A 70,443-nucleotide genomic window follows, 5' to 3' on the forward strand; every position below is an offset into this window, starting at 1 on the left:
TGATTCAGTACAGATGTCATCCAGAGGAAGGGGATTAGAAAGGTGCATTTTTGCAGTTATATAATATGTCTGTTGACACAATTTATCTGCACCGTATCCTCCGTTTATTTGTATTTAATCTATTTTTAAAATATATTTTTGCATTTTCAAATGTTAAATAATCAGACATGCTGAGTATTTGACTTGCATGCACTTGGGGATTTATTAATCCATATGGTGTGAGTCCATGATAAACACTAAGCCAATGTAATACAAATATACTCCTCAAATATGGAATTATCTAATATTTAAAATTCCATTTATGTATTGCAATAACTGAGCAATATATCTCCACGATGTCTGGGTGGAACTGTGTCCTTGCACCCCTACTGAACTGATTAGTAGACTGCAGCAGTCTGTATGTTCTTATGTTTTGTCTCTAGCTGTTTACCTACTGTGAAAGTATTTTGAAAGGTATACAGTGTCTCTGTACATAATTGACTTTTCATCATCATCATCATCATATATATACAGCCGGAAACAGGCCTTTTCAGCCCACCAAGTCCGTGCCGCCCAGCGATCCCCGCACATTAACACTATCCTACACCCACTAGGGACAATTTTTACCTTTACCCAGCCAATTAACCTACATACCTGTACGTCTTTGGAGTGTGGGAGGAAACCTTTTGTAGCTGATTTCCACATACATTTCTTCGTATAATAGCCAGATCAATGTCAGTCAATGATTGAAGCACAAAGATGAACTCAGAGAGCTGGAGTGGCTCAGTGGGATGAGCAGTGTCTCTGGAGAGAAGGAGTGGGTGATGTTTCGGGTCGAGACCCTTCTTCAGTCTGAAGAAGGCTCTCGATCCAAAACGTGGCAGTCTGAAGAAGGGGTCTCGACCCAAAATGTGGGAGTCTGAAGAAGGGGTCATCTACACATATTAAGATGATTCCACAATGGGAGAGTCATGAATGAGAGGCATAATTTTTAGACAAGGGAGGTGGTCATTTAGAACTAAAATATGCTGCAATTTCCTCAAAAGGTACTGAATCTCTACCTCCAATGTTATGAAGGCAGGAACACTGGAGGTGTTTAAAGAGGCTGTAGATAATTTTTTTGAGAGATCACAGAATTGAGACCCTTGGCTCTTGACTTGAGACGTCACGCATTCCTTCTCTCCAGAGATGCTGCCTGTCCTGCTGAGTTGCTCCAGCATTTTGTGTCTATCTTTGGTTCAACCCAGCATCTGCAGTTCCTTCTTACACATTGGAGCACAAATCTGACGGAAATCCACTACCATCTCCCGTCTGACACCAGCCGAAGCTGATGAGGAAGTGAAACAAATATCCCTTCCCAGAGCAACGATTATTTTTTGTTGTTGTTCCGACAGAAGTCTGGTATCTACATACCAGGACCGCATTTATATCCCCAAACTAAATTTGTATTTCATCCAATGAAAATAGGAATTAGCCTTTAATTTCAGATAAATTATTGGCTGTCTTGTTTGTAAAAATTTAACTTGACACTATGTCTACCCATCACAATAAAGATCATAGCATTCCAGTGATCATATTAATTTGGTTTTACTACCATTCGATTCTTGAGGCGTTAGATTTACTAAATTGCGTTTTTGCACCCAGAAAGTTGAGTGTGTTGATGCAGTAATGGGATGGAGTGTGAAGGAGTTTTGGCCCCACTTGGTTACTTTATACTCTTTTTGTGTTTTCATTATGGAAAATGAGGCAATGGATTTTGAAGAATTAATCATATTTATATTTTGAATGCCTTAAAAGAATGACAGGAACGTGTTTTGATGAGAAAAATTATACACAATCAAGGTTGATATCATCAACCTCTTGGTTTGCTGTCAAAGCTGTTTAGAATTGGCCCCTGTGAGTCTTCAAAACAGAGCAGTATACCTACAGCCATTATTCCTTAATTAACATTATCTGGAATTTATCATGTTTGTGTTTATGCGAGCATGGAAATTGGTTGTAGATTTGTGGTTCACATTAGTAACTACATCTTTACTTGGCCATTGGGTGCACAAGGGACATTATGAAAGGACATGAAACAAGCTCTATCATTCATTGTTCTTTATCTCTCTACGTCATTGTCTATATCTCTCATTTCCTTTTTCCCTAACTAGTCTGAAGAAAGGTCTTGAGAGTTTTTGAGTTAGATTTAGCTCTTAGGGCTAAGGGAATCAAGGGATCTGGGGGAAAAGCCGGAACGGAGTACTGATTTTGGATAATCAGCCATGATCATATTGAATGGTGGTGCTGGCTCGAAGGGCCGAATGGCCTACTCCTGCACCTATTTTCTGTTTCTATGTTTCTATGGTCCAAAGCATCACAGATATAAGTGGGGACGGACTGAATCAGGGAGAAAGCGTGGAAACTGCAGGGGGTTTATTACTTGAGTTTAATTGTGTTTAACAGGAACAAAGAATGTATGTGGCTGTGGAAGAGTGAATGGATGGGGAGGGTCTATTGTAAGGGAGAATGTCCAAGATTATAGGAGGCAATTCAGTGGGCAGGGTGTGTTTATGATAGGGGAGGGTGTCTGGTGACTGTGGGGAGAATCAGTGGAAGTGGAGAGTGCCCCTGGGCTGCAAAAGGGGGTCCAATGGGTATGGAATGTCGTTGAGGGCGGATAGTGTCTTTGGGCTGCGTGAGGGGATTAAATATTTGTGCTGTTTTTGATTGGTGGAGTGTAGGATTTTGTGCGTCTGTATTGTTCATGCTGGGAATTACTGCATCTCGGGCTGTGTGAGGAGATTCAATCAAGTGTCAACTTTGTGGTTTTGTCATTTTGAAGTGATCTGCTGAAATAAAACATTTTGGTAAACTGGGGTATGTCATGTGAGATGGCTCTGCGGGCGAGCTGAGGAATGTTTTTTTTGAACTGCCTTACCTGTTGGCTGCTAATCTTTGGTTGTACCTTGTTAAGCTCTTGAGCTCTAATGAACACATCTCACACCTGTGTAACATTTCTTCAGACTTAGACAGTGCGTGAGTGGTGCACGGAGCTTGGTGGAGGTTGCAAGGCAACAGCTTGCCAATTATCACTGATACAGTGTGAGATTGGCAACAAGCTGCAGCATGACAGGGATAAACATCTCACAGCGGGGGATTGAGTTGTGTGGAGGGGCAGAGGCAACTGGGAGCATGCGTGCACAGGTCATTAAAGGCAGTAGGATGGAGTAACTCCAGGGGTGCGAAGCTTAAAAAGATTGGAGGTGGCTATGAACTGGAGGGGTTTAGGGAAAAGGGGTTGGAGTTGGAGTGCTATGTTGTTGATCACCATCGAGATGTTGCTGTGACTGAGTAAATTACTGGACCAAGTCCAAAACCTCTCCTGCATTGGTGCAGCACCCTCTCCTCCCCCTCCCCCCTCTCCCCTTTCCCATCTTCCCTCCCCCTCCCCTCTGCCCCCTCTCCCCCCTCCCTCCTTCTCCCTCCTCTCCCTCTCCCCCCCACTCGATCCCCCTCAATCCCCTTTATCCTCCCTCCTCCCCCCCCCACCTCCCTCCAACCCCTCCCTCCCTCTTTTAAAATGTGAATAACTAAAAATATAACACCGATTTCAATGAAACTTCTTCTATTAGCACCAAAGGGACGACGGTGAGTAGGGTGGGCCCAAAATTGTTGAGCTATCGTGTACCGTTTTGGCTGTAGTTCAGGAACAAATAAAGAAACAAACAAGAGTTTTAGTATATAGATTATTGAATGGATTGCAAGGGTTCATTTTCTGGGAACCTCTGTCACAGAATTTCTGGAACCAACTCAATGCTACATTTAGCACAGTTAAAATGCAGGGAGGGTTTGCTGGGAGGATATATGCAAAGCTTGTGAGACCGCAGCTTAGCACTTCAAATAGTGCTGTCCCACATTGTAACTCCTTCAATGGTTCTTTATTGTCACGTACGCTCAGCACAGTGAGATTTTCTTTTGCACAACCACCATATTTTGGCGCTGCCAGGTGCTTCCCTCCTGTTCACGTTACTCCAGGAGACTGAGCAGAGCACCACAGGTTTGTTATTGTCATGTGCTGCAAGGTACTGTGAAAAGCTTTGCTTTGTTTGCTCTCCAGTCAAATCAGACAATACTCCACATAAATGCAATCAAGTCAAACTATACTACAATAGAGCAACGGGGGAGATACGGAATGCAGAAGATAGTTCTCAACATTGTCATGCATCAGTTCCATAAACAAAGACCAATGTCTGCAAAAGGGTAAAGGTGAATCGGACACTACTCTGGCTTATGGAAGGATAGTTCAGAAACCAGATAACAGAAGAGAAGGAGTTGTTCCTGGCATGGTGGGGTGTGCTTTCAAGCTTCTACATCTTCTACCAGATGGGAGCAGGGAGAAGAAGGAATAACCGGTGCGGGACAAGTCTTTGATTATGTTGGCTGCTTTTCCAAGGCAGCATGAATTGTAGATGGATCAATGGTGGGAAGTTTGGTCTGTTTGATGGACTAGGCTACATCTACAACTCTCTGCAAATTCTTATTGTCGGGCAGAACTGTTTCCAAATCAAGCTGTGATGCAAGCTGTATGTTTTATATGGTACATCTCAAGAAGTTGGTAAGAGTCATTAAAACATGCCTAATTTCCTAAGTCTCCTAAAGAAGTCAATGCATTGGTGTACCTTCTTGGATGTGGCAGCAATATGATTGGACTACTACAAAATATTGGTGATATTAATGCGAAAGAACTTGAAACTCTCAGCCATTTCCACTTTGGCATCTATGAAGCTGATTGCGGCCTGTACTCCACCACACTGAAATCAATAACTAGCTTCTTTGTCTTGCTGACATTGAGAGAAAGATTATTGGCCTGACACCATGAGTGGGAACTAGCACAGACTCCTTCACACCTGTCTAAGGACAGAAGTCTGTTGAGGATGAGAATCTCAGACAATACAGCATTGACTCAAAACTGCCTTTCACACAGTACAGCGTTCCATCAGAACTGCCCCTCATAGAGTGTAGTCCCATCAGCTGCCCACCAACAGTGCCGAATTTCTGAACTGATTTGAACTGCTATTCCCACAGTCCAGAGTGCCATTGGAAGTGCCCCTCACACACTGAGTTTCATTAGAACTGCTTTATACACAATGCAGAGTACCAGCAAAACTGCCTTTTGAACCAGGTGGTGCCATTGTGATGTAGGGGCTGAAAGGGGTTACAGTGGCGATGTGCAGGGCTGGAAAGATTACAGAAATACGAAGGGATTTATGGGCTGGAGCAGTTGCAGAAATAATAGGTATGGGAATTGGAGGGGTTGTGGACTGGAGGGATTTACAGTATAGGGTGTGGAGTTGGAATGCTGTGTTGTCGATCAGTGTCCAGAAATTACTGTGCCTTTGGGTAAATTATTGTTTAATTTATTGCAAGGGTTCGTTTTCTGGGAACCGTTGACTCACAGAATTTCTGGAAGTGTACATTCAGAGTGAAAGTTCCGGCTTAGTGTGTCTCTAGATAATCACAAGCCGTTGAATCATTGTGGGAAAGTCGAGTAGAGTCAGCATGTTGAAATCTCTTGTTTTCCTGGGGTAATCCTGGTAGTTCTCTTTCCCCATCCCACGGTGCGGGAGTCTCTCAGCAGATTATTTGCACAGTGGTGCACACTCAGTACTGCCCTCTTGATAGTGCAGTACTCCCTCAGCGCTGCCCTTCCTACAGTGTTGCACCCTCTCAGTGCGACTCCCCCACACAGTACACACTCCCTCGGCTCCACACCCCTCCACAGCAGCATCCCCTCAGTACGGTCACCTACTCCAGTCTGGTGCTCCCTCTAATATCTTCTGTGGGTGCAGCACACCCTCAATGTTGCCTCGCCCATACTGCAGCATTCCTTACATTTTTCTCTCACCTTATATTCCATCTGCCTTGTCCTTCACCCCTTGAGGCCCTGCTATATGCTCCCCACAGCCTTAACTGCCATTAACTTCAATAACCTGGATATGTTACACTATCTCCTTAGTTTAATTTAGTTTAGTTTAGAGATACTGCGTGGAAACAGGCCCTTCGGCTCACCGGGTCCGTGCCGACTTGCAGTCCACGCACACTAACACTATTATACACATTAGGGACAATTTACAATTATACCAAGTCAATTAGTCTACAAACATGTACAACTTTGGATTGTGGGAGGAAACTGGAGTGTGGGAGGATGCAGGTCACATGGAGAACTTATAAACTCCGTACAGACAAGCACCCATAGTCAGGATCAAACCCGGGTCTCTGGCGCTGTAAGGCAGCAACTCTACCACTGTGCCACCCTTGCTGATTGTTGATGTCAGCAGTGAATAGTTGGGCCACAGCACCAATCCCGGTGGCATCTCTCTAATCAAAGCCTCGGACCTCAAAAATGACCCTTTTATTCCTACTGCCTATTAACCAATCTACAAACACACAGCAAGCTCCTTGTCAAAGGGCTCTGAGAAACATCACACTTTGTCTTTATCTATGTTGGTTACAAACTCAAAGATTTATCACACATGTCACTTGCCTGGACCCAGTGGAGCGGCGAGAAAAGCTACAGGCCTCAGGTCTCCAGAAACCCAGGTTCAATCCCAACCTCAGAAGCTGTCTGTGTGAAGTTTGCATGGTCTCCTCGTGACCGCATGGGTTTCCCTGGAGTGCTCCATTTTCATTCTACATTCCAAAGTGTGCAGAGGGGAGAATAAATTGCCCGCTGTAAATTGTCCCAGGTGTGTAGATGAGTAGGAATCGGTAGGGGGTGTTACATAGAAACATAGAAACATAGAAAATAGGTGCAGGAGTAAGCCATTCGGCCCTTCGAGCCTGCACCGCCATTCAATATGATCATGGCTGATCATCCAGCTCAGTAACCTGTACCTGCCTTCTCTCCATACCCCCTGATCCCTTTAGCCACAAGGGCCACATCTAACTCCCTCTAAAATATAGCCAATGAACTGGCCTCAACTACCTTCTGTGGCAGAGAATTCCACAGACTCACCACTCTCTGTGTGAAGAAATGTTTTCTCATCTCGGTCCTAAAAGACTTCCCCCTTATCCTTAAGCTGTGACCCCTGGTTCTGGACTTCCCCAACATCGGGAACAATCTTCCCGCATCTAGCCTCTCCAACCCCTTAAGAATTTTATATGTTTCAATAAGATCCCCCCTCAGTCTTCTAAATTCCAGCGAGTACAAGCCTAGTCTATCCAGTCTTTCTTCATATGAAAGTCCTCTAAGGCTAGAATGTCTTTCCTCAGATTAGGAGACCAAAACTGTACACAATACTCCAGGTGCGGTCTCACCAAGGCCCTGTACAACTGCAGCAGAACCTCCCTGCTCCTAAACTCAAATCCTCTTGCTATGAATGCTAACATACCACTCGCTTTCTTCACTGCCTGCTGCACCTGCATGCTTGCTTTCAATGACTGGTGCACCATGACACCCAGGTCACGTTGCATCTCCCCTTTTCCTAATTGGCCACCATTCAGGTAATACTCTGCTTTCCTGTTCTTGCCGCCAAAGTGGATAACCTCACATTTATCCACATTATATTGCATCTGCCATGCATTTGCCCACTTTCCTAATCTATCCAAGTCACTCTGCAGCTTCCTAGCATCCTCCTCGCAGCTAACACTGCCACCCAGCTTCGTGTCATCCACAAACTTAGAGATATTGCATTCAATTCCCTCGTCCAAATCATTAATATATATTGTAAATAACTGGGGTCCCAGCACTGAGCCTTGCGGTACCCCACTAGTCACTGCCTGCCATTCCGAAAAGGACCCGTTTATTCCTACTCTTTGCTTCCTGTCCGCCAACCAATTCTCTATCCACCTCAACACTGAACCCCCAATACCGTGTGCTTTAAGTTTGTACCCCAATCTCCTATGTGAGACCTTGTCGAAGGCCTTCTGAAAGTCCAGATATAACACATCGACTGGTTCTCCCTTATCCACTCTACTAGTTACATCCTCGAAAAATTCTATAAGATTCGTCAGGCATGATTTGCCTTTCATAAATCCATGCTGACTTTGTCCGATGATTTCACCACTTTCCAAATGTGATGCTATCACATCTTTAATAACTGGAGCTCATGAGATTGTCACAAGGCCAGGAGGAGATATGAAATTACACAGTGGCTGAAAGGCCACCTTCGGTATCTTTATAAATAAATCAATGTCAACACGGGGCTTTGTTCTTACAGAGGCCCAGGAGCGGTTGCAGCAGTTGGAGCAGACCACTCTGCAACGTTCCCAGTTAAGGGGGAGTATGAGTGTTAGGGCAGTTTATTGTTCTGGGTGTCGGATGTGGGGAATCTGGGAGTCTGATAGTCTTCCAGACATCCACATCTGCGCCAGGTGCGACGAGATGGGGCTCCTAAGGGACCATATTAGGAACCTGGAGCGGCAGATTGATGACCTCCGTCTGGTCAGGGAGAGTGAGGAGGTTATAGAGAGGAGTTATAGAGAGGTGGTCACTCCAAGACCACGGGAGGTAGACAAGTGGGTCACGGTTAGGGGGAGGGCAAGGAGCAGAGGCAGGGACTAGAGAGTACCCTAGTGGATGTACCCCTTGGCAATAAATACTCCTGTTTAGGTACTGTTGGGGAGTACAGGCTACCTAGGGGCAGCGACGTCGCCCGGGCCTCTGGCACGGAGTCCGGCCCTGTTGCTCAGAAGGGTAGGGAAAGGAAGAGGAGAGCGATAGTGATAGGGGACGCTATAGTGAGGGGGTCAGATAGGCGATTCTGTGGACACAGTCGGGAAACCCGGATGGTCTGTTGCCTCCCTGGTGCCAGGGTCAGGGAACGGCTGCAGGGCATCCTGAAGGGGGAGGGGAACCAGTTAGAGGTCATTGTACACATTGGAACCAACGACATTGGTAAAACGAGGGATGAGGTCCTGAAACAAGAATTTAGGGAGCTAGGTAGAGGATTGAAGTGCAGGACCTCTAAGGTTGTAATCTCTGGATTACTCCCTGTGCCATGAGCTAGTGAGTATAGAAATAGGAGGATAGAGCAGCTTAATGCGTGGCTCAGGAGTTGGAGCAGGGGGGAGGTATTCGTTCTTCTGGATAATTGGGCCTGTTTCTGGGAAAGGTGGGAATGGTATAGGCCGGATGGTCTCCACCTTAACCAGAGGGGGACCAATATCCTGGCGGGGAGGTTTACTAGCACTGTTGGGGAGGGTTTAAACTAATTTGGCAGGGGGTTGGGATACAGCATGGAGCTAGTATAGGGGGTGAGGAGAAGGTAAATATAGAGGAAAAACTGGTCAGATTGGGAGGCAGAACAAGAATGCCGCAGCACAATGGGGTAGGGCAAGTCTGAACGGCAGTTATTTTAATGCAAGGAGTATTGGAAGCAAGGGGGATGAATTGAAGGTGTTACTGAACACATGGGAGTACGACATTGTTGCCATTACGGAAACATGGTTGAAGGAAGGGCAGGACTGGCAGCTCAATATTCCAGGATATAGAATCTTCAGGAGAGACAGAGAGCAGGGAAAAAGGGGAGGGGGTGTTGCAGTATTAATCAAAGAATCTATTTCTGCTGTAAGAAGGGATGACATATTAGCGGGTTCCTCAAATGAGGCTATTTGGGTGGAATTGAGAAATAGAAAAGGGGCATGCACCTTACTGGGTGTATACTACCGACCCCCAAACAGTCAGAGGGAAATAGAAGAACATATTTGTAGGCAAATCTCGGGGGTGTGTGAAAACAACAGGGTAGTAATAGTAGGGGATTTCAACTTCCCGAATATTGATTGGGATAGCCAAAGGGTCAAGGGCCTAGAGGGTGCAGAGTTCCTAAGGGTCATCCAGGAGGGCTTTTTGAGCCAATATGTTGAAAGTCCAACAAGGGAGGGGGCGGTATTGGACTTAATCTTGGGAAATGAGGCCTGAAAAGGTGGCTGAAGTGTCAGTAGCAGAGCACTTTGGTGACAGTGATCACAATTCAGTGATATTTAAGGTGGTAATGGAAAAGGATAAAGAGGGACCAGAGGGAAAATTTCTAAATTGGGGCAAGGCCGATTTTAATCTGATAAGGCAGAAGTTGGCCCTGGTGGACTGGGATCAGCTTCTCGTGCGGAGGACCGCATCAGAACAGTGGGAGTTATTCAAAGGAATAATTGAAAAAGTACAGAGGAAGCATGTTCCCCTAAAGTTTAAGGGTGGGACAAACAAAGAACCTTGGATGTCGAACGATATAGTAGGATTGATTCGAAAAAAAAGGGGGGCTTTTGGAAGGCATAAAGTACTTAAGGCACAACCATTAGAGGAATACAGAAGGTGTAGGGCGGTTCTTAAAAAAGAAATTAGGAGAGCAAAAAGGGGCCATGAGATAGCACTAGCGGGCAAAATAAAAGAAAATCCCAAAGTGTTCTATAAGTATATCAAGGGTAAGAGGATAACGAGGGAAAGAGTGGGGCCCATCAGGGACCATAGTGGAAAGCTGTGTGTGGAGCCAGAGGATGTAGGAGATGTTTTAAATGATTTTTTTGCATCTGTTTTTACGAGGGAGGAGGGCGATGCGGACTTAGAAATGGAGCAGGAGGGTTGTGATGTTCTTGAACATATTGCTATTGACAGGGAGGCGGTGCTGGAGGCTCTGGCAGGCTTAAAAGTGGATAAGTCTCCGAGCCCTGACGAGATGTATCCTAGGATGCTGAAAGAGGCAAGGGAGGAGATTGCGGGGGCCCTGGCACAAATTTTCAGAGCCTCTCTTGCAACAGGGGATGTACCGGAGGACTGGAGGATAGCTAATGTGGTGCCATTATTTAAAAAGGGCAGTAGGGATAAACCTGGGAACTACAGGCCGGTGAGTTTGACATCGGTGGTGGGGAAGCTGCTAGAAAAGATTCTGAGGGACAGAATCAGTCTTCACTTGGAGGATCGAGGGTTAATTAAGGATAGTCAACATGGCTTTGTTAATGGAAGGTCGTGTCTGACTAACCTGATTGAATTTTTTGAAGGGGTGACCAAGGAGGTAGATGGGGGTAGTGCAGTGGATGTGGTATACATGGATTTCAGTAAGGCTTTTGACAAGGTCCCACACAGGAGACTAGTCAAGAAGGTAAGAGCCCATGGGATCCAGGGCACCTTGGCAAAATGGATAAAAAACTGGCTTAGTGACAGAAGGCAGAGGGTGATGGTAGAAGGTTGCTTCTGTGACTGGTGTCCAGTGGGGTGCCGCAGGGATCGGTGTTGGGTCCCTTACTGTTTGTAATCTACATTAATGATCTGGATGTCAACGTACAGGGCATGATCAGCAAGTTTGCAGATGACACAAAGTTAGCGGGGGTGATGAATAGCGAGGAAGGGATCTGCAAGCTGCAGGAAGATATAGATGAGATGGTCAGATGGGCGGAGCAGTGGCAGATGGAATTTAATCCTGAAAAGTGCGAGGTGATGCACTTTGGCAGAAATATCTTGGAGAGGGAGTACACCATGAATGGAAGGACCCTAGGGAAGACAGGGGTACAGAGGGACCTTGGAGTACAGATACACAAGTCCTTGAAGGCAGCAGGACAGGTGGACAGGGTGGTCAAAAAGGCATATGGGTTACTGGCCTTCATTAGCCGGGGCATCGAATATAAAAGTAGGGGGGTAATGATGGAATTGTACAGAACACTGGTGAGGCCGCAGCTGGAGTATTGTGTACAGTTCTGGTCACCACATTATAGAAAGGATGTGATAGCTTTGGAGAGGGTGCAGAGGAGATTCACCAGGATGCTGCCAGGGATGAAGGGCCTCGGCTATGAGGAGAGACTGAGCAGACTGGGGTTGTTTTCCCTGGAGCAGAGAAGGCTGAGAGGGGACATGATCGAGGTGTACAAGATCATGAGGGGCATAGATAAGGTAGATGGCGGGGTACTTCTTCCACTGGTGGAAGGTTCAACAACGAGGGGACATAGATACAGGGTAAGGGGAGGGAGGTTTCGGGGGGGATGTGAGAAAGAACTTTTTCACCCAGAGGGTGGTTGGAGTCTGGAACTCACTGCCTGGGGTGGTGGTGGAGGCGGGAACACTCACAACGTTTAAGAGGCATTTGGATGGGCACTTGAAATGCTACAACATTCAGGGCTACGGTCCAAATGTGGGAAAATGGGATTAAAATTAGACTGTGTTTGGTAACGGGCGGCGCAGACACGATGGGCCAAAGGGCCTCTTTCTGTGCTGTAGGACTCTATGACTCTATGACTACTTAATAATTGCGTCTGAAGAAGGGTCTCAACTTTTAGTTTAGTTTAGTTTAGAGATACAACACTGAATTCGCGGTATCTCTAACCCGAATCTCTGGGGCTGTAAGGCAGCAACTCTACGACTGCGCCACCGGGGCGACTTGAAATGTCAAGAGTCTGTAGAAGGGTCTCGACCCAAAACGTCTCCTATCCATGTTCTCCTGCAATGCTGCCTGACTAGCTGAGTTACTTCAGCACTTTGCATCATTGTCTGCAGTTCGTCGTTTCTACTTCTTAATTATTTTATTACTTTCCAAGGGTACTGTTACAAGTTTGTTAATAATAGAATTTAGCAATTTCCTTCCTACTATGATGTCAAGTTAACTGGTCAGTGGTTTACTGGGCTGCTCTTTTCGAGAGACAGGGAAAGCAAAAGAAGGTGTTGATAAACTCCTATGACCACAGTGGAAAAATAAATGAACACTTTCTTTTCTCCAATCCACATAAACATTTCCAGCACCCACAGAATCTTGGTGGATGACATCCAATGCATCCCCTCTCTCACAACCACTTCCATCAACTCCTGGCATGCAAGTTAGATTGGTAGAGATAGATAGTATATTTGACACTCATGGTGTTAAAGATAAGTAGTCATAGAGCATGCAAACAAGCCCTTTGGCCCAACTCTTCCATGCTGGCCAAGTGCTCATCTAAGCTAGTCCCATTTTCCAGCATTTGATCCATATCCATATTCCTCTAAAATATTTTCTATCTATGTTTTTCAAAATATTATTATGCCTGCCTCAACCATTTCCTCGGGCAGCTTGTTCCATGTACATATCACCCTCTGTGTGAAAACGTTGCCCCTCAGGTTCCGAATAACCTACAAACCCGTACCTCTCTGGATGTGAGAGAAAACCCAAGCACTCCTGGGTTTTACTCTGCAGCCCTTCTTGATTAAAAGCACAAAATTTTGTATAGTTTAATTTAGAGATACAACATGGAAACAGGCCCTTTGGCCCACTGAGTACATGCCAACCATCGATCAATAGTTCACGTTAGTTCTATGCTATCCCACTTTCTCATCCACTCCCTATAAACTGGGGGAAATTTACAGAGACCAATTAACTAAGTCTTTGGGATGTAGGAAGAAACAGGAGCACCCTAAAGGAACCCATTCGGTCACAGGGAGAAGGTGGCAAATTCAACACAGTCAGCACCCGAGGTCAGGATGAAACCCAGATCTCTGGCGCTGTGAGGCAGCAGCTCTACCAGCAATGCCACTGTGGTCTTAGGAGTTTATCAACACCTTCTTTTGCTTTCCCTGTCTCTCGTTATCTGCATATTTCTCTTTCCCTCTTTCTTTGTCTGTTTGCTTTTGTTCCCTGTCTCTCTCTTTCCATCACTGTCTCCTTCTCATCCTCTAGCCCACTTCATCTTAATACACCTTCACGTCCTGTTTTACTCATTGCTTTCTCTCGCTCTATCCCACTTTCCTCAGCCAATGTGCTCCTTTTCCTTTCTCGCCCCCTCTCTTTGCTCCCCTCTCCTTTCCCTCTTTCCCTTACTGCTACTTCCTGTCTCTTTCTCCCTCCCATCACTCTCTTTCACTCTGTCACGATCTGACCTTGTGCCTTTAGTTTCCCTCCATTCCCCCCCTCCCCCCTAAATCCATCTTTCCCTCACTCTATCTGCCTGTTTTCCAATCTTTCTGTTCCTCTCCCACTCTGTTTTTTGTCACTTCTCTTAATTTGCCTCTGTTGGCTTCCTCCTTTCTCTCCTCACTCCCACTCTGTCCCTCTTTCCATCTCCCTCAGTGTGGCTCTATCTCCCTCCTTTCCCCTTTCGCTCTCCCTCTCCTCTTTTTCTTTGGCACTTCTCTTACTCCCCCTTGCTCTCTGCTCCTCCCCTCTGTTCCTACACATTTTCTCTTCCTCTCCCTCCTCTTTCTCTATGCCCTACATTTACTTATCTCTCCCTCACCCCACTTCAATCTCACTGTCCTCCACCCTCTTTCTCTGCCCCTTTCCTTCCTTTCTCTGATCCCTTTCCTTTTCTCTCCCTTCCCTTGTTGTCCTTCTCTCTGTGACCCATTTCCTCTGTGCCCCCTCTCCTTCTCTGTACCCACTTCCCTCTTCTCTCCACCTCTCTCTGCCTCTTCTCACTGTCACTCACTCTCTGTCTACACCCCCTCCCTCTCTCGCCGTATCTCGGGGCTGATCTGGGTTGGTCCCTGTGGCTTTTATTTTGGTTCTGCACTCACATGGGTCAGGAAGTGCTGAGTCTTGTGGTCACTTGACCATTCCGAGCCTCTCCCTCTCTTTCTGCAGCCAGTCTGTGACCTCGTCTCACTGGATCACACGAAATATTGGCCACCAGCTGCCTCTGGCACTCAGCTCTTTGCAGCAGCTGTAAAACAATGGATACCCTGCCCAAGGCTGTACTGGGAGTCATCATCTTCTTCTCCATGTGGACTGGTGAGTGCGGGGGGGGGTGGAGAAATGGAAGGCAGCGGAAGAGTGGAGTAAGAGAAAAGGATGGAGGTGAGAGTGTGAGCAAGAGGGATGAGTGACAGGGAGAGGGGGTGAGAACAATCAGCAGGGTGAGAGAGGGAGTAGTGAGAGAGTGATAGCAAGAGGGAGTGGGAGAGAACACTGAGGGATGAATAATAGGCTGGGGGACTGGTGCTCCTGAGGATAGTTCAGAGGGGTGTAGTGATGGGGAAGGACAGCCAAACGGTGGATCTGCAGTTTACTCTTGAATTCTCCATTCCCCTCTATTCCCCAATATCTCAGCATCCACCAAGACCCAGAGGGTAAACCACATCCACTGTGGTCAGTGCTGTGGGTCAACATCATTCCCAGCACAGTCCAGGTTAAGGTCCTTTCCCCTTTTTCAGCCACAACATTCTCCCAATGGCTCTCACTGCACCTCAACCAGCTTTCTCACCCCCATTCCTCCGCCACTGCTGCTGCTTCAGACTTTTAAGTTATTTCTATACTAACTGTTTGAGGAAGTGAGGGTGCAGTGGGGGGTGGGGGGGGTGGAATCAGTAACAGCGAACATTGGGGCAGATAAAATGGAGTTGGGTTGGTTAGGACCTGGCGAGGTGACGTTGAAGTGTGTCAAGGGGTGGTTAGCCGAAGAAGGCTGTGAGGGACCATATCACTCTCCTTTCTTAGGGTCTCCATTGTACAGAATAAGCTTTAAATGGGTTCATAGTAGGTGCAGTGAACTTTGGGGAGGACAGCTAAAGAAATCAAGGAGATACAGTCCAGAGGTGCAGTGGGTTAGTTTGCAGATTAAACTTAATGCGGACAAATAAGAACCATTTCTGCAGAGGACATAAAAATAGGTAGAGTTGTAGTGAAAAATGTTGGCAAAGAATACAGCAGGATATAGGACAGCACCATGTTGCAGCAGTAGATTTGCAGCCTTACAGCGCCAGCGACCTGGGTTCGATCCTGACCTCGGGTGCTGTCTCTGTGGAATTTGCACATTCTCCCTTTGACCGAATGTGTTTTCTCTGGTGGCTCCAGTTTCCTCCAACTAAGCAGAGACGTGTGCTTCTGTAAATTGTCCCTAGGGTGTAGGATAGAACTGGTGTATGGGTGTCGTTGGTCAGTCATGACTCAGTGAGCCAAAGAGCCTGTTCCTTCACTGTATCTCTAAACTAAACTAAAAGATCAATTGGAAATAGGGTAGAAATAGGGCCACAAATAAAAGGTGTTGCACTTTGGGAGGTCAAATTATTAAGAGGAAGGTATACAAAAAATAACAGGCCCCTTAGGAGCATTGATGTGCAGAGAGATCTTGGGACGCATAGGCTTTCTGAAAGTGGCAAGCCAAAGCAGATAGGCTGCTAAAGAAGCCAAATGGCAAACTTGCCTCCATAGATCAAGGCATTGAGAATAAATGTTGAGAAGACGCTGCAGATGCATAAAACATTTGGAGTATTATTAGCCATTCTGGTTACTGCATTACAGGATGTATTGTTTCCACTGGAGTATCAGAGGTTGAGGGGAGACCTGATAAATGTTTATAAAATTATGAGAGGCATAGATAGGGTAGATAGTTCAACTCTTTTTCCCCATGGTGGGAATGCTAAATATTAGAGGGCATAGCTTTAATGTGAAAAAGGGAAGCTTAAAGACAGTAGTGTGAAGATGATTTTGTTTTACAGAGTGATGGGCAGCTGGAATTTGCTGCCTTGGGAGATGGTAGAAGCGGGTAAGATGGTGACATGTAAATGGCATTTAGACAGACACGTGGACAGGCAAATAGTGGGATATAGACCATGTGCAGGCAGATGGGATTAGTTAAATTGGCAAGATAGTTAACACAGACATGCTGGACTGAAAGACCAGTTTCAAGGTTTCAAGGTCAAGGTTAATTTATTGTCACATGTACCAAGGTACAGTGAAATTTGAGTTACCATACTATTCTGTATTAGAGGCCTCTACTTTCCATGATCCAGGTTCAGTCCTGACCTTCTATGCTATCTGTGTGTGGACTTAACATGTTTTCCTGGTTTCTCCGGGGCCTCGGCTTCCTTCCACATCCTAAAGATTTGAGAAGAAACTAGAGGCTCCTGGCGGAAACCCATGTGGTCCCAGGGAGAAGATCCACATGCAGACAAGACCAGATGTCAAGGAAGTGAATTGGCCAATTGTGAAATGTTCGTCGCTCTATCTGCCACCTCATGGTGGACTAGAGGTGATTCACATGCAGAGCTCAAAGGCTCGAAGGGAAATGGTATGGATCTGAGTCGAGAGAGTGGGAAGGGCTAGAACCAGCCCAGTTGCTCTTTCGTAGAAAGACCATGCCACTTAATGGGCTGAATGGCCTCCTTGCCTGCTGTCAGTGGCCTGTGATTCTGCGTTCCAGGAACAATGTGGTCTGAGAGCGACCGAGATGGATACAGGTTTAGAGATGGGAATGGGAAAGGGAGCTGCACCATTAATAGGAGCACAGATTTAACACTGACAGGTAGCGGTAGGCCAGGAGGATGTTGGGGAGGGGGGTATGTTACTAAAGCCAGTGTCTGCAGGTGAGTGGGGCAAAACCAGGGTGAGTCCAAAGAGAAGGAACAGGAGTGGCAAGTGAATAATCTGTCAGAAAATGGGAGTGAGCAAGGAGCAGAACGTCCAGTCGGGGTTTTAAAGTGAAACTGCCAAAAATACACAATGGTCAGACAGCATTCTGCGGGTAGAGGAACATTTAACGTTCCAGGTTGGTGACCTTTTCTCACATATCCAGTGGCTGTTGGTGGCTTCAGTCTGCCTGCACAGAACCAACACTTCCTGTTTACAAACCGCATCTTTTCACAGCAACCTCCCTGCCTCACTGCAAGCAGTTCATCTCTGTCAGACTGGAGGATGAGAATTGGTGGTGGGCAGGGGAGGTGGGGCAGAATAAGGGGGCCTACAGAGAGAAACGGGTGAGAAATAAGAGAGATCATAAGTGATAGGAGTGGAATTAGGCCATACAGCCCATTGTCGACTCCGCCATTCAATCATGGTTGATCTACGGTATCTCTCCCTCCGAACCCCATTCTCCTACCTCCTCCCCATAACCTCTGACACCCAGAGAGAGAGAGAGAGAGGAGTCAGTGAAAGATGCACAGGGAGAGGGGAGCAGAGGAAGAATGGCAGAGGGCAGAAAAATAAAGGCTGAGAGATTGAGAGAGAGAGAGAGAGAGAGATGGCAGACATATAGGCAGAGACAGAAAGCAAGATGGAGAGAGAGATGGAGAAAGAACAGGTGGGACGAGACAGAGTGAGTTGAAAAGAAAAAGAGGAGAGGGAAGATCAAGAGATGAAGAAAGATATTTGAAGAGAAGAGGCAAGTATAAATTGAGATGGAACAAGAAAAAGGGCAATTAGGAATGAGAGAAATGGGGAGAGAAAAACAGAGGCAGACAGGGTGACTGAGGAAGAGGAAGAAGGGAGATACAGAGAGATGATACAGAAAGAGATAATAGACAATAGACAATAGACAATAGGTGCAGGAGTAGGCCATTCAGCCCTTCGAGCCAGCACCGCCATTCAATGCGATCATGGCTGATCACTCTCAATCAGTACCCCGTTCCTGCCTTCTCCCCATACCCCCTCACTCCGCTATCCTTAAGAGCTCTATCCAGCTCTCTCTTGAAAGCATCCAACGAACCGGCCTCCACTGCCTTCTGAGGCAGAGAATTCCACACCTTCACCACCCTCTGACTGAAAAATTTCTTCCTCATCTCCGTTCTAAATGGCCTACCCCTTATTCTTAAACTGTGGCCCCTTGTTCTGGACTCCCCCAACATTGGGAACATGTTATCTGCCTCTAATGTGTCCAATCCCCTAATTATCTTATATGTTTCAATAAGATCCCCCCTCATCCTTCTAAATTCCAGTGTATACAAGCCCAATCGCTACAGCCTTTCAACATACGACAGTCCCGCCATTCCGGGAATTAACCTAGTGAACCTACGCTGCACGCCCTCCATAGCAAGAATATCCTTCCTCAAATTTGGAGACCAAAACTGCACACAGTACTCCAGGTGCGGTCTCACCAGGGCCCGGTACAACTGTAGAAGGACCTCTTTGCTCCTATACTCAACTCCTCTTGTTACGAAGGCCAACATTCCATTGGCTTTCTTCACTGCCTGCTGTACCTGCATGCACTAGGACACCCAGATCTCGTTGAACTCCTCCTCCTCCTAACTTGACACCATTCAGATAATAATCTGCCTTTCTATTCTTACTTCCAAAGTGAATAACCTCACACTTATCTACATTAAACTGCATCTGCCATGTATCCGCCCACTCACACAACCTGTCCAAGTCACCCTGCAGCCTTATTGCATCTTCCTCACAATTCACACAACCCCCCAGCTTAGTATCATCTGCAAATTTGCTAATGGTACTTTTAATCCCTTCGTCTAAGTCATTAATGTATATCGTAAATAGCTGGGGTCCCAGCACTGAACCTTGCGGTACCCCACTGGTCACTGCCTGCCATTCCGAAAGGGACCCATTTATCCCCACTCTTTGCTTTCTGTCTGTCAACCAATTTTCTATCCATGTCAGTACCTTACCCCCAATACCATGTGCCCTAATTTTGCCCACTAATCTCCTATGTGGGACCTTGTCGAAGGCTTTCTGAAAGTCGAGGTACACCACATCCACTGACTCTCCCTTGTCAATTTTCCTAGTTACATCCTCAAAAAATTCCAGTAGATTTGTCAAGCATGATTTCCCCTTCGTAAATCCATGCTGACTCGGAATGATCCCGTTACTGCTATCCAAATGCTCAGCAATTTCGTCTTTTATAATTGACTCCAGCATCTTCCCCACCACTGCTGTCAGACTAACTGGTCTATAATTACCCGTTTTCTCTCTCCCTCCTTTCTTAAAAAGTGGGATAACATTTGCTATCCTCCAATCCACAGGAACTGATCCTGAATCTATAGAACATTGAAAAATGATCTCCAATGCTTCCACTATTTCTAGAGCCACCTCCTTAAGTACTCAGGGATGCAGACCATCAGGCCCTGGGGATTTATCAGCCTTCAGTCCCATCAGTCTACCCAAAACCATTTCCTGCCTAATGTGGATTTCCTTCAGTTCCTCCATCATCCTAGGTTCTCCGGCCCCTAGAACATTTGGGAGATTGTGTGTATCTTCCTCAGTGAAGACAGATCCAAAGTAACGGTTTAACTCGTCTGCCATTTCTTTGTTCCCCATAATAAATTCCCCTGCTTCTGTCTTCAAGGGACCCACATTTGCCTTGACTATTTTTTTCCTCTTCACGTACCTAAAAAAACTTTTGCTATCCTCCTTTATATTATTGGCTAGTTTACCCTCGTACCTCATCTTTTCTCCCCGTATTGCCTTTTTAGTTAACTTTTGTTGCTCTTTAAAAGAGTCCCAATCCTCTGTCTTCCCACTCTTCTTTGCTATGTTATACTTCCTCTCCTTAATTTTTATGCTGTCCCTGACTTCCCTTGTCAGCCACAGGTGTCTCTTACTCCCCTTAGAGTCTTTCCACCTCTTTGGAATAAATTGATCCTGCAACCTCTGCATTATTCCCAGGAATACCTGCCATTGCTGTTCTACCGTCTTCCCTGCTAGGGCCTCCTTCCAATCAATTTTGGCCAGCTCCTGCCTCATGCCTCTGTAATCCCCTTTGCTATACTGTAATACCGACACTTCCGATTTTCCCTTCTGCCTTTCCATTTGCAGAGTAAAACTTATCATGTTGTGATCACTGCCTCCTAATGGCTCTTTTACCTCTAGTCCCCTTATCAGATCAGGATCATTACACAGAAAGAGAGGAAGACAGATGAAATCACTGAGAAAATGAACAAGAGAAAAAGCAGGGTGGGGAGTAGGGGGAGAGTGAGAATGTGGGATGGACAGAAAGTGACAAGACTGAGAAAAAGGAAAAAGAGAGAGGGTGATGTCATACTACAACCCCCCCCCCCCCCCCCCCCCCCCCCCCCCACCTCCATCTTCTTTGTTGCACTCCCTCAGCAGGACACAGAAAGAATGGTGGTGATGGGGCCAGTAAAGAATGGGAGGTGGGGGGGGGGGGGGGGGGGTGGGGGGGGGAATGGTGATCTACCTCAATGCTATTGTCCTGCACTAACCCCACATTTTTGGATATCCATCAATATCCAAAAATGTAAACTTTATCCAACTTTACACAATTTCTTCCATACATTTTATCAAGCCGGTGAGCTAGTGATAGTAGAAACAATATATTTTATTGTATTTATTAATGACTGCATGCAGTAAACGTTCCCTTTGCAGAATTATGGGTGACGTTGGTGTGATTATTTGATGAACTGCAAGTATTTTAGCACGTATATAGGGCAATATGTAGATTTCTGCAGAAAATGTATGTTTTTGACATACATAGAAATCGGTTGCTGGACCGTTCTCAGGAACGAAACTCTGAGGTAACCCAGGCACTGCTGGTTTTGGTGAGGTTGTGCAGGGTATTCACACCAGCACTACTGTGCAGTTTTGTTCATTTAATTGAAGAAGATACACCAGCATTGGGGGGAGTCCCAAAGAAATTCACTGATAATTCCCAGGATGAAAGGACAATCCTATCGCAAATAGTTAATGAAATTAGATCAATATTGTTTGGAGTTTAGAAGAATGAGGGGTGATCTTACTGGTCCTACAAGATCCTGCTGGTGCTCAACTAGGTCGATGTTGGGATGTAATCACCAGTGGAAGGTTGTCGAATAGGGGAGAGAGTTACAAGTGGCAAATTAAAACAACATATTTTGCAGTTATGATGAATCTCTACAATTTTCTACCCTAGAAGGCTGGAGGCCAGATCATTGGGGGTTTTAAAGAGGAAGTCTGTAAATTTTAGTTTCTTCCTTTTAGTTTCTACCTCTTTACTTTCACATGCATATTAACTCCCAACTAACTGGAGAGAGATTGAGTAGTGATGATGTCTAAATGATCTTGATGTGCTGTACGCAACTCACTGAAGGACAATAATGGCGCAGCAAGTGACTGAGTGAATAAAGATTGCCCTTTATTATGAGAGGAGTGGAATACAAGAATAAATAAAGTCTACTTCCAATTCTCGAGGGCCTTGGTGAAACTGTGCTTCAAATGTGTGTGTAGTTTTTGAGCCTTCAGCTGATTGTACCTGCTGTAGAGGGAGTGCAACAAAGAAGAAGGGGGGGAGGGGAGGGGGAGGGGGGTGTTGTACGACGGGAGACTGAGGACACAGGAAACACGAAAGATTAGTTGGGGTGATATTAGGCTTTGGAACAAGGACTGCTCCACGTAGCCCACAAAAACACATGCAATGGCGGGGCCTATCTGAGTGCACAAGGTCACACTTTTGATTTGTTGAAAGGCAAAGCAATCAAAAGCAAGAGATGAAGACATGGAGGCGAAGACATCGAGAGCAGTGGAATAAGTGAAAGAGAGAAAGTGCTTTAGACAGAGAAACGAACAAAGATGAGAGAGGGGCAGATGGGAGGGGAGAGGGAAAAGGAGAGGGAGAGGGCGAGGGAGAATTTCCGCCCCCAGCCTTTAGCCCTTCTCCTCCGGCATGGATTTTCCCCATCCACTGAATATCGCACAGCCCACGGATACTCCACCCCATTCCTCGCCATCTCTACAGGCTGAAACCACTCACACGGCCTGCAGACACTCTCTCCCGACTCTCTCCACCATTGAATCTCTCTGAGCCCACCGACATTGCCCTCCATCACCGCCTCTTCCCCACACACCGAATATCCGTCTCCCACAGACACTCTTCCCCCGTCGCCGACCCTTCCCACCAACTGAATCCCCCTCTTACAGCACACGAATACCCCCAGTGTGTGAGTAGTCCCTTCGCACGCTGAACTGCCCCATGCTGTACGTGGAATATTTACAGGGAGAGTTTCCTGCCTTTAGCCTCGGAGCAGGAGGGCGTTCTGCCCTTTAAACCGATGGTGCACTCTGCCCCCCGTGATGCTCAGTCAGGCCCTGGTGTTGACCCCGTGTGCAGTGCCGAGATCAAACTGCGCTCTAATCTCACTCTCTCCTCCCCAGGTTCAGCGGGAAAGATTGCCTACACGGTTGAGAAAATCTCCCCCTCGGACAGACCCTGTCAGTTGGAGTTGAGATGCTCTAGCAAGGGGGGATCTCCGAAATTCCGCTGGTACCGAGGTAACACCAACATTTCTGACGACAGCAGGCACAGTGTGCGCTTCGGAGGTGAGGAGCTGATTGTCACACTTGACCACACCAGCGACAGCACCGTGTACAAATGCTCTTCGGAGGAACGCCCAGAGGATCTGTCCGTTGACGTGGGCCCAGCCTGTAGCTTCATTGGCGAGTTTACGCAGAAAGCTGGTTGGTCTTTATATTATGTCTCTCCCCCCCGCCCCCCATAATCTCTCTCCTGTCCGACATAAATCTCACACGGTCGTCGAAGTGGAAAGGGACATACATGCACATACATTGAGCCACACACTCAACCATACGGTCGACAGCCGTGTACATATCTGCAAAAATCTCACCCAAGTAGTTTTGCTCCCACTGAAACTCACACACTCATGTATTTACACAAAACACAACCTCAAACATGTCACAAATTCACCATTACAGACGTACACAGGCACCTAGCTCCCATAATTAGATGCAGATAGGGACATGAGAATTATGATGCACTTGCACATTCACATGGTCTCACACAAGGGCAGTCCTGTGCAGAGAAATTCACACACAATTGGCACTAACAGCCTCACAGTTAAACATTAGCACAGTCACACATAACACTGCACAGTAAAGCTGTATTGGATACACAGTCTCTCACATACATACACATGGTCTGTCATACAGAGGCATGCATACATATACATAGTCTCTCTCTCTCATGCACACAGAAATACACCTACACAGGCATAGAAATTAGATACACAGCCACGCACACAGATACAAAGAGGTAAACAAATCAAAGAGGTACAGCACCTCACACACACAAATCAATACAATCTCATGAACACGCACATACACACACACACACATCTGCACAATCATAGAATTGCATACACAGTCACAGACGCACGGATTACCAATCAAAAACACAGCCAGTTGCACAAAAATCACATTCACACTATCACACACAGATACTAACATCAGAATCTTTCTCTGACACACAAAGTGAAATGTTTGCACCGCACCAGGCTTAGTTATACATAACGTTAAGGAAACATTTAGACAGGTACATGGACAAGGTAGATTTGGAGGGATATGGGCCAAAAGCAGGCAGGTGGGACTAGTTTAGATGGGGCAAGTTGAGCCGAAGGGCGTGTTTCCGCATGGTGTAACTATGCCAAATTGCATTCATACACAGTTAAGCACGTACAGACCATTACACGTCTCACACACGTAGTCGCAAATATACATACGAACAGCCAAACATACAGACATGTACATGTTCAGATGGCCCCACACAAACAGAAGATTGTGCACACCTAATCACAACCATAAGTCTTACTCACAATCACAGTTACAAATATAGTCACAGGCACAGAGCAAGACACACAGACAGACAGTTATACACATGCAGCCAAATAGACAATGGACAATAGGTGCAGGAGGAGGCCATTCGGCCCTTTGAGCCAGAATACTGAGAATCATGCATGAACAGGTACAGGCTTTGTATACAGTTATATCTAAAGTGTCGCATACAGATACAGTCACTGACATGCATACTTTCTGCCCATCATTCTCTTTCAAACACACAGTGCCACCAAAACATTGGAAAAAGTCTCAGTCAAAGAGCCAGAAAGTCACCGGCTGTTATGCACACAAGCAACTTGCATGTACCTATTTAGAGAATTTAGAGAGCTAGGAGATAAACTAAAAAGTAGGACCTCAAAGGTAATAATCTCTGGATTACTACCAGTGCCACGTGCTAGTCAGAGTAGGAATAGGAGGATATTTCATATGAATACGTGGCTTGAAAAATGGTGCAAGGGGGAGGGATTCAAATTTTTAGGACATTGGAACCAGTTCTGGGAGAGGTGGGACCAGTACAAACAGGACGGTCTGCACCTGAGCTGGAATGGAACCAATGTCCTAGGGGGAGTGTTTGCTAGTGCTGTCGGGGAGGATTTAAACTAATGTGGCAGGGAGATGGGAGCAGGAGCAGAGAGACAGAGGGGTGTAAAATGAGGGTAGAAGCAACAGGTAGCAAGGTGAAAAGTAAAAGTGGCAGGCAGACAAATCCAGGGCAAAAATCAAAAAGGGCCACTTTTCAACATAATCGTACAAGGGGTAAGAGAGTTGTAAAAACAAGCCTGAAGGCTTTGTGTCTCAATGCAAGGAGTATACGTAATAAGGTGGATGAATTAAATGTGGAGATAGTTATTAATGATTATGATATAGTTGGGATTACGGAGACATGGCTCCAGGGTGACCAAGGCTGGGAGCTCAACATCCAGGGATATTCTATATTCAGGCGGGATAGACAGAAAGGAAAAGGAGGTGGGGTAGCGTTACTGGTTAGAGAGGAGATTAAAGCAGTGGAAAGGAAGGACATTAGCTTGGAGGAAGTGGAATCGATATGGGTAGAGCTACGAAACACTAAGGGGCAGAAAACGCTAGTGGGAGTTGTGGACAGGCCACCTAACAGCAGCAGGGAGGTTGGGGATGGCATCAAGCAGCAAATTAGAAATGCATGCACTAAAGGCGCAGCAGTTATAACGGGTGACTTCAATCTACATATAGATTGGGTGAACCAAACTGGCAGGGGTGCTGAGGAAGAGGATTTCTTGGAATGTTTGAGAGATGGTTTTCTAAACCAACATGTCGAGGAACCAACGAGAGAACAGGCCATTCTAGACTGGGTATTGAGTAATGAGGAAGGGTTAGTTAGCAGTCTTGTTGTGCGAGGCCCCTTGGGCAAGAGTGATCATAATATGGTAGAGTTCTTCATTAGGATGGAGAGTGACAAAGTCGATACAGAAACAAGTGTTCTGAACTTAAAGAAAGGTAACTTTGAGGGTATGAGGCATGAATTGTCCAAGATAGACTGGCGATTGATGCTGACAGGGTTGACGGTGGACATGCAATGGAAGGCATTTAAAGGTCGCATGGATGAACTACAACAAGTGTTCATCCCAGTTTGGCAAAAGAACAAACCAGGAAAGGTAGTGCATCCGTGGCTAACAAGGGAAATCAAGGATAGTATTAAAACAAAAGATGAAGCATACAGATTAACCAGAAAAAGTAGCATACCAGAGGACTGGGAGAAATTCAGAGTCCAGCAGAGGAGGACAAAGGGCTTAATTAGGAAAGGGAAAATAGATTATGAGTGAAAACTGGCAAGGAACATAAAAACAGACTGCAAAAGCTTTTATAGATATGTCAAGAGAAAAAGATTAGTTGAGGCAAATGTAGGTCCCTTGCAGTCGGAAACAGGTGAATTGATCATAGGGAACAAGGAGATGGCAGACCAATTGAACAAATACTTTGGTTCTGTCTTCACTAAGGAGGACATAAACCATCTGCCGGAAATAGCGGGGGACCGGGGGTCTAATGAGATGGAGGAACTGAGGGAAATCCAGGTTAGTCGGGAAGTGGTGTTAGGTAAATTAAATGGATTAAAGGCAGATAAATCCCCAGGGCCAGATAGGCTGCATCCCAGAGTGCTTAAGGAAGTAGCCTCAGAAATAGTGGATGCATTAGTGATAATTTTTCAAAACTTTTTAGATTCTGGAGTAGTTCCTGAGGACTGGAGGGTAGCTAATGTAACCCCACTTTTTAAAAAGGGAGGGAGAGAGAAAACGGGGAATTATAGACCAGTTAGCCTAACATCGGTAGTGGGGAAAATGCTAGAGTCAGTTATTAAAGATGTGATAGCATTACATTTGGAAAGTGGTGAAATCATCGGACAAAGTCAGCATGGATTTACCAAAGGCAAATCATGTCTGACGAATCTTATAGAATTTTTCGAGGATGTAACTAGTAGAGTTTTGGTCTCCTAACCTGAGGAAGGACGTTCTTGCCTTAGAGGGAGTACAGAGAAGGTTCACCAGATTGATCCCTGGAATGGCGGGACTTACATCTGAGGAAAGACTGGATAGACTGGGCTTGTACTCGCTGGAATTTAGAAGACTGAGTGGGGATCTTATAGAAACATATAAAATTCTTAAGGGGTTGGAGAGGCTAGATGCGGGAAGATTGTTCCCGATGTTGGGGGAGTCCAGAACCAGGGGTCACAGCTTAAGGATAAGGGGGAAGTCTTTTAGGACCGAGATGAGAAAACATTTCTTCACACAGAGAGTGGTGAGTCTGTGGAATTCTCTGCCACAGAAGGTAGTTGAGGCCATTTCATTGGCTATATTTAAGAGGGAGTTAGATGTGGCCCTTTTTGCTAAAGGGATCAGGGGGTATGGAGAGAAGGTAGGTACAGGCTACTGAGCTGGATGATCAGCCATGATCATATTGAATGGCGGTGCAGGCTCGAAGGGCCGAATGGCCTACTCCTGCACCTATTTTCTATGTTTCTATGTTTCTATGTACCAGGTGTACAGATTAAAAAAGTACAGAAAAAAACATGAATACATATACAATCAAACACAGTGACACTGTAAATATGCAATCAGTTAGTCAGATGTACACTGACAGTGAAAAAAGGCAATCACTTGCACAGAAGCACCCTTACAGAGACCTAATCACACAAACCACAACACAAATAATTGCAAACATTCCAAAATCACCTAAACAAACTTACACACACCCACACATATGATCAAAACCATGTACACTTTTGTGCAGTTACATGCACAAAAACATAAATACACATAAATTGAGGCAGTCATTTACACACACACATGCACGTTGTTCAAATGCGCACTCTGACAATCATAGACACATATGAATGCACACACAGAGTCACATGTGCACATACATGCATACACGGACAGTCACAGATGAACAGCCAGAATACACAATCACCTGCACAAACACACTTTGAGTGCCTCGGACATGCAATGACAGAGAGGCGTGAACAGTTCAAGAACAGGTTCATTAGTTCATAAGCAGAATTAGGCCATTCGGCCCATCAAGTCTACTCCACCATTCATTCATGGTTGATCTTGTATACACACCATACAGCGTGACACACAAATAGTCAACACACATGGATGGCCACGTCCTCAAAACTAGACTGGACGCTCTGTCTCACATGTAAATAAACACGGATTGTCATAGGTAATGACAATTACGCACATGATGCAGAGCGATCCTCAACTATGTGCACGAACAGAGTCCCATGCGCCGGTGAGTTCCCTGTTGACTGTTTCTTTCTGTTCACAGGCTCTTCATGCATGTGCTCCAGGGTCAGGGTGGTCGTGACAATCACCCTCCAATGCCTGTGGTTCAGTGCGTTGGGATTCACCGCCTACTTCTGCCGTAGACAGACCAGTTAAGTGGGGGTCTTCTTGGGTTAGGGCAGCCTCGAGAGAACAGAGGCAGACAGGGACTGGACCATAATCCAGAGGCAACGGACACAAGAAACTGTAGATGCCGGAACCGTGAGCACAACCCAAGTGCTGGAGGAACTCAAAAGACTAATCATCAGTGTGAAGAAGGCTCCCGACCCCAAACGCCTGTTCATTCCTTCCCTGAATTGCTGAGTTCCTCCTGCACTTTGATTTTACTCAAAATGCCCGAAGCAACTGAGAATTCTAACTCGTTATTGAATAACACAGCGCTATAGTTGTTGTCTTTCAGCGCCGGAGACCGGGGTTCGACCCTGAATAGGGGTGATGTTCGTACGGAAATTGTATGTTCTCCCGGTTTTCTCCGGGGGCTCCGGTTTCCGCTCACATTCCAAATATTTGTAGATTTGGAGGTTAATTGGCTTCGGTAAAACTGTTTTAAAAAATCTCCCCCGTGTGTTAATGTAGGGGTATTCGCTGGTGGGCGCGGACTCGGTTGGCCTGTTTCCGTGCTGGGTCCCTAAAGTCTAAATGTCTAAACTCTGGATTAAACAAACACATCACAGTGCGGGTTTCCAAACGTTGCCGCGCCACTGGGTCGCTGATACCCCGCCCGAGAGGCAACTCCGGCCACGTTGCCTGGGGTGTGGGTTTGACTACCACGGGGACTGATGGGGAAGAACAACAAATGCTGACACACCGGTCAACGCTGCGTGCTTGCCCACACTGGATCCCACCAGGCTAGCCCACGACACCGAGAAAACTGACGATGTGGACAAAGGGCCGTCGGTCCCTTGAATTTGTGACAGCCAAAGAGCGGCTCTGCAGGAACCTCCCCTTCCCCTTCCCCTTCCCTCTGTCCAGCGCCGCGCCTTGATTAAGCGCCCTCCCCCACCCCAACAATCCACCCATCCCCGGCCTTGCTAATAGCCATTCAGGGTCGAGTTGTGTCCGGGGCACGGTCAGACGGGGTCCAGGCAGAATTAATGACACAATAACAAGACCATCCCTGTGCCCGATACTCAACAGGAAATATTGCACATAGTGTTGGGCACAGGCATGGTCTTGTTATCAGGGAGTGTCAGAGAGAGCGCAGCCAGGTGGGAGTGTGAGTGCTCACAGTAACTGTTGAAGCCGTACGGAAGTTGGGAGCTTGTGCTTTCTCCTCCCATTTCTGCAGCTGATCTTTATCTCGCTGTATCTCCTGCCAGCAATCCTCACATTCTGCAACTCTTCAAAATTTGGTGTCATCGGCAAAGTTACTCACGTGAATCGTGTGTCATGGGAATGGGGTGGAGATGGTAACCAAGACTGGAGGCGAAAGGTGATGGTAGAAGGTGATAAGGAAATTGAGAGTGAAATGTAAAAAAGAAAGTGATGTGTGGATGCAGGTAGAGGAGGCAGGAAAGGACCTAGGTGACTGTACTGGATGAGTTTAGCAGGTGGGTAGAAAGAAAGGTGTGCATGGGGGGGGGGGTCTAGATACATAAGGAGAGAGTTGGATAAGGGGTTTGTTAACTAACCCTGTCTAGATAGATAAGGGGTTTGTTAACTAAAATTAGGGAATTCAATGTTATACTGTTGGGTTATAAGCTAAGCAAGCAGAATATGAGGTGCTGTACCACCAGTATGCTTGTGGCCTCTCTCTGCCAGTGGAGGAGATAGAAGGCAGTCAGATTGTGAAGGCATTGGGACAAGGAATTGAAGTGGCTAGCATCCGGGAACTCCAGGTGGCCCTGGCGGTCAGAGTGCAAATGTTGGGTAAAACAGTCTCATGTTTACAATTGAAAAATAGCAGCAAAGAGGGAGAGAGATTGGGCAGATGAAGATCATGAGTGAGAGGTATTGGGGTCTATTGATATCAAGAGACAACGGTTATTGGCAGAACAAGGGCATTAACAAGGTTGATTTATTATTATTGGTCAAAAATTGTGATTTTGATAGGTCTAACCATATTATGTGTGTGAGAGATAGAGTGGGGATATACTGGCATTGGGTGGATATCATGATGCAGATTGTATAGCATTATCCTTAGTTAGATATAGAGACATTGCAAATGTGGAGACAGCACGATGCATCTGCAGTTTACATCAGTGGGTCCGTGCTGAATCTTTGTGCTAACTGCCCCTCTGTCTCTCCTGAACTAGGTCAGAAGAAAGCAGGGAAGAAAGGATACACCACAGCCAAAGGTAAGGGGATTTGCTGATCTCTCACGGCCTTCAGCAACTGCTGGGTATTTTCAGAGGCTGATTTCTGGGAAGTTGGCGTAGCTAGAGTCTGGAGCTGATGGGTACTCCCATCCATTCCTCTGGTGTTCAGAACCACTGCCAGCATCCTCCACGTGTTCTGGCAATGACCCTGCATTGTTGCAATACTGACCCTTCCTTCAGAGCCCAGGCACGCAGGGTGGCAGAGCTACTGCCTCACACCTTCGGGAACCCGTGCTCTATTCCGACATCAAGTTCAATCCTGACCGCCGAATCTGTCTGTGTGGAGTTTGTACTTTCTTCTTCTGGCTGTGGAAGTGTCCCCCAGGTGCTTGAATCTCCTCCTAGGTGCCAAAGACATGCAGAAGGTCGCCTGCAGAATGGGGGGACGAAGAACAGACAAGCACTTTTTGTAACTTTGTTGGCGCCTTTGTGGTGACACTTCGGTGCACTTTGTATGTAAAAACAAAGAATATCACTGTACCTAGGTACACATGACAAAAAAGAATCATCATCATCAATTGGCTACTGTGTTACCCCTTGTGCATACGTCAGGGATGTGCAAATTCTGGGCCTATGTCAGAGAAGGTTCCAGGAACATTGGGGGAATGGATTGCTCTGGGAATGACCCAGACTCAATGTGCTGAATGGCCTTGTTCCCTCACACAAGATAGTACAAGCAATGGAAATATGGTGAAGCTATGAATGGGTAAGTATCTGGCAAATGGGAAAATGTGAACATCCATTTTAAGAAGATTTAAAAAAACACTATCTCAATGAAGAAAGATTTCAGTCTCAGAAAGATCTGGGTGCCCAATTGCTGATTCATGAAAGGTTGGTATTCAAAAAATGAGGTCTGGCATCAGAATGTTATTGTTTATTGATGAGAGAGTGAGAAGAAGGGTCTCGTCACCCATTCCTTCTCTCCTGAGATGCTGCCTGACCTGCTGAGTTACCATCATTTTGTGAATAAATACCTTCGATTTGTACCAGCATCTGCAGTTATTTTCTTACACAATGAATGAGAGAATGAGGTTATGCTTCAGTTACACAGGGCATCTGAATTACTGCGTCCAATATGGAGTCAGAACACCTCCTGCTTAGTGAAGAAGGCTCAACAACGCCTGTACTTCCTATGGAGGCGAAAGAGAGTTGGTCCATTCTCTCCAGGTTCTACAGATGCACCATCGAGTCCATTCTGACCTGCTGCATCACTGCCTGACATGGGACCTGTTCAGCTGCAGACAGGAAGGCCCTGCAGCGTGTTGTGAAGACAGCCTAGCACATCACTGGGACCAGAATCCCTGCTATCAGTGACAATTACAGAGGAAGGTGCAAAAGTAAAGCCTGCAGCATCATGAGGGACTCCTCTCACCCCTTCCAAGGCCTATTTGACCCGCTGCCTTCCGGAAGAAGACTGAGGAGCATTAGCTGCAGAACCACCAGGTTGAGGAACAGCTTTTTCCCTCAGGCTGTTCATCTACTGAACCGCCCCACCTGACTGGGAGGGGGGGTTGTTGGTTAGCACCTCACCTAGCACTCTGCACCTTACAATCTCATTTAATGTGCAATCAATAATTTACCTGCTCTCATCGATGGTTTTAAATTCACCGTTTACATGCTTTAAACTCTAGGTTAAAAGCTTTACCTTTTACCGTTTACATGCTTTAATTCCCTGTCTATATGTATTGTATTGTATTGCACTGTCTAATTGTATTGTACTCTATCGTATTGTACTGCACTGTCATCCCCTGTCTATATGTTTTGCATTTGTTTTGCACTATGGCCCCTGGAGGCACTCTGTTTCGTCTATCTATTCGGGCTTCTATCTATTGGAGTATAGAAAACAGAGAGGATTTGAGTGAAACATGCAAGATGCCAAGAGATCTTGGCAGGATGGGTGTTGAGAAGATTCTGCTCTTGTGGGAGAATTTTGTACTAGGCGGCACTGTTTACAAATAAGCAGCTGCCTGTTTATTACTAAAGTGAGGCAAAACCATTTCCGTCTGAGGATGGTGAGTTTTTGGAACTCCCCAAAGTGCAGTAAAACCGGAGTTTTTGAATATGATTAAGGCAGAGCTAAGTGTATTCTTACTGAGCCAAGGTAGAAACATCACCGAGGAGCATGGGAATCTGTTGTTAAGATAATGACCTAGTTGGTGGGGGCAAAGAGAACTATATCTGCCCCTAATTAGTACGTTTCCACAAGAATATTTTTTTGCAGAGGATTCCAGGGAAATTTCCTCAAATTCCTGGGATGTGGGACTTTTGTTCAGCGGGATGAGCGGAATGGCAGATTTGCTCCCAACACAGAGAAGGCAGTGACGATCGGGGCATGGTTGATAACATCAGAAAAGGTGCAGATTTAAATATTTACAAGAGATCTTTCAGCCCATTCGGTCGATGCCAGCTCTCCACCCATCCCCTCCCCACCCTTCCCTGATTAATTTCTTCCAATCTGTTCTTTCTCACGCGTTCATCAATGGAGGAGACCGAGAGATGGTGCTGCCATTGGGAGAGTAGTGAAGAACGAGGGAAATGGGATGAAGTGGATCTTAATCTTCAATTATCGCCCCCTTTTATTCCCGACAGGCAATGAGGAAGGGATTTATTCGCACGTGGGAATTGCTGACACTGGAAACGAAGGGAGTGCCCAGGATGAGGAGACGCCTGGGCCTAGCTCGACTGAAGGAGCCCCTGATCCCAGCTACCAGCCCCTAAAGAAAAGGAAAGACAGCAACTACAGTATGATTACACCAACAGCCGCCACGGCGCATCCCCAAGGTAGGCAGACAGAGAAAGGCAGGTACAGGCAGAGAGAGAGGCAACAGGCAAGACAAAAAGGCAGATGGAGAGAAAAATATAGACAATATAAATTGAGAGAGAGGTGTCGAGGGAGATAAATCGACGTGGAGAAGGGAGATGTGGAGAAAGGGGTAGATGTACATGAAACAAAGGTAATGGTAGTTATGGGAGATTTTAACATGCAGGTAGACTGGGAAAATCCAGTTGGTACTGGACTTCAAGAATGGAAGTTTGTAGCGTGTCTCCGGGATGGATTCTTAGAGCTGCTTGTACTGGAGCCTACCAGGGAGAAGGCAATTCTGGATTTAGTGTTGTGTAATGAACCAGATTTGATAAGGGAACTCAAGGTAAAGGAATCATTAGGAGGTAGTGACCATAACATGATAAGTTTTAATCTGCAATTTGAGAGGGGGAAGGTAAAATCGGAAGTGTCTGTACTGCAGTTGAACAAAGAGGACTATATTGTCATGAGGGAGGAGCTGGCCAAAGTTGATTGGAAAGGGACCCTAGCAGGGATGATGGTAGGACAGCAGTGGCAGGAATTTCTGGGAATAATCCAGAAGATGCAGGATCATTTCATTCCAAAGAGGAAGAAAGATTCTAAGGGTAAGAGGCAACCGTGGCTGACAGGAGAAGTCATGTACAGTATAAAAATAAAAGAGAGGACGTATAACATAGCAAAGATGAGCGGGAAGCCAGAGGATTGGGCAACTGTTAAAGATCAACAGAAGGTAACTAAAAAGGTAATACGGGGAGAAAAGATGAAGTATGAAGGTAAGCTAGCCAAGAATATAAAGGAGGATAGTAAAAGCTTATATAGGTATGTGAAGAGAAAAAATTAGTTCAGACAAATGTGGGTCCCTTGAAGACAGAAACAAGTGAATTTATTATGGGGAACAAGGAAATGGCAGAGAAGTTGAATAAGTACTTTGGTTCTGCCTTCACTAAGGAAGACACAAACATTCTCCCAGATGTACTAGGGGACAGAGGACGTGGGGTGACAGAGGAACTGAAGGAAATTCACATTAGTCAGGAATTGGTCAGGTGGACTGATGGGACTGAAGGCTGATAAATATCCGGGGCCTGATGGTCTGCATCTCAGAGTACTCAAGGAGGTGGCTCTAGAAATCGTGGATGCATTGGTGATCATTTTCCAATGTTCCATAGATTCTGGATCAGTTCCTGTGGATTGGAGGGTAGCTAATGTTATCCCACTTTTTAAGAAAGGAGGGAGAGAGAAAACAGTTAGACCAGTTACCTTGACATCAGTGGTGGGGAAGAGAGGGGGGGGAGAGAGAGAGAGAGAAAGAGAGAGGGAAGGAGAGAGGGGAGGAGAGAAGGGAGAGAGGGAAGGAGAGAGGGAAGGAGAGAGGGAAGGAGAGAGGGAAGGAGAGAGGGAAGGAGAGAGGGAAGGAGGGAGGGAAGGAGAGAGGGAAGGAGGGAGGGAAGGAGAGAGGGAAGGAGAGGTGGAAGCAGAGAGAGAGAGAGAGAGAGAGAGAGAGAGAGAGAGAGAGAGAGAGAGAGAGAGAGAGAGAGAGAGGAGAGGGAGAGGGAGAGGGAGAGGGAGAGGGAGAGAGGGAGAGGGGGAGAGGGAGAGGGAGAGGGAGCGGGAGGGAGAGGGAGAGGGAGAGGGAGAGAGAAAGAGAGAAAGAGAGAAAGAGGAGAAAGAGAGAAAGAGAGAAAGAAAGGCAGATTGGCTCTGGGAGAAGGGTGCACCATCCGTGGCTCACTAATGGCTTTCAGGGTGACATCCAACTGAAAGTAAGGGTGAACAGTGCTTGAAGATGAGTGTAGGCCAAAGGACTTGGGAATTTTAAACCAGCAAAGGATGGCAAACAGAAATTAGATGTTGTAAGAAGATCGATTGTAGCCTTTGTGGCAAGGTTTGCAGATGATACGAAAATAGGTGGAAAGGCAGGCAGTGTAGCGAAGGCAGGGACTCTGCAGAAGGACTTGGACAGGTTGGAAGTGTGGGCAGAGAAGTGGCAGATGGATTGCAGTGTAGCAAAGTGTGGAGTCATGCATTTTGCTGGTAGGAATAAAGGCATAGACTATTTTCTAAATGAAGTGAGAATCCAGAAATCAGAGGTTCAAATGGACTTTAGAGTGCTGGTGCAGGATTCCCAAAAGGTTAATCTGCTAGTCGAATCGGTAATGAAGAAAGTATACTATCTCTTATGACTTTCTGAGTATGAGAGGAAATATAAGTAATATAAAGAGCAAGAGTAAGACCTTCTACAAGTATATGAGAGGAGAGAAACTGAGAGGGGATGGGATGGAGGGAGGTTAGCTGGATCACTCCACGCAGAACCGTGGGAACAGGACAGGCCCCAAGCCTCCTGTTGCAATGTAAACTGTTTGTGTTCAGTGATCCTTTACATAAAAGGACACAAAGTGCTCGAGCAGTATCTCTGGAGAAAAATGGATACATGACATTTCGGGTTGAGACACCTTCTTCAGACTCTGACCCGAAACAGCACCTATCCATGTTCTCCAGAGATGCTGTTTGACCTGCTGAGCTATTCCAGCACTTTGTGTCCAGCAGCTGCAGTTCTTTGTTTCTACTTTCCCAGTTTGCTCACATTGCCTCTGCCCCCAGATCCAACGTATCAGGCCCTGGCCAAGGACAAAGAAGAAGACTACAGTCAGGTCAAGCCACAGGCTTCTGGGGGAGAGCCTGTGGTGTCGTTCTCTGCTCAGAAGGAAGAGGCCATGATCGAGATCTCCCTGCAAGGTGGAGCCAATGGCCAGGAGTGAGGCAGTCAGCAGCTCACTCACAAGGCCACACGTTCTCTGTACAAAGCAAGCCCCAGACCCTGGATTAGATGCTGGCCTGCAAGTGACGGAACTCCTCGAATAGATCCTCGCCTGGAACTCACTCCCTGAGATCTGTCATTTAGATATAAATTTGGTAATTTTTCAATTAGATCCCAGCCTGGAACTTGCTGCCAGGTATCTGATATTGTATAAACCCCCTGAATCCATCAATTAGATTGCAGCCTGTAACTCACTCCTGGGTCAGCGTGATTGTAGATATGTTCCCGCTGAACTCCTGGTTTATCTCCCAACCTGTAACTTACTCCAGGACAGTTATTATTCATCTTATAACCCTCCCCCCCCCCCCCCCCCTTCTCCTGGGCAGCACTGTAATATCTCAGCCTGGACCTAGCCCCAGGGTGGTGAGAGTTTGTGTGTGTGCACCCCAGGGATGATCTATGTGCATGAGGATGTGTCCCTGAGATTCGTGTTTTCACTTCAATGTGCTTCCCAGGGCCAGAGACCAGTGGCCACAGGGCAAGTCCAATAGAGCTGAAGGATATTGGACCTCTTGACTCCATACAAGCTCCCAGGAGAGTTCTACAGTCAATCCCACCAACCATCTTCCCACAGCCTGGGCAATATCTTCTGCTGAAAGTGTGAGATTGCTGCCGCCCACAAGACAGGAAATATTGTGTGCAGTTTCCTCACACGCCCGTACGTCACACACCCGTACGTCACACGCCAGTACGTCACACACCCGTACGTCACACACCCGTACGTCACACACCCATACGTCACACACCCGTACGTCACACACCCATTCATTGTCGATACAAGCCTCCCCATTCACATGCTGCCCCTCCATCTCCCACCACCAGTTGTTCCCCTCTAATCCTTCACAAACACCTCCCAGAGCTGTCACTGTCCTCCGCGGCTCACCGAGATGCCTTCCAGAAATCCCTCAGCAGGCCTGACCACCATATCTCTGTAACCCTGGGCATGCAGCTGGCCAGCAGACTCGCCAATGGGCTGCAGACTTGACACTGGGCCTACTTACTGTCAGTTTATCATTCACCAACAACCTCCACAATCTCAGATGTTTCCAACAGGCTTCACTTCCTCATAATTATCCCAATATCTCAATAGCACAGATATTCCTTCTTCCAGGTCGACTAATTCCCAGCAATTTTTTTGCATTTGCATTCCTCTGCTTTAACTCAAATCCGGTCCACTCCTCCAACATCCTTCCCCTCCCTATCATCCCTCCAGTCTCTATACTCCTCCCTGGCCCTGTAACTTCTACCAAACCCATACACCCATCCCTGTCCTGGTAATCCCTCCAGCCTTTACACCACTGCCTGTTCCTCTAACCCCTCATGCCTCTACACCCTTCCCTCTCCCTGTAACCCCTCCAGCCCCACAACCCCTCTCTTTCTCTGTATCTCCCTCCAGCCTCTACACCCCTCCCTATCAGCCTCTAGCCATAGCAACCCACTGACATTTCTGCTCTCCTTAATGTATATTCACAACAACAGCAGTTCTTCCAGCTTCCTGATATCCCCATTCTGGAATTCCCCACCCCTCCTTAAGGTCCTGATCTCTCACTTGCTATGTCCCCCACTCTCCCTCTCCATTCCACCTCCCCCGTCCCCTTCTCCAGAGTTGAAGCTGACATACTCTTACACTTTGGGCACCTTTAACATACCCATTTTGCGAAGTGACCTCTGCCATTTGTGGCAGTGTGGCTGTTTACTGAATAACATTAAGTATGCGTTTTAAAGTGTTTCAAAATTCTTGCTTGTAACTGACCATTTCTTCACGTCAACTATACCCCTTGGTGGGGTCGACATGGATGGTGGGGGAGAATGGGTGGGAGGAAGTACCGGGGAAGTATTGGAGGTAGGGTAATTAAATTGAGAATAGGAATGAGGGTAGAATGGGGGTTAAGAGGGTGGAGGGGGGGAGTCAGGAGAGAGGAGGGGGTTGGAGGGGCGATTGAATGAGGGAGAGTTGCAGGAGGGGTGGGTGAGGAATGGTTGGAAGGGGTGGGATGGATGGTTGGAGGGGGTGGAAATGGGAGGTTGGAGGGTGGTGGGTGAAGGAGGATGTGGAGTGGGTTGGGTGATGGAGGGGGTTGGTGAGGGAGGGAAGAATGGGTGATGTATTGGTGGGGGTATGTAAGGGAGTGGCTGAAGGGGGGTGGGGTGAGAGGGAGGAGGGTGAGTAGGGTGGAGGGAGGTAGAGTGTGAAGGGGAATGTGTGGGTGGGTGAGTGAGGTAGGGTGTGGAGGGGAAGGGCGAGGTAGGGTGTGAAAGGGAAGGTTGAAAGGGTGGGGGAGAGAGGTATGGGGTGGGTGTGGGGGAGAGGGAAGGTGTAGGGGGTGTGGGTGAGGCAGGGGATGGATGTGGGGGAGAGGGAGGGTGTGGAGGGGGTTGGTGAGGCGGGGGATGGATGTGGGGGAGGGAGGGTGTGGTTGGGTGAGGCAGGGGATGGATGTGGGGAGAGGGAGGGTGGAGGTTGGTGGGTGAGGCAGGAGATGGGTGTGGGGGAGAGGGAGGGTGGAGGTTGGTGGGTGAGGCAGGGGGTGGATGTGGGGGAGAGGGAAGGTGTGGTTGGTGGGTGAGGCAGGGGGTGGATGTGGGGGGAGAGGGAAGGTGTGGTTGGTGGGTGAGTCAGGGGGTGGGTGTGGGGGAGAGGGAGGGTGGAGGTTGGTGGGTGAGGCAGGAGATGGGTGTGGGGGAGAGGGAGGGTGGAGGTTGGTGGGTGAGGCAGGGGGTGGATGTGGGGGAGAGGGAAGGTGTGGTTGGTGGGTGAGGCAGGGGGTGGGTGTGGGAAGAGGGAGGGTGGGGAGGGGGTTGGGTGAAGCAGGGGTTAGAGGGGATGGGTGATGGGGACGGGGAGGGGGCAGCAGTGCGTCAACCCGCCGTTGCTCAGTGCGGCTGCGGAACCTTCCTCGCCTGTCAGCCTGGGGAGTCTGTCGCACCGGCGGAGAGCGCAGCTCGGCCGCTGTGAGCACCTCCGCAGCCGCCATGGCTCTCCGGGCCGGATGACGGGATTGGCAAATGGGTCTTGAGAACCGCGGTAAGCAGCTGGCAGTGGGGATGGGGAGGATGCGGCGGGCGATGGGTGGAGGCCAGGCGATGGATGATGGCGGCCGGGGATGATGCGGAGACTCCCATGTTTATTCGATATCCAAACTGTGTTTCCACGATAGCTGATACGACAGATGCGATAGAAAGCTAATACGTTAGAGGGAGGGAACCGGGTTCCATCCGTCCTCTGTGGTGTGAGGGGAGAAATGTGTGTGCCTTCATATAAATATAAATAAATATAATCTATATTAAATGCTTATTTATTTATTTATTTATATTTATTTTAGTGCTGTCCGCGGGAAACCGTGTCGTGAAACCGGCATATGTGGGTTCGTGCTTGTATAATGCATACGTCTGTGTCTGACAGAGAGAGAGAAGAGAGAGAGAGAGAGGGGGGGGGGGGGTCAACGTGTGTGTGTGTGCGTCAGGCGGTCTGCATGTCTGCATGCCTGTGTACATGCAAATTCATGTGTGGACGTTCACTCTATGTGTCGAATTATCTGCAGAAAAGCTGGGAGAGGGGCTAGGGGAGAACGGACCAGGGGTGGTGGTGGGGGGGGGGGGGGAGAACTGCTGGAAATGGGTTCTGATTTCTCTGTTAATACCTCCACCTCTCTCTCTCTCCCTCTGCCTTCTCTCACCCTCTTCCTCTGTCCCATCACTCTCTCTGACGTCACCCATGACACCCACCATCCCAAACCCCCTTTATCTCCCCTTACACTATTTATCACCGTCCCATCCTTTATCCCCCGTCCTCCTCCTCTCTCTCATTCCATTCGATCTTATCTCTCTCTTCACTCCCACTTCCTTTTTTCTGTACCGTCTCTGCTCACTCTCTCCTCCTTCCTCGTCCTATCTCTCTCTCCCATTCGCTCTCTACCTCTCTCTCTCCATTCCCTCCTCTCTCTCTCTCTCTCTCTCTCTCTCTCTCTCTCTCTCTCTCTCTCTCTCTCTCTCTCTCTCTCTCTCTCTCTCTCTCTCTCTCTCTCTCTCTCTCTCTCTCTCTCCACCCTCTTCACCCTCTCTTCACCCTCTCCTCACTCCACTCCCTCTCGCCACTTACTCTCGTTCTGCCCTCCCCTTATCTTTCTTCCCACTTCCTCACCTTTCTCCACACTTGCCCCCTCTCTCTACCTACTCATCTCTCTCCACGCCGTCACCCCTCTCTCTCTACCGCCACTCCGCGGCCGACTTCTCCACTCATTTCCTTCTCCTTTCCTCCATCTCCACTCCACCCTCTCCTATTCCTCGTTCTCCCCGCTGTACCCGCTCCCCTTTCTCCACACTCTCCTCTCTCCCCCAATTGCTGTCTACTTTCCCTTTCCAATTTCTCTCCTCTCTTGCGCTTCACTCCCGCTGCTATCTTCTATTACTCCACTCTCCCCTCTCTCCAATTCCTCTCTTCCCACCCCCTCCTTCCACTTCCTATCCTCTCTCACTACTTCTCCATCTCTGCACTCCTCCCATCACTTTCTTCACTTGCTCTTCTCTATCCTCCATCTCCCTCTCCCCTCCACTCCCTCTTTTACTCCTTTCTCTCCACTCCCTCTCATATTCTATTTCTTTTATATCTCTCTCTCGCTCTCTGTGTCCACGCTCTGTCGCACTCTCTCCACTTGGTCTCTCCACACATCTGTCCTCTCTCCAATTCATCTCTTTCTCCATCCCTGCACCCCATCTCTTCACCTCCTTGTTGTCTCCTACCTCTCTTTCTCTCTCTTTCTTTCTTTCCACTCCATCTCTCTTTCCACTTCCTCTCCTCTCTCCCGTTCCCCTTCTCCCCATTCCCTCTCTCCACTTGCCCTCGTCTCTCTCTCCCCTCCACACATTCTCCTCGCCACCCTTCACTCCCTCTGCTCACTCTCTCCAATTACTCTCATCTTACAACTCCTCTTCTCACTCCACTTACCCTCCCCTCTCCCACCACATCTCTCTTTCAAATCCTTTCACTTTTTCTCCAATTCCTCTGCCATGTCTCTCGCTCCACACTCTGTCTCCTCTGAACTCCCTCTCCCCTCTCGCTTTTCACTCGTCCTCTCTCTCCCACTCCCTCCTCACCGTCACCCTCTTCTGTCCCTCCATTGCAACTTCTCTTGCTCCATTTCTTCTCTCCCTCCTTCTCCCTGATCCCTCTCCTCTACCCCTTTACTCCCTCTCCACTCCTCTCCACGCTCCCTCTCTCTCTCCATCGCCTCTCCCATTTCACTCCCTCAATTTATCTCTATCCCCTTGCCCCTCACTCCCTGTCGCTCTCTCCCATCCCACTAACTTCGCTTCCTTACCCTCACGTTCCCCTCTTTTTCCTCCCTTTTCTTCTTTGCCTCTCCCACACCGCTACTATCTTTCTCCTCATCCCCATCTCTTCCCACCTCTCCATATCCTCTCCTACTTCGCTGTCCTATCTCTTCCCTCCACCACCACCCCCCCCCTCTCTTTCTTTCTCTCTGTTCTCATGTCTGCTAGTTGCCGAACCTTCACTCCCTCCTTCCTCAGTTCTCCCTCATCCACAGACGATGGTGCAGCCCGCCAGCCGCCGGTGATCTTGCCCTACCCATGGGGCGGGACGGTGCGTACTGCGGCCTGGGCGCCTCGCAGTGTACCGAGAGCCGGAGGCAGTGTACCGAGAGCCGGGGCTCCGGCGGGCGCCGCAAGCAACGCTACGTGGAGAAGGACGGCAAGTGCAATGTGCAGCACGGCAACATGTTGGAGACCTACCGCTACCTGACCGACATCTTCACCACGCTGGTGGACCTGCGCTGGCGGGTCAGCCTGCTGGTCTTCGTGCTGGCCTACACACTGACCTGGCTCTCCTTCGGCTTGGTCTGGTGGTTCCTGGCCTATTGCCGCGGCGACCTGGAGCACCTGGGCGACAAGGCATGGACGCCCTGCGTCCACAACCTCAACGGCTTCGTCTCCGCCTTCCTCTTCTCCATCGAAACCGAGACGACCATCGGCTACGGATTCCGGGTGATCGCCGACACGTGCCCCCTGGGCATCGCGCTTCTCCTGCTCCAGGCCATCCTGGGCTCCATGGTCAACGCTTTCATGGTGGGTTGCATGTTCGTCAAGATCTCGCAGCCCACCAAGCGCGCCGAGACCCTGGTCTTCTCTAAACAGGCGGTGGTGTCACCGCGGGACGGCCGCCTCTGCCTCATGTTCCGCGTGGGTGACCTTCGGCGCTCGCACATCGTGGAGGCCTCCATCCGCGCCAAGCTGATCCGCTCCAAGCAGACGGCCGAGGGAGAGTTCATCCCGCTTGACCAGACGGAGGTGGGGGTCGGGCTGGAGACCGGCGATGACCGGCTCTTCCTCGTCTCCCCGCTCATCATCGCCCACGAGATCGACTCTCGCAGCCCGTTCTGGGAGATGAGCAAGGACCGGCTGCGGGCGGAGGACTTCGAGATCGTGGTCATTCTGGAGGGCATGGTGGAGGCCACAGGTAGGGGCGAGAGGAAGGAGTGGGAGCAATACGGAGGGGGAGATAGAGGAAGGGATTAAGGGGACTAGTATGGAGTGGGGATGATTGGGGAAAAGGTGGGAGGGGAAGGGAGGGGAGAAGAGTGATACGAAGGAATGAGGTAGGGAAGGGAAGGAGGAAGGTAGTCGGGGCAGTGAGAGAGAGAGAACAGGAGAGTAATGGATGGAGACGGACGGAGTGGAGTGAGGAGAGGAAGGGGAAAGGTGGGGGGGGGAAGGGGAAAGAAAGGGAGGGAAAGAGTGGGAGCAGTAGGGAGGGAAGAAGGGATTGAGGGAAATGAAATGGAGGGGGAATGATTGGGGGAAATGTGGGAGTCGGTCGGCAAGAGAGGGAAGGTGGGAAGTGGTGGAGTGGGAAGTAATGGAGGTGCAGAATGGAGGGGGAGGGGCAGGGAGTAAGGGATGGTAGAGAAAGAAGGGCAAAGGTGGGGAATGTGAGGTAGGGCAACAAGTAGAGGGAGCAAGGGTGAAAGAGGGAGGGGAGAAGGAGGGAGCGAAGAAGCCAATCAGGCTGAATGATGGAGGGGCAGAGTGGAAGGACGTAAATGTAGATTGGCTACAACTACAGAAATGGGCGGAGAATCGGCAGATGGAGCTTAATCTTAGCAAGTGTGAAGTCTTGCGCTTTGGGAGGTAGAATATAAGGGGAAATATTTGGTTAATAGTAATTCCCTTAACAACATAGAGGCACAGAGGAATATTTGGTTCCAGTCCATGGCAACAGCATGTCGAGTAGTAAATAGGGTGTGTGATATGCCTGCTTTCATCGGTTAGGGCATTGAGTCAGGAGGTCATGTTGCAGCTTCATAGGGCTTGGTTAAGCTGAATTAGGAGTATTGTGTGCAGTTGTGTTCATCCCATTACAGAAAGGATGTTGATGCCAAGGAAAAGCCGCAGAAGAGGTTTACTATGATGCCAGCTAGATGAGAGAGTATTAACTATCAGGAGAGGTTGAACAAACTGGATTGTTTTTTCCCCCTATAACATCGGAGGGTGAGCAGAGAGCTGATACAAATATATCAAATTATGAGAGGCATAGATAGGGTAGACATTCAGAACCTTTCTCCCAGGGTGAAAATATCAACGACAAGGGGGCAGTACATTAAGATATGAGGGGCTATGTTTAAAGGCTGTGCATGGGCCAAGGTTTTTTTTGCACAAAGAGTGGTTTACTTGGAACATACTATCAAGGCACGTATGATAGTGGAATTTAAGAGCCTATTAGATGGGCTCGCGGATATGCGGAGATACAGATTTTGTGAGGTAGAGGAGATTAGATTACGTTCGGCATGGACATCATGGGCCGAAGAGCTTGTGTCTGTACGATACTGCTCTGTATTTTAAGGAAAGGGAGGGGAGAGGAGAGGAGAGGAGAGGAGAGGAGAGGAGAGGAGAGGAGAGGGGAGAAAAGGGGGGGGGGGTGGGGGAGACAAGGAAAAGCTGGACAGGGAGGGGAGATGTGGAGAGAGATGGAGGGGACAAAAAGAGTAGAGTGAGGGGAGAGGGAGGGAGACGGGCTGAAGAGTGGTTGGGAAGGGGGAAGTAGGCTGCGAAACTGGGTGCCAGGGAGGGAGGGGGAGTGAAGGAGGAAAAGATGGTGGCAGTAGGGGTGAGGGGGTGAGACGATGGGGGGGGGAGGGAGTGGTGGGAAAGAGGGCAATGAAGGAGGAAGAGAGGATGGCCATGGGGTGGAAGGACATGGTGGATGTGGGAGGTAGGGGAGGAGGGATGCGGAGCAGAGGTATGGAGGGGCTGAGAGTGAAAGTTATGATGGAGAGGGATAGGGAGAGAAATCGGTGTGGAGAAAGAGAGAAAAAGGGTTAAAGGAGAGGGGGAAATAGTTGGAGTGCGAAGGAGAAGAATGGGAGGGTGTGTGGAAGGAAACGGGGAAGTGGGAAAGGAGCGGAGGAGGGAGGGGTGGGAGAGGTAGGTAGCGAGTAGGCAAAAGGAGCAGGGGATGAAAAGGGGGTAGATAGGAGATGCTAGAATTGGAGAGGGGGAAGGAGGGAGGGAGTCGGGGGAGGGAGGAAGTCGGGTATGGAGAGAGGAAGGGAGAGGGGAGGAGGAGGGATAGGGAGAGTGACGATGGGCAAAGGAGGGAGCGTGACAGTGCAAATGGAGAGGGAATGAGTGATCGGTGGGACCAGGAGGGCAGGAGGGAGGAGAAGGTGGGAAAGTAAGAGAGAGTGAGGATGGGATGGTAAGGGGTAGGTAGTGCAGAATGGGAAAGAAAGAGGGAGGGGAAATTAGAAGGATGGAAGATTTGGGAGGGAGTGGAGAAGTAGGATTTGGTAGGGAGGGAAGAAGGAGTCGGGCGGGAGATTAAGCGCAGCAGAATGATGAGGGGTGGAGAGGGAGGAGAAGGGCGTAGGAGCAATAGAGAATAGGTAAGGGGAGAGTGGGGAAAGAGAGAGGTGGAAGGGAAGTGAGGAGGAGGAGAAGGAGAAAAGGGGGGGGGAGGGATTGAGGGGAGCGGGTGGAGTGCGGGAATGGCGGGCGATGTTCTGTGGGACGTTGAACGCTCCAGTGGATGAGAGATTGACTAACTCTTCCCTGTGCCGCAGGTCTGACATGTCAGGCCCGCAGCTCCTACCTGTGTGAGGAGGTTCTGTGGGGCTATCGCTTCATGTCGGTGCTCTCTCTGGAGGATGGCCACTACGAGGTGGACTACGGCATGTTCCACCAGACCTTCGAGGTGTCCACCCCGACCTGTAGCGCCCGCGAACTCACCGAGCGCTTGGCCGAAGCCGAGGCGCAACTCTACTGGTCCGTGGCCCGGCCGGAGGATGAGGGAGCGTCCCCCGCAACATGGCCTGGCTCCGGCTCCGGCCCCGGCCCCGGCCCTGCACAGGGGGACAGGAGGCAGCAGCAGGAGGAGCTGGAGGAGCAGGAGCGAGGGGACGTTGACCGGCAGCCCAATGGCAACCTGAACGAGTCCGCCCTGTGACCGGCGGACAGTCGGACGTGGGAGGCAGCGCGCCCCGATGTTGACGAGATTGAGATGGAGATGGTGGGGGCAACAGTGGCGCCATGGGGTGGGGGGGGGGGGAGGGGGGAGAGAGGGGGGGTGTTGGAGGAGAGGGGTCCACGGTTATAGCGGTTTCACTTCGTCCCCGGGTCCTGAAATCATTGGGCAGGGTAGTAACATCCAGGAAAGCCGACTTTAGGAGGCAATGCGTCCCCAGCCTTGAGCCTGACACATCAACGGGTCAGATGACAGCGAAAGGGACTTGAGTAATGGACGTTTGACTGTATGAGGCCTCCACGCAGGGAAGTAAGTGCATGACAGACCGTTCAACAAAAGCCGAGAGGATGAGACGCTGGGATGGGGTTTGGGTGGGAGTGGGGTAATGGAGATGAATAACTGTTGATCGTCTTCTCTGGGGAAGGCGATGATTAACATCATAGGTGACCCGATAATGTGGGAATTCTTGGCGGATATATTGACTGCAAATGGCATTCTCCCCGGGACGGAGAGGTGAGGAGTCAGGGGATGTGGCTACGGTGTATTTGGCTAGAAGATACATGAACTCTCAGGATGGCGCGCACGTCCCACGGAGGGCAGGAGGTGGTATAAGGGGGATTGACCACGCCGCTATCGGCCTCACTAACGGGCACTACTTTGGGTGGCTATTCAACTGCTACAAGCATCGACACTGCTGGACAAGGGAAGTTGGGGATGGCCGCCCCGAGACCGCATTAAATGAAGTTGCTGAAGGTCGTAGGAGTGTGCCAGGAATGATAATGTCAGGTGCAGGCAGTTAATCCGTTATGACTGGGCCTCCACTTGGCCGGGGGCACGTTGGGTTTAATTCCACTCCATCCTCCCACCCCCACCACCGTCCTTCACTCCCCACCAATCCCACCGTGATCTCTCCCACAGAAGTTTCTGATGTTTCTACTGTTCCGTTCTGTGTCCTTGTGTCAGAGAAATGTCCCAATAAAATCACAAATTACAAGAAACAAGTGAATTGGAACTCGGGCAGGGGGCGAGGGTGGGTGGGTGATAAGGGAGGGAGACATGGAATGGGGGAAGATATCGTCGTGTGTTTAATTGTCATATCCCGGCTACGGATCAATGGAATTCCTATTTGCTGAAGAAGGCGAAGACTAAGAGGGAAGGAAACAGAGGAAGAAGCGGGGCAGGAATAGGAACGGAGAGGAAAGGTCAGTCTCTCTTCTCCACACTCCCTGAAGAAGGAGAAGATAAAAGCTTTAAAAACACCTACCACCAGACTCGGGAACAGCTTCTTCCCTGCTGTTATCGGATTGCTGAGCAGACCTTTCATATGGTGTATTTAACCCGATCTCCCAGTCTCCCTGCTCCTTACACCTTTTTATCTCGACTTTGTATGTAGCTTTCACGCCATATTCTCCTCTCTGCTATTTTCCTCGTTGCACTACCCTGTTGTATGTGTAAGCTTTGTACACACATCTGGTATGATTTAGCTAGATAAATCACAACGTGTTTCATTCTATCTCTGCACACTCGATGATAATAATAATAAGCCAGTAGGAGAGGCGTGAGGGAGGGGTAATGGGGAGAAGAGGGAGGGAGAGGTAGCAGAGAGGAGTGGATGGAGGGAGGGGTAATGGAGTAGAGGGAGGGGTAGTGGAGAGAAGAGGGAGGGAGAGGTAGCAGAGAGAAGTGAATGGAGGGAGGGGTAGTGGAGTAGAGGGGAGGGAGGGGTAGTGAAGAGGGGAGAGAGGGATAGGGGGAGAAGAGGGGAGGCAGGGGTAGTGGAGTGAAGTGTGGGAGTGAGCTGCATGGAGAAAGTGAGGGAGCGGAAAAGCGTGAACAGAGGGGAATGTGGAGAGCAGAGAGATCAGGAGTGGAGAGGGGGAGGGAGTGGAAGGAAAGGAGTGAGCGAGGTCATGGATAGAGGGAAGGAGAAATTGAACGACTGGAGCAAGGGAAGGAAGGGTAGGAGGAATAAGCAGTATAGTGAGGGTAGGGTGAAAAGGTCCGGGAAGGAAGTGGGAAGGAGAAAATGATGGAATAATATCTGGAGGGGAGATAGGGATGGATGCAAGGAGGGGAAGAATGAGAGGGTTAGGGGGAAGGTATCAGAGGGAATGGAGATGTGGTGGAACAGAGTGAAATAAGGAAGGAAAGTGAGGAATGTAGGGAAGGGTCAGGGAGAGAGGGAGAACTGGGGGAGCAAGGGGAGAGAGGGGGTGACCTGGGGGAGTGAGGGAGTTATGTGAAACCAGTTGCCACTGAGGGAGGGAGTGTCAGGGCTTAATCTCTCAGAGAGACAACTCCGCCTTGCTCAGTGTACCCGGAGGATGGACTGGGAGAATGCTGCTCAACTTGCAGAGCCGGTTCCATTGAATAAAATTACTCTGGGCACGTGAGTCACGAGTCCAGAGATTGTTTTCCAGTGACTGAAGAAAGACAGTGTTTGAGCTTCTATCTGCATCAGATATCTCTCAGCTCCTCGCCCTGTGGAGAAGATAAACGCTGCTCCGGTTATCCGAGGATGGCAGAGCTGTGGTCCCCTTCCAGCTTCATCTGCACCCTGCTCCTGGTGGGATGGCTGGTGACAGGTGAGAGAACTCACAGAGGGGCAATGCTGAGGAACTACAGTGTTTGGACAGGTACATGGATAGGAAAGGTTTAGAGGGATATGGGCCAGGCATGGAGAAATGTGACTAGCTTGGATGGGGCAGCTTAGTCAGCATTGACGGTTTGGGCAAATGGGCCCATTTTCATGCTGTATGACTCGGTGATGCTGCAGTACCATCAGACAGGCTGCACGGTGGAGGACAGCACAGTTAGAGAGGCAGCACAGAGAGAGCACCACAGGGTCAGTGGGGTAGAACTGAGGGAGGACCACAGTGGGATAGGAGCAACACTAGGGTGCTCTACTGTATGAGAAGGGCAGCACTGAGGGAGCACCGCAGTGTCAAAGAGACAGCACTGAGAGAGCACTGAGTGTTAGAGGGACAACAATATACAGCTCGACACTCTGGAAGGGGCATTTCTCATGGAACAAGCACAGAGAGGATGTCACAGAGTCAGAGGGGCAGTGAGTGCTCAGGCAAGCACTGCACTAATAGCGGAGCATCACTAAGGGAGTGCTGGTCTGTCAGAAGAGTCACTGTTGAGAGCACTGGTCTCTCTCCTTTTCTCCTCTGACAGTGCTGCACTTCCTCAGTACTTCCCCTTGATATTGTGGCAGTCCCTCCAAAGGCAGCATCAACCTAGCTGACTGTCTGCCTGTGTCCAGGCTATTATTTGAATGGGCAATCTTTGTGTGCAGAGGGTAAGTAGAAAGTGATGCACATGGGGAGAGGGAGAGAAGTGAACAGAAGGATAGAGGCAGAGAAAGAGAACTGAGATGGGGTATTAGAGGGAGAGGAGAGAAAAGCGATGGCAGAAAAGTGACAGAGAGGAAAGAGTGGGGTGAATGGAGAGGGGGGAGGGGAAAATGGGGGGGAGGGAGAGAGAGGGAGAGGAAGAGGGAGAGGGAGAGGGAGAGGGAGAGGGAGAGGGAGAGGGAGAGGGAGAGGGAGAGGGAGAGGGAGAGGGAGAGGGAGAGGGAGAGGGAGAGGGAGAGGGAGAGGGAGAGGGAGAGGGAGAGGGAGAGGGAGAGGGAGAGGGAGAGGGAGAGGGAGAGGGAGAGGGAGAGGGAGAGGGAGAGGGAGAGGGAGAGGGAGAGGGAGAGGGAGAGGGAGAGGGAGAGGGAGAGGGAGAGGGAGAGGGAGAGGGAGAGGGAGAGGGAGAGGGAGAGGGAGAGGGAGAGGGAGAGGGAGAGGGAGAGGGAGAGGGAGAGGGAGAGGGAGAGGGAGAGGGAGAGGGAGAGGGAGAGGGAGAGGGAGAGGGAGAGGGAGAGGGAGAGGGAGAGGGAGAGAGAATGAACACAAAAAAAAGAAAAGCGAATGGAGAATGCTCCCACACTCCTGATGTGCCCTAGCGACGGGGTCGGGCTTGGGGCATCAGGTGATGTGTAACTCCACACCCTCCTGCAGCCTCTAAGCGCAGGTATATTGTTTATGAAAGTAATGTATTTGAACATCTGCTTACACTCCTGACTACAGATAACTGACAACATATTTGCAGTGGGATTTAGGTGATGGGAATGTAATGGGGTTTGATTAAATGCTCTTATTGGAGATGGTCACATGTTTTACTTGCAAGAGAGAGAGAGAGTGGGTGCGGAGGTTAGAGAGGGATAAGGAGCAAGGGATGCAGAGGCTGGAAAGAATTACAGAGATTGGGAAGGGTGTAGGAGCTCGAAGAGGGCCACAGTTTAAGAATAAGGGGTAGGCCATTTAGAACAGAGATGAGGAAAAACTTTTTCAGTCAGACAGTTGTGAATCTGTGGAATTCTCTGCCTCAGAGAGCAGTGGAGGCCAATTCTCTGAATACATTCAAGAGAGAGCTAGATAGAGCTCTTAAGGATAGCGGAGTCAGGGGGTATGGGGAGAAAGCAGGAATGGGGTACTGATTGAGAATGATCAGCCATGATCACATTGAATGGCGGTGCTGGCTCGAAGGGCCAAATGGCCTACTCCTGCACCTATTGTCTATTGTCTATTGAGATTGCAGAGTTAGGGAGGAGTGTATGGGCTAGAGGGGTTTAACAAATAGGGAGGGGTGTAGAAACTGGAGAGGGTTACAGAAATGGGGGGTAAAGAGGCTCGAATGGGTTAAAACATCAGAGAGGGGTGTAGTGACTGATAAAAGATGCAGACAAAAGGAGAGATGTAGGGAATGGTGGTGATCGCGGGGGGAGGGGAGATATGTAGGTGGAGTTTATAGGTATATGAAGGGGTGTAGGGTAGAATTTACAGGGATTAGGTAGAGTGGGGTGGAGTGGCGGGGGTTACAGGGATAGGACATTAAAGGTATACGTAAAGTTGTATGGGCTGGAGAGTCTTATTGGGACAGGGGTGGTTGTGCAGGTAGGGAGGATGTTTGCCCTGTAGAGAGTTACTGAAGAGACTAAAGGGAGTTACAGCACCAGTGAAGGTTTGTGGGGCTAGAGCGAGTAACAGGGATAGGGATTGGTGGGGAATGGTACAGGAGCTGGAGAGGGATACAAAGGTAGGGAGGGGTGTAGTTACGGAGGGGGTTCGGGGATATAGATGTTACGGGATTGGAGGGGGTTACAGGAATAGAGTGGAGTTTCGGGGCTGGAGAGGGATGCATCAATAGTGGGGCTGTACAAACAAAGGCTTACATGGAAAAGGGGATGTGGAGCGACTGGGGAGGGTAATGGGGCATAAGGCTGGAGGAAGTTACATAAATATGAAGTAGTGCAGGAAAAGAGAAAACTACAAGGGATTTAGGAGTGGAGGGTGTTAATTGGATTGTTAACTGGAGTTGGTTATAGCGAAAGGGAAGATGTAAGGACTGGAGATGGTTACAGGAGTGACGGAGAGTTTGGGGGGGATAGGAAGGGTTGTAGGGGCTGCAGCAGTTAATGGGTCAGGGGGTCAGAGGCAAGAGATTGTTACCCAGATAGTGAGGGGTGCAGGGTCTGTAAAGGATTACAAGGACAAGGAAGGGTGCAGGGACTGTGGGGTTTGCAGGGAGAAGGAGGGGTGCGGGGATTGGAGTGGGTTGGAGATATGGGGAGGGCTATGACAATCTACTACTGTCATTGTTTAGGTTGAACTACATACCCTATTGTTATGGTCTGATCATGTAGTATTGCATAATTTATGGTGCTAATGATCATTGCATATTTGTTTTGTCACTGCATTAATATGCATGTAATGTTGCAGCAAATTTTAAAAAACGTTGTTCCATTCCAGATGCATATGACAATTAAACACTCTTGGAGTGCGTTGCAGGGCGGGGGGAGATGTGAGAAAGTGATCTGAAAAGCATTAAAGTGCTTGGGTTCACGAGGGGCGAATGTCCAGAATGTGCATGGCAGATTCGGGACGATCAGGGGCTCCACACAGGACCTCGGGTGGAGTCGTGTTGGAGCACCACACCTGTCCTTCCCACCCTGAATACTCCACCCCAAGGTGTTGGTTTCGGGCAGACCGGTCTGTTGACATTGCTGACGTTCTCTTGCAATGACAGGCAGTTGAATCAAGGGTGTGGAAGCTTCAACAAAGCATCAAAGCACACTTCCAATGCCCAACAGTATAATATGTTTAACCCTTTCTGACAGGGCCAGCTGCCTGCTCTCTGTAAATGGAGAGAGGTGGATGAAAATGTTTTAATCCCTTTTAGTAGGGAGCAGCCTGCCCAATATCTGGGAACTGAGAGGCTAGTGTGGGTAATGAGCTTGTCATCACCTCTGTTGCCTGCCTCAGGTCCCTCGGGCGCTGCGAGAATTACATCAGAAGGTCACCAGAACATCTACGTGGCAGAAGGAGATAATATGCTGATCAGCTGTGAATTCGAGCTGGACTCCAGTGACACAGGAGAACTGGACATCGAATGGGCCATCATTAACCCAGACACCACCAAACGAGATGTCATTGTAAGTCACAAGGTCCATCAAATACTCCCAGGACACGGGTTAGAAGCAGAGTGAATCTTACTCTACACTGTCCCGTCACACACTCCCAGGACACGGGTTAGAAGCAGAGTGAATCTTACTCTACACTGTCCCGTCACACACTCCCAGGACACGGGTTACACCCTGCACTTCCTCGCCCTGGTCCACCGTCCGGACACTAAGTGGCGGTCGGTGTTGCCTTCCGGTCGCGAGGGGACCCCGCGGTGGGGGTCCCTCTACGCAAGGATTCTGCCCCTCTCCATCGGGGACCTGGGGTGGAAAGTATTGCACCGAGGAGTCCCCTGCAACCTGTTCCTCGCGCGGTTCACAGATTCGCCAGCCGCCTGTCACTTTTGCGGGTTGGAAGAGTCTGTGTACCACGTGTACATGGAGTGTGTGAGGTTGCAGCCCCTGTTCCAATATCTAAAGGGGCAGCTCCTTGCTTTTTGGCTGCACTTTTCACCCACCATCCTCATCTTTGGACACCCTGTGCGTAGGGGAGAGGGTAGGGCCGAAGATGTCCTTGTTGGGTTGCTCCTGGGCCAGGCCAAACTGGCCATCCGTGACTCACGGCGCCAGGCGGAAGAGGGCTCTGCCCGAGCCAGCTGCCTGCCCCCTTTCCGGGATTACATCCGCGCCCGGGTGGTGTTGGAGAGGGACTACGCGCTGTCCACGGGCACCCTGGAGGATTTCCGGGACCGCTGGGCACCGCGGGGGATTGGATGTATCCTGGATGGAGATTGTAATATAATTGTATAATAGTTTCAATTGTTATATTTGTTTGTATAGTATTCTGGTGGTGGGTTCTGTTTTGGTATTATTGTATTGTATATATTATTTTAATATTTGAATAAATTTTAAAAAAAGGACACGGGTTAGAAGCAGAGTGAAGCTTGCTCTACACTGTCCCATCACACACTCCCAGGACACCGGTTAGACTGAGTGAAGGTCTCTATAAACAATGTCCTGTCACACTCCAGGGTGAATGTATTTGCAAACAATATCTCTGTCCGAGGTGTTGAAAGCTTTCTTTGAGTCTGTGCTTAACTGGTGGTCGTGGTGAAATGCCAACCAATGGCATGATATGAACTCAGTGGAGCTTTAACGCCAGCCTTTGGTCAGCAGGTGGCTCGGGTCAACAATGTGGGGCCTGGGATAACATAGAAACATAGAAAATAGGTGCAGGAGGAGACCATTCAGCCCTTTGAGCCAGCACCACCATTCATTGTGATCATGGCTGATCATGGCTGATCATCCACAATCAGTAACTTATGCCCAACTTCTCCCCATATCCCTTGATTCAGCTAGCCCCCTGGAAGCAGAGCAGCAGAACCATAACCAAGTCCCTTATTTCTTTTTATATCTCCCCACACCACTTATATCCCTTCCCCCTGATCACTTCCACACACTTTCTTTGTCCTGGCATTACATTTCACTCATCTTCAATACAATACAATACAATACAATACAATATATCTTTATTGTCATTGTACAGGATAGGAGTACAACGAGATTGGGAATGCGCCTTCCATACGATGCAATAAATTAATTTGCTAAATTTATACAACCCAGTGAAACAAAATTAGAAACAGTTTTAAAACAGTATAAAGTTCAAGTGGGTCTGTGCCGGTTCCATGTGCGATGTGACCATCTGGCTCAGCAGCTATGGACCTGGGTATGTAGCCGTTCCTGAGTCTGGAGGTGCGGGCGTAGAAGGCCTTGTAGCGTCTGCCCGATGGTAGAATTTCGAACAGACTATTGCAGGGGTGTGAGGAGTCTTTGTGAATGCTGGTGGCTTTTCTGAGGCATCATGTGTTGTCGATGCCCTCTCTGTCCCTGCCTTAGAATAATGTGATTTTTCTCCCACTAGCCTTTGAGGAACAGAGTTCCAGAGACTCGCAAGCTCTAAGATAAACTATTTCACCCGCCTGTGTTTAAATGGGGCACCGCCTTATTTTTGAACAATGACTCCAGTTTCAAGATTCGCTCACAGGAGACATTCTCTCCACATCCACCCTATTGCTCCTCAGGATCACATACGATTTGCTGCAGTCCCTTGTTACGCTTCTAAACTGTGGCGGATATAACTTGAGCCTCTGGAAGTGCTGGGAGACGGGTTTAAAATGGAGGCTGGCCTCTGGTCAGTTGGATGTGGTGGGCCGAATAGCCTGTTACATACTGCACAATTCACCTGCTCACTTGCCCTTTGTGAATCCTGTACAAGGACACCCAAGTCTCTGCATCTCAAGGCTCTCTGTGCCCCTGGCTCTACCCTGGGTCGTCTCTCCTTGTTTTCACAGATCCTGACATACGTCCATGGCCAGGTTTTCGATTATCCCTCGGTGTTCAGAAGCAGGTTCAGCTTCGTCGAGTCGGACCCGAGCCAGGGGAACGCCAGCGTGAGTGTGCGCGCCCTGAGAATCAGTGACACCAACACTTTCCAGTGCAAAGTGAAGAAGGCCCCAGGCATCGACACCAAGAAGGTGACGGTGGGAGTGCACGGTGAGGGGCTTCAATGTGGGGGGGGGGGGGATGGGGTGGGGAGTGGACAGAGAGGGCAGGGGAGAGAGAAAGCGAGAGGAGAGGATGGTGGACAAGGGGGAAAGGAAGTAGAATGGATGAAGGTAGGTTGAGGGGAGTCGGAAGTGAGGAGGAAGGCACGAGGCGGAGACAGTCAAGAGGGAAAGGGAGAGGGAGTGGGTAGGGTGGATGATAGTGATGAGGTAGGGATGAGGGGTGCGTGAGGGGAGAAGAGAGATGAGAGGAAGGTGGGAGAGTGGAGCGGGGATTAAGTTGGGGAGGATGAGGAAGGTATGGAACGATGAGTATGAGTTGGGGGAGGGAAGGAGGAGGGGAATGGTGTAGGGTGAATGAAGGTGTGGAGGTTGATGGTGATGGGAGTAGGGAGACTCCCTTCTTTCCATCTCTCTCCCAGACCCCTTCTCTCCTTCAATCCATTCCACCCGTCTTTCTCTCCCTCTCACCCCCCACACCAGGTTCCACCTGATCTATCTCCCTGCCTCCCATTGCCCCTTCATTCTTTCTGTCTTCTTTCCTCCACCTTCCTTTTCTTCCCCGTATCTCCCTCCACTCCACCTCCCTTTTCTCAGCCTTCCTTCCCCATGGACTCCAGTGCTGATGTGCCTCTGTTGTTCCTGCAGTGCGACCTCAGGTCCCCAGATGCTGGGCAGACCGCTCAGACCAGAACGTAGTGCTTCACTGCCACAGTGATGCTGGATCGCCACCGCTCACTTACACCTGGGAGAGAATCAGTGGCGCCAAGAGCCTGCCGCGGAGCTCCACCACAGGTACTGGGGGCTGGACCTGTACAAGCAACTGCTGTGGAGCTCCACCACAGGTAAAGGCGACTGCTGTGGAGCTCCACCACAGGTACAGGGGACTGGTATGACAGGTAAAGAGCTGCCATAGAGCGCAACCTGAAGAGGGGTCTCGACCCCAAATGTCACCCATTCCTTCTCTCCAGAGATGCTGCCTGTCCTGCTAAGTTACTGTAGCTTTTTGTGTCTATCTTCGGCTTAAACCAGCATCTGCAGTTCCTTCTTACGTACTGACAAGAGGCAGTCAGACACTGAGGAGGTGAAAGAGAGAAAGAAAGAGACACAGATACTAGAGTCATGGGAGACTACAGATACTGGAACCTGGAGCAAAAATTGAACTGCTGGAGGAACCTAGCAAATTAGATAGCAACTGTGGAGGTAGAGGGATGGTCAGTGTTTTGGGTTGAGACCCTGCATCAGGACTGAGAGTGGAGATAGACAGCAAAATGAGGGAGTGGAATAGGACTGGGGTTGGCAGGTGAAAGGTGAAACGAGGTGAGCAAGGATGATGGACTATGTGTACTAGGTACTAGGTGGGGGAGAAGAATGAAACTGTGTTCTGGGAGAGGGAGTGTGGTGGAAATGGAATGAGGAAGAATAGAGTACTTTAAATGGGAGAATTCCATATTTATACCACTGGGTTTAAACTACGCAAGTAGAATTAATCGTTATAATTTGCCTTTCTTTCTGTCTGTCTGTCTCATTCTGCTCTTTGGCTCTGTCCGCTTTTTCTCTCCTTCCCTTTCTTGTCTCTCCCTTTCTCTGTCTGTCTGTATATGTGTTTATATCACTGTCAGGTTATTCTCTCTACCTCCTTTGCTCTCTTTCATTCTACCTCTCCCATCCCCATCCCTTGCTCCCTCCCTGCCAGTGATCACAATCTCACTCTCTCTCACTCCTACAGGCAGCGGTTCAGAAACGTTGGTGATCAGGAACACCACAGAGACATTGGACGGGACCTACAGATGTCGGGCACAGAACCTGGTGGGTCAGGAGGAGTGTGAGCTCATCTTAGCTGCCCCTGCAGGTCAGTGTGGATGGCGGCAAAGGAGATGGAGTACGTGGGATAGTGGGGGACAGGGTGGAGGAGGAGGAGGAGAAGGCCATCAGAACACCTGAAGGGAAGGAGGCACGGAGAATGGGGTGGGCACTGCATGTGGATGTGGGGTCTGGGCAGAGAGTGAGGGGCAGAGGGTGATAGACTGGGGGGAGGAGGGGAAAGGTGAGGATGGAGAATGGAGGGAGAGCGAGAAGGTGGCATAGAAGAGAGAGTTATCAGTGGCTTGGAGGGGGAGGTGTGGGGAAGAGAGAGGCAGAGAGAGGATGAGAGAGTGACCCTCCAGAGTCAGGGAAAGGAGGGATGATGGTTACAGATCTCCAGCTGAGGAGGTCTGACTAACACAAGAGACATTCCTGCACAGATTACCCATGCCCCTCTAACTCCACCTCTGCTGCCACTCGCTCCGTCTCTCCACCTTTCTTGGTCTCTCACACTTCATTGCTTCTTGTCTCTCTCCACTTTATCTCTGTCTCTCTCTTCCACTACATTTCTCTCTCTTTGTCGCTCTATCTCTGTCTTATTCACCCTCCCTCTCTCAAACATCTCCCATTTCTGACTGTTCCAGGTAAAAGTGATAGTGGGGTGATAATTGGAGCAGTTGTGGGAACTCTCCTTGCTCTCCTGCTGTTGATGCTCCTAATCCTCCTCCTGTGCTGCTGTTGCCGGAAGCGTAATCAGGAGAAGGACAAGCCTTATGATATCAGGTAAATCGGAGAGGGTTGGTCCGGGGACCGCCTCGTGTACACGGATGACAAGATTGTACTTGATAATTGATTTATTGATGTTTGCAAACTGCTGAGCAAATTCGATCCTTTCACTGTGATTATTTGAATAGAAGCTGATTGTTAAGGGGGAAAGAAGCATGGGTTAGGTACAGGCAGTTTTGCTACGATGCACACTTTCATAACGTGAATATAATGTGATTGAAGAATTATGGAACACGAGGTGGGCCAAATTGATTAGAATGCCTTTTCAGTGGGAAAGTGAAGAATCACTTAAGTTATTTTGGAAATTGACAAGCAGAAAAAAGGTAGACACAAAATTGTTGGAGTAACTCAGCGGGACTGGTAGCATCTCTGGAGAGAAGGAATGGGTAACATTTCAGGTCCAGACCTTCTTCAGAAAGGTAGCTTGGAAAGAAAAAACAGTCTAAGGTAAAGAAAGTGTTTGCATGAAACTTCCCCGCGGTAATCGGAAACCATTTTCTCTTTGGAAAATAGTTCACCGTGGGTGGTTATTGAAATTGAGAAGAATCGCTTTAATTGACACTTGTGCAACAATGTTACCCTAAACAATGTTACTTACAACCTTCAGTCATTTTAACTTGCAGTACAAAAATACACTCGTAGTTTTTAAAGTCTTTTAATTTTGAAAATTCTTTGGAGGCAATAACTTTGCTATTGTGAGTCTGAACCCCCAACCCCCTTTACCCATTGAAACGATTGTGTCAATAACTTTTCGGCAATGCGAGGCTTCTTTGGAGCATAGCTGTTGTATTATACCAAAACTACCTGTACAAAGTAAAGCTTCCTCGATACCGTCATGTCACACTTTTCCACGGCAAGGTTGAGCCACAGTGAAGCTCCTTCCATATTGTCCAGCCACACTCTCCATGGGCATGAAAAAGAAGGGCTACCATGGTTGAGTTCTGGGATTGGTGGGCACCACGGGGGATTCACTGTACGTTGGATCAGGATTGTAATATAGTAATTTGATTACCAGTAGTAAGAATACTTTTCAATTTTGTATCATGGTGGTGGGTGTTTTCTTATCGTTTGTTGTATAAGTACTATTGTATATTATTGAATAAATTTAAATTTGTAAAAAAAAGGGCAAAATATTAGACATAGTGCGAAGCTCCCCACCTCACTGTCCCATCATATGTATATTCCAAGGGTTAGACACAGTAAACAATGTCCATGCTGCCAGAGCTTGCTGTGTGTTAGTCTAACCCCTGTCTCTTTTCTTTCTCTCTCAGGGAAGATGCTGCTCCCCCTCTCAGCACTGCGCCCAGTCTTCGCTCTGTCAAAAGTTACAAGGTCCACCAAGCCCGTAAACATGGGAGGGTGACTTTCTACAATGCTCTCCCTATGATTGACAACACACAGCCCCTAACCGCAGACCAGCCTATGCCAACCCGGCGCTCACCCGTGAGCCTGACTGAGGGGTCGAGGCTGGACTTTGTGGTGTGACCCATCAAAACTACCGTGGAGCAGAGTCCTAACAGCAACGGGAGGTGGCTCCACGACAGAGGAGGAGGGTGTTGTCATGGCGAATGAGGGCCATAAGAAAGGAGGGGGGATGGGGTATCTCCGCAGTGAAGTGGGTGCTTTACGATGGTGAGGAGGGCATCTCCATGGCAAGGGAGGGTGTCTATTGTGGCATGGCATCTCCATTGCAGTGCTATAGCAGAGGAAGGTCCCATAGAGGACAAGTTGCCACTGGGGTGGAGTTTCCCCCTGTTTGAGGTGGGTCACAGTGATTAGAAATTCCCTTGGCAATGGATGCCCCCACATTGGAGGTTATCCGTACAATGGAGAAAGGACCCATGTTCAGAAAGCCTCGTGAGCTGTGGATTGTCCCCAGATCGGAGGTGGTCCTCACAGTGAAGGAGGCCACATGGTGGACGAAATAACCACAGGAGGTGAAATGCCCCCACAGCTGTGGTTCCTCCGCCATGGTTCAAAAGGCTCCTTGGCAGTAGATTGTTCCCACAGTGCAGTCACGTTCCCAGAGTGAGGAAGACTCCAGAGAGTGGTTAATGGATCCTTGATGGAGGTTGTCTTGCAATGGAGCACAGTTTGCACAATGGAGAAGGTCCCAGGTGTTTGTTCCCATTGTGAATGTTAATTCCTGTTTAGGGGAGGAAGGGACCACAGTGGAAAATGATTCACTTTCCATAAGTGCTGTGCAGCAAGAGGATATCGACAGTCAAGAGGGGCCTATGATGGAGGAAGTTCAAATGGTTTTATTAAGTGCCATTGCAGAGTGCCCCAGGAGGAAGGAGATGATGTTAAGCATAATTATCAACATGGATTGGTACATTTTGTACATAAGCAAAACTTGTACAATACATAACTCACCAGTCTCCAAAACATAGTCTTTATTTCTGTTGGCCAGCTCCATCTGGTTGAGTGTCTCTGTCCGCATTTTGCCATCTGTATGTTTCAGATTGGCTGCTCTGCCTCACCCTGAAAGTTCTGCTGGTGAACTCCCTCACACACACAGAACAATACTAGTTTAGTTTAGTTTACTTTGGAAATACAGCGAGGAAACAGGCCATTCAGCCCACTGAGTCCGAGCCGATCAGTGATCCCCATGCACTAACATCGTACACTGTGTGGAAAATACAACAGCCTGGCCGCGGGGGGAAACGGCAGGGAAGAGAAAAAGACATTCTGGCCTTCCATCACAATGAGGAGGGACTGGAGGGGACTCACTGGGATGGATGTTTCTTTTTGTTTGATGTTAGTTTATGATTGTGTGTGTTATTGCATTTTTATTGATTATTCTTATTGGTCTTATTGTTGAACTGCGGGTAATGTTTCATTTCACTACACATTTATGTGTATGTGTCAAATAAACGACTATTGACCTACACACAAGGGACAATTTACAATTCATACCAAAGCCAATTACAAACCTACAAACTTGTACATCTTTGCAATGTGGGAGTAAACGAGAGGTTCCAGAGAAAACCCATGTAGTCACAAGAAGAACATACAAACTTTGTACAGACAGCACCCGTAGTCAGGATTGAACGTGCTGTCAGACAGCAACTCTACCGCTGTGCCTCCGTGCCGCCCACTCACCGAGGTACACACACACACACACACACACACACACACACACACACACACACCTCTGCTGGTGAACTCTCTTCACTCCTCCGTCAGCTCCATTGTCGACTTGGCAACAGACCTGAATGAATATGCCACAATCGTTATCAGCTTCATAAGGAAATGTGTGGAGAAGTGATCCCACAAAACCATCCAAGTGTTCCCCAACCAGATGCCTAGGTTGAACCAGGGGTTCCGCAATATTCCGAGGCCCAGATCTTGAGCGTTCAAGTATGGCAACGTACATTCATATATAAATTGCAGATACAACCTCAATAAGGCCATCACAAAGGCTAAGACATTAGCTCTAAAGTGGAGGATGAAGAGACAAGCAACTGCAGATGCTGGTTTACACAAAAGGACCCAAAGTGCTGGTGTAACACAAAGGGTCAGGCAGCATCAATAGAGAACATGGATGGGAGACGTTTCAAGACGGAACCCTTCTTCAGACTGATTGGGGGGGTGGAGGGGGGGGGGGGGGAGGAGAGGGAAAGAGTGCTGGGAGAGAGATGAGGCAGGACAAAGTTTGACACAAAAGAGGGGATTGTTTATAAGCACATGACTGGAACAAAGGCCAGGGATTAAAGTAGAAGGGAAGGTGTGAGACAGATTGATTGAAGAGTTGCAAACTAAAGTCGGAGGAGCAACGTACGAATAGATGGAGAGGCATAGGAAAAATAGGTGGGAATTTAGGTGGGGAATAGGGGAACTTAGTAAGAGCAATATTAGGCCAGTCAGCCCATCAAGTCTACTCTGCCATTGCTGATCTATCTTTCCGTCTCAACCCAATTCTACTGCATTTTCCTCTTATCCCCTGACACCTGTACTAATCAAGAATCTATCAATCACCACCATAAAAGTATCCATTGATGGCCTCCAAAGCCTTCTGTGGCAATGAATTCCACAGATGCACCACTCTATGACTAAATAAATTTCTCCTCATGTCTTCTAAAGGTATGTCCTTTTACTCTGATGCCATGACCTATGGTCCTAGACTCTCCCACTAGTGGAAAGGAAGAAAGGGGAGGGGGAGTTGTTAGAGGTTACCTAAAATTGGGGAATTCAATATTCATACCATTGCCTTGTAGGCTACCCAAGCAGAATATGAGCCCCTGTTCCAGTTTCCATATGGTGTCAATATAGCAATGGAGGTAACCCAAATTAGAAAGGTCATTATGGGAATGGAAAGGGGAGTTAGTTAGCAACTGGGAGATCCAGTAGGTCTAGGCGGACCAAACGCAAGGGTTCAGCATAGGAGAAGGACATGGATGCTTGGCAGCCAGGCAGGGCATACACGCCATTACTTCCTACAAAGCGAAAGCAGGGGGCAGCTCAAGCCACAGCAAGGCTTCACTCCCGGTGGAGCTCGACACGCTCTGCGCATGCTTTGATATGGATTACACTAATGTGCCTATTCGGGCCCCATAGCCCCTGATGGTATTACATCTCGTTCACCGAGGCCAACATTAAAAGATCCTTCATGAGGGTGTACCCTTAGAAAATATCTAGACCTGATGGTGTACGTAGTTACATTCTCATAACCTGCACGGACTAACTGGCTGGAGTTCTTGCGGATATCTTTAGCTTCTCATTACTGAGGTTCCCGCTTACTTCAAAAGGGCATTAATAATTCCAGTGCCCAAGAAGAGTAAGGTGATATGCCTCAATGACTACTAACCAGTAGCACTAACATCCATGGTGATGAAGTTCTTTGAGAGGTTGGCTGGCGCATATCAACTCCAACCTCAGCAAGAACATGGACCCACTACAATTTGCCTACCACCCAAATAGATCAATGGAGGATGCGATCTTGATGGCTCTAAATTCCACACTGGACCACTTGGACAACAAAAACACTCTGTTGTTCATAGACTACAGCTCGGCATTCAACACCATCATCCCCTCCAAACTTGTTTCCAAGCTCAGGGAACTGGGCCTCTGTGCATCCCTATGCAAATCGACCCTCGACTTCCTCACCAACAAAACATAATTGGTATGAATTGGCAACAACACCACTTCCTCAAGAACCATCAGCACAGGGACACCTCAAGGATGTGTGCTCAGCCCCCCCGATAGAATGACAAGTGCTCACCACTTTTTATCATCTCTTTTGTTCCAGGAAGTCGAGTTAGTAAACCAGTCAACTCCGAACTACCTTGACTGCCCTGAGAACTTTGTTTTGCACAATATTGTTTTCTCCCCCTTCTGCTGAGTATTGTGTTGACATGGTGTCGGGACAATAGCCTCCTCTTGAATGTAAAAAAAACTAAGGAGCTGATTGTGGACTTTAGAAGTGCTCAACATCCAAGGACATACACACCACTGGAAATAAATGGGTCTACTGTGGATAGGGTGAGCAGCTTTAAATACCTGGGAGTCCACATCAAAGAGGATCTGACATGGACAACACACATTGCCCACTGGTGGGTAAGGCAAGGCAGCGCCTTTTCCACCTCAGATAGCCGAGGAAATTCAGAGTGTCTCTGAGGATCCTTCAATGCTTCTACTCTGGGGCTGTAGAGAGCATCCTGTCCGCAACATCTCAATCTGGTTTGGGAATAGCTCTGCCCAGGACAGGAAGGCCCTGCAGGGAGTAGTGCGTACGGCAGAACGCACCATGGGAACTACACTCGCCCCCCCTGCAGGACCTATACATCAGGAGGTGCAGATCAAGAGCAAGCAAGATTATGGGGGACCCCTACCACCCCAGCAACGGACTGTTCCAGCTGCTACGGTCAGGCAAACGCCTCCGCTGTCATGTTGTGAAAACGGAGAGGATGAGACGGAGTTTCTTCCCACAGGCCACCAGGACTGTTAACTATGAAATCTGCAGGGACTAAATTTCTTTTTTCTGAATTAATTTTAATTTTTATGCTGTAATTGTAATTTTTTGCACAATCCGCTGGCATTGCCACTTTCATTTCACTGCACATCTTCTATGTGTATGTGACAAATAAACTTGACTTGACTTGCAAGTGAGAACTTGATTTTTCCGTTTGGCGACATACGGCAATAAAACACTTGAAACTCTTTCTGGACTCCCCCTGCCTTGTGCAATAATTTCTATTACAAATTAGAAATGACTAATATCCTGTCACGGCGTGGCCTCACATTTTAACTCTTTGACATCCTGATTCAACTTCAGTTTCCTGGGTAGCCCGTCATTTCCTCGTCGCTCCGTGGCCCATCCCCCGTACAGGAGCGTGCTCGAGAGAGAGAGAGAGAGAGAGAGAGAGAGAGAGAGAGAGCGAGAGTGAGAGAGTGTGAGAGTGAGCGTGAGAGAGAGAAAGAAAAAAAGAGGGCGAGAAAGAGGACTGGCAATCCGAAGTCCGCCACACGTCATCTGCCGAACCCGACATTCACTCTATAAGAAGGATCCCGAACCGAAACGTCAGCTATCCATGTTCTCCGGGAATGCTGCCTGACCCACTGAGTTATTCCAGCACCGCGTGTCTCTTTACTTTATAAACCAGCACCGAAAGCTCTTTGTTTCTACATTCATTCCACAAGGTAAGCCTGTGTGGTCGCCACGGTCTCCCGCGTACAAATGTAGGCAGGGGATTCAAACTGTAACATGGGTCACCAAACCCCCAGTTTGGCTTTGGAAACACCGGCATCGTTTCCGCGCTCAGTCGCACACTCCCTCTCCACTCCACGGCCGTGGGTCCCATCAACCCTCTCAGCCGCGCCGATCTTTCGGGGTAGAGGGATGTTTCCAGGGCTGGGGGAGGGAGAGGGAGGAATGGGGGAGGAGGGGAAAGGAGGGCGGAGGGGAGGGTTTGGGAGGAGGGGGAAGGGGGGGAGGAGGGGGGGAAGGGAGGAGGGGGGGAAGGGAGGAGGGGGGGAAGGGAGGAGGGGGGAAGGGAGAGGGGGGGAAGGGAGGAGGGGGGGGAGGGAGGAGGGGGGGGGAGGGGGAAGGGAGGGGGAGAGGGAGGAGACCAGATTGAATGGAGGCAACAGATTCGACAGGCCAGATGGTTGGTATGTCCAGTCTTGGGGAGGTCAGGTCGGGGATGTTGGTGGTGGACTGTGGTCCCTTGCCACTGGGGAAGTGGAGGGAGGATGTACTGGCCTGGGTCGGTCCAGGGCTGGGCCTCGGCTGGTCCAAGATCTGGCCTCTCTTGGGAAGCTCAGGTTTGGTCGTGGAAGTGATTCGATTGCATGCACCTCTCCCCCCCCCCCCCCATCTACTGCATCCATAGGTGTTAGACGCCTATTTATCGGAGAGACCAATCATTTTAACTCCCATTCCCATACTAATCTTTCTGTCCTGGGCCTCCCTCTCTCCTTCATCCCCCACGCTCGACGTCCTGCTAGTTCCACTGTTTGCATCCCTGTATCTGATCACCTCTTCCTTTGTCAACAATGGGCCATTATGGGCTCCACCTCTCCTGGTTCATTTTGTTGCTGGCTGGAATTTGTTTTGGTCTTTTCCTACATCCATTATAGCCCCCCCCCCCCCCCCCTCCCATTTTCAGTCTGAAGAAAGGTTCCGACCTGAAACGTCACCCATCCTTTTCCTCCAAAGACACCGCGTGACCCGTTGAGTTACTCCAGCACTTTGTGTCTACCTTCGGTGTAAACATCATCTGCGGTTCCTTCTACACAATGAACACAGTGTCCCACTAAGATCCGGAAAGGCTTCAGCCGCAGATTCATGGCCTACAAGAACACACATCCTCGCAGAGCCGTGCTTAGTGTGTTCCTCACCACCACACTATTCAGGACAACAACAGTGTTTTCTGTACAGGGCTCCTCTCAATGAAGCCTTTCTAATGTCTCAAATTTGTCTGGGTCTTGCTGCTTTATTTAATCAGAAGTTGTGAATGGAATTTATCCCCTCCATCCCTCACATTCACCTTGATCCCTTTTACACCCAGACTCAACATACCTCTCTATACCTATAGCCCATCAATCCCTTATCCCTCTCTATCTCTGCAACACCTGAAGCCCCTATACCACCTCCTATCATTGTAACTCTCTCTGGCTATACGTCTCCCTACTCTGGGACAACTCGGTCCCGTACTTTATTTTACTTTAAAGATACAGTGTGGAAACGGGCCCTTCGGCCCACCGAGTCCATGCCAATCATTGATCACCTGTTTGCACTAGTTCTATGCTATCCACCTCCTGCGGCCGCAAAGCTGTATTGTGGTAGTTGCTGCCTTACAGCACCAATAGACCCGGGTTCGATCCTGACTGCGGGTGCTGTCTTTATGGAGTTTGTACATTCTTCCTGTGACCGCGTGGGTTTTCTCTGGGTGTTCTGGTTTTTTCCCACTCTCCAAAGACGTACAGGTTTGTTGGTTAATTGACTTTGGTAAATTGTCCCTAGTGGGTCGGATAGTGTTAGTGTGGCTTTGGTGGGCCAAAGGGCCTGTTTCCATGCTGTATCTCTAAAGTAAAATACACACAAGAAGCAATTTACAGAGGCCAATTAAGCCACAAACCCACACGACTTTGGGATGTGGGAGTACCCGTAGGAAACCCAGGGACAGGGAGAACGTGCAAACTCCACACAGGCAGCACCCAAGGTCAGGGTCGAACCCAGGCCTCTGGCACTGTGATGGCTGAATGATTCTTTATTATCACACGTACTCGTAAACTTTTTTGCATACAGTTTAGTAAATTATCACGAAGCATAAGTAAACCTAGATTAAGTACAAAGTGTAAAGAAATAGTCCACTGACACCATATACAAGAGTCGCCAGGTTTTGGCGCCATTTTCAAAGTCCATGTTGCTTTAAGTGCGCACGATCCAGTCGAGCCCCAGGCTACTGCAGGACCTCCAGCCATTGACTCAATCCGGATTAGCCAGAGAAACGTCATCCCCTCTCCTCGCCCGGTCACCATTTAGCATTTGTGTTCCGGGGGTGCCTCCCGCAGCTGACCTTGAGGGCGGGGAAGAGACCGGGTACTCAAACGGGCCATTTGTTCTTGCGTCAACTGCCACTGACTCCCTCCACCCTCCTCACTGGTCCTTGGGGACAATCCGGGGCCATCCTCGGTGGATTCAGGGTAGGCCGCGGCACAACGCTCTACTACTGCGCCATTGTGACGCTTTCTTTCTGTCCTTGCCTCTTTCAAATTGTGGGACTCCTTGCCACCCAAACCCCAGGGCTCCTCACAGCCCCCACACCAGCTCTGAAACCGTCTACCCTTGATCAGACCCGTTGCAAATTCTGCCTTTGCTCCACAGATGGAAACGATGAGGACGTTTTTCATACTCCTCCGTGAAGTCGTCAATTCCACTCGAAAGGATTATCAGGTGAGTGCCCTGGGCATCTTGGCTTGGGAGAGGCAAGCAGGTTCCCATCCTCAATGCTTCTACCCTCCCCCAGCACGGCGCAAGCCAAGAGACAGGCAAAGTAATGTCGTTTCCAATTTTCCCCCTTGCAACGGCCAAGAATAGTCATAAGAGTCCTAATGATATAGTGTGGAAACAGGCCCTTTGGCTCAACTTGCCCACACTGGCTAACATGTCCCAGCTACACTAGTCCCACCTGCCTCTGCTTGTTCCATATCCCTCCAAACCTGTAATATCCATGTACCTGTCTAACTGTTTCTTAAACTTTGAGATAGTCCTAGCTTCGGCTACCACCTCTGGCAGCTTGTTCCATACACCCACCACCCTTTGTGTGAAAAGGTTACCCCTCAGATTCTTATTAAATCTTTTCCCCTTCACCTTGAACCTATGTCCTCTGGTCCTAAATTTCCCTACTCTGGGCAAGAGATTCTGTACATCTACCCAATCTATTCCTCTCATGATCTTGTACACCTCTATAAGATCACTCCTCATCCCCTTGCGCCCCAGCCTACTCAACCTCTCCCTATAGCTCAGGCACTCTCGTCCTGGCAACACCCTCGTAAATCTACCCTGAACCCTTTCAAGCTTGACAATGTCTTTCCTATAAGATGGTGCCCAGAACTGAACACAATACTTTAATTACCGTCTCACTGGTGTCAGCATAATTTATCGATACCAGACTGTTTAAGCGAGAGGAACGGTTTATTTAATTTAACAGAGCTCTGGGTGAAGCGCTATACCCTCAGTTAGGGCAGTCGCCAACTTCTCCCCGATTGCCTTTCGAGCTTGACCTTTATACAGGTTAATCGTTTGACCATGAATCTGCTTGTTAGGCAGGAATGATAGCAGATTAGCAGATATTGGAACTTGCTATCATACACTGCGGTTGTACATAGATACAGAATCAGTTACCAACAGTTGCGCGCCATTTTCCTACTCAAGCCATGGTAATGTCTTGTGCTTAAGTCAACATATTTTAATGTCTTTACACAGAGTCCATTTTGTACCAAGCATTCATCTTGTGTAATCTGTTTTCGGATCCTACCTCTTCAGTTCCCCCTGTTGGTCCAAGCTCACCATGCCTCCAGCTGGGTTCTTCACACCCATCCCGATTTCCCTTCTCTGTTGATGTCATCATAGTTGTTGACACGGGGTCCGGGCGTGTCATAGGGCACAGCTCGTGGTAGCAGTTCATCATAGACCCTCCTTCTACATGGACGCGACTGGTAGGACTTGTCCCATCATTTTAGCACAACATATTTTTACCAGGCTCATAAGACAGCAGAAATGTAGGCACATAACAACAACTGCTACCAGCATATGCATTATCCATGTTCCCCATCCTCCTCCAAATAGCCAATTTAACCATCGACTCCCCTCTTGGGACCTTGTTTGAAGTCGTCGAGCTGGTTTTATATTGCATCAATGGCTTCCGTGATATTATAAGATTCATCCTTTACATGGGTTATACATTTATCCCCCATGATTGTACACGCTCCCCCTTGTTGGGCCAATTGATAGTCTAATGCATAACAGTTTTGTTGGGAATACAATCTCAACTCGGACAACTCTCGGTTAACGGCTTCCAAACCCTTTCGCGTGCTATTTCCCAGGATGGTTAGACCGCAAATAAGATCATTCCTATTTTTTCCACTTATTACTCCCGCCGACCCTCCTAGTGATAGGGCTCTAAGAAACCCATAGCTAAGTGACGATCCTAAAGTAACTGGGTTCCTCCAATCAGCACAGAATTCCTTACTAATAGCTCGATTTACTATTCTATGGATATGACACTCTTGTGGGCATGGCACAGTGAGTGGTCCTACTGCGAAAAGAACTGGGAGGGTTGATGTTGCCCTTGTGCCGATGCCATTGAGGAGGAACACAAATCCCTCCTTGGCTCGGTAACATTTAACATCTCGGTTATTGGTCTGTGTGAACTGATTATACCGCCAATTGCTGGGGTCGCTTGACTTCCCATTAGACCCGACCAATTGGTAAGAATCGACTGGGTATACCCATTCATCAGAGCGTACATGGGTTCCATTACACTTGCCACAAATAAATTGCCTTCCTGCTGTGACGTTAAATCGCAGGTGCAGGTAAATTGACCCCGATGCACTTGGCAATGTCGACGAGCACACTGATTTTGTACACATGTAGCGTCGTTGGGGACAAAGGCATAGATACATCCCCATCCCTGCCCCGTAAAACATTGGGGATAATCCTTTTTTATTTTGACATGTTGTCCCACTTTTCCGTTGCACCCCCCGACAAATGGGATCTGTGGAGCTTATTAATTCCATGCATCTCCCCTGTACGCCCCAACCATATCTGCCCGTCTGTCCCTCACAGGGTTGGTCTGAGTAATCGGCAGTATATAGTTGGAGGGGGTCCCAACCCGGGTGGCCACAAACAGGACCTCTACAGACTTGTCTGCTTCCCATGCATCCGTGTATGGGTTTTATAAAACAGGTTGTCTTCCAGTCCCGTCATCCTGACAACCGTGACAATGCATGTTAACTCAACCTCACACTTTAAAAAGCTGGTGAATCCCATCATCTTATCCTCAATCCTTATATCAACTCCTCCTTTTTCTTGGTGTGCTCCTGCATCAAGCAGCGAGCATGGACGAACAGGAGGTTACAAATAAACCACATGCAAAGTTACACAAAGTACATAATCATAACATTGAGCGATCTGAAAAATAAATGCAAAAACAAACATCAGTTCATCATCCTTTACTTCTTAGTGTGGTTACTCAATTTATGTTTAAGTGCCCATGTCCATCTTCCTCATCTGCGCATCACCGGTATTGATGGGAGAACTCTTATGAGTCTGCCTTTCCTCCATATAATTTTAACTGTGTACTATCCTTTACCCCTTATATCCAGACAGGTACAGGTGTCTCCGCTAATTATAATCTCATAAGGTCTGCTCCATTTTGGAGCGAACCCTGGTTTGCTGGGCAGAGTTTTTACCATGACCTTACTTCCCGCTGGGGGAACGTAAGCCGTCCCAGTGAGCTCTTGTGCCCGATCTTTATTTTCCTGATTATCACGAATGTTCTTTTGCATCATTTTTAATTGTGCACTCATTTTCAGAACGTATCATTTTAATCTATCTTTTAAGGGACCCACATCGGACCCTCCTTTTATGATGCCCTCGGGTAATTGCATCACTCTTCCTGTCATTATTTCATAGGGGGCCTTGAAGACTCAAAGGTTGAGGTGGGGTCAGAGGCAGGGTTGGGAATGGGGTGCTGCACTTATGGAAAGCTTCACTTGGCCTCAGTCTGACATCCAACAATATAACTTCCTTTGTGTCTTCCACAGGCTCCAGAGCGCAGAGGAGAGAGCAGAACTGTCATCTGGGCTGGTGGCCGTCCATGTACTGGAAATTCCCCTCACTTCCAGCTCTTTCCATCGTCAACCCTTCTTCCCCTTAATCTCTCCCATCAACCTTTCTATCACCTCCTCCCTCACTGTCCAACGTCTTTATTTGTAATGTTTTTGAGTTTAGTGTGCCCGCGATGTTGCAATAACTAAAAATGTCATTATTCTATTCCTGATGCATTTAACAATTAAATACTTCTAAAGTGTCCCCCCTCCTTCTTCCATCTCCATCTGTAACCTTCTTGCATCTCTCCTTCCATTTCTTCTTCATCCCCATCTCCTACGCTTCTGTTGATTTATCTCTTGCCCGATTTCTCCTCTCTCCATTTCCCTATCCCCAATTTATTCCTCCCTCTATGTCTATCCAACCCTTCTGCCTGCATCTCTCCTCTCCCATCGCATCTTTCTTCCAGTCCTTCATTTCGTTTTTATTGCCCCTCATTTGATCTTTCTTCCTCTTTCCCTATTTACCATCTCACATTATTGCTCCATCTGTTTTTCCCTCAGTATTTTTCTCACAATATCTTTCTCTTTCCTTCCAGTTCCCTGCCCTCCATCTCACTCCACAGATGAGGG

At 48.5% G+C, this 70,443-nt stretch overlaps 4 protein-coding genes across 5 annotated transcripts in view; all 4 read left to right on the forward strand.

Moving 5' to 3' along the window:
- The first annotated feature begins 14,450 nt into the window (after positions 1-14,450).
- LOC144605303 (uncharacterized) lies at positions 14,451-37,659 on the forward strand. Its single transcript, XM_078420419.1, has 6 exons — positions 14,451-14,636; positions 22,719-23,021; positions 27,996-28,103; positions 30,268-30,309; positions 32,920-33,111; positions 35,732-37,659. Exons 1-6 carry the CDS (start codon positions 14,579-14,581, stop codon positions 35,887-35,889), a joined length of 861 nt encoding a protein of 286 aa, XP_078276545.1. The 5' UTR covers positions 14,451-14,578; the 3' UTR covers positions 35,890-37,659.
- A 1,133-nt stretch (positions 37,660-38,792) lies between these two features.
- Positions 38,793-46,437, forward strand: LOC144605464 (G protein-activated inward rectifier potassium channel 3-like). Of its 2 annotated transcripts, none has more exons than XM_078420759.1 (3): positions 38,793-38,973; positions 41,448-42,423; positions 45,026-46,437. In XM_078420759.1, exons 2-3 carry the CDS (start codon positions 41,538-41,540, stop codon positions 45,406-45,408), a joined length of 1,269 nt encoding a protein of 422 aa, XP_078276885.1. In that variant the 5' UTR covers positions 38,793-38,973; positions 41,448-41,537; the 3' UTR covers positions 45,409-46,437. The 2 variants fall into 2 exon arrangements, with proteins under 2 accessions (XP_078276885.1, XP_078276886.1); XM_078420760.1 differs by having other exon boundaries at positions 41,495-42,423.
- A 1,293-nt stretch (positions 46,438-47,730) lies between these two features.
- LOC144605304 (coxsackievirus and adenovirus receptor homolog) lies at positions 47,731-59,915 on the forward strand. The gene is made up of 7 exons (XM_078420420.1): positions 47,731-48,011; positions 51,741-51,910; positions 54,229-54,430; positions 55,090-55,236; positions 56,171-56,293; positions 56,892-57,030; positions 58,305-59,915. Exons 1-7 carry the CDS (start codon positions 47,945-47,947, stop codon positions 58,516-58,518), a joined length of 1,062 nt encoding a protein of 353 aa, XP_078276546.1. The 5' UTR covers positions 47,731-47,944; the 3' UTR covers positions 58,519-59,915.
- Positions 59,916-63,433: 3,518 nt separating this feature from the next.
- LOC144605305 (uncharacterized) overlaps positions 63,434-70,443 on the forward strand; it is a 24,499-nt gene continuing 17,489 nt past the window's right edge. Inside the window, exons 1-3 of the mRNA XM_078420421.1 lie at positions 63,434-63,675; positions 66,365-66,433; positions 69,808-69,862. Of these exons, the coding sequence (XP_078276547.1) occupies positions 66,365-66,433; positions 69,808-69,862 (124 nt within the window). The 5' untranslated portion in view covers positions 63,434-63,675. The remainder of the gene's footprint in view (positions 63,676-66,364; positions 66,434-69,807; positions 69,863-70,443) is intronic.

This window comes from Rhinoraja longicauda, chromosome 24 (genome assembly GCF_053455715.1).
Source record: "Rhinoraja longicauda isolate Sanriku21f chromosome 24, sRhiLon1.1, whole genome shotgun sequence".
NCBI lineage: Eukaryota > Metazoa > Chordata > Chondrichthyes > Rajiformes > Arhynchobatidae > Rhinoraja > Rhinoraja longicauda.

Bases quoted from the DNA above. Each gene is read 5' to 3' on its own strand.
- LOC144605304 (XM_078420420.1), top strand. From the start codon at position 47,945: ATGGCAGAGCTGTGGTCCCCTTCCAGCTTCATCTGCACCCTGCTCCTG. The intron at 48,012-51,740 runs GTGAGAGAACTC...TGCCTGCCTCAG, and splicing joins GGTGGGATGGCTGGTGACAG to GTCCCTCGGGCGCTGCGAGA. The intron at 56,294-56,891 runs GTCAGTGTGGAT...TGACTGTTCCAG, and splicing joins CATCTTAGCTGCCCCTGCAG to GTAAAAGTGATAGTGGGGTG.
- LOC144605464 (XM_078420759.1), top strand. From the start codon at position 41,538: ATGGGGCGGGACGGTGCGTACTGCGGCCTGGGCGCCTCGCAGTGTACC. The intron at 42,424-45,025 runs GTAGGGGCGAGA...CCTGTGCCGCAG, and splicing joins GGGCATGGTGGAGGCCACAG to GTCTGACATGTCAGGCCCGC.
- LOC144605303 (XM_078420419.1), top strand. From the start codon at position 14,579: ATGGATACCCTGCCCAAGGCTGTACTGGGAGTCATCATCTTCTTCTCC. The intron at 23,022-27,995 runs GTTGGTCTTTAT...TTCTGTTCACAG, and splicing joins CGAGTTTACGCAGAAAGCTG to GCTCTTCATGCATGTGCTCC. The intron at 33,112-35,731 runs GTAGGCAGACAG...CTCTGCCCCCAG, and splicing joins CGCCACGGCGCATCCCCAAG to ATCCAACGTATCAGGCCCTG.